Source organism: Vidua chalybeata, chromosome 2, assembly GCF_026979565.1.
Source record: "Vidua chalybeata isolate OUT-0048 chromosome 2, bVidCha1 merged haplotype, whole genome shotgun sequence".
Lineage (NCBI taxonomy): Eukaryota > Metazoa > Chordata > Aves > Passeriformes > Viduidae > Vidua > Vidua chalybeata.
Genome location: NC_071531.1, coordinates 68,158,836 through 68,227,010, shown reverse-complemented (window position 1 = coordinate 68,227,010; position 68,175 = coordinate 68,158,836). Strand labels below are relative to the sequence as shown.

At 42.8% G+C, this 68,175-nt stretch overlaps 4 long non-coding RNA genes across 4 annotated transcripts; 1 reads left to right on the top strand and 3 right to left on the bottom strand.

The window, feature by feature from the left end:
- Window positions 1–11,651: 11,651 nt before the first annotated feature.
- LOC128784058 (uncharacterized) lies at window positions 11,652–12,204 on the bottom strand. The gene is made up of 2 exons (XR_008429348.1): window positions 12,035–12,204; window positions 11,652–11,920 (listed from the first exon to the last, which is right to left on the bottom strand). It is a non-coding gene; the product is annotated as an uncharacterized LOC128784058 (long non-coding RNA).
- A 130-nt stretch (window positions 12,205–12,334) lies between these two features.
- On the bottom strand, window positions 12,335–13,579 carry LOC128784059 (uncharacterized). Its single transcript, XR_008429349.1, has 3 exons — window positions 13,465–13,579; window positions 13,047–13,142; window positions 12,335–12,443 (listed from the first exon to the last, which is right to left on the bottom strand). It is a non-coding gene; the product is annotated as an uncharacterized LOC128784059 (long non-coding RNA).
- A 9,188-nt stretch (window positions 13,580–22,767) lies between these two features.
- LOC128783964 (uncharacterized) lies at window positions 22,768–30,473 on the bottom strand. Its single transcript, XR_008429302.1, has 3 exons — window positions 28,534–30,473; window positions 26,664–26,797; window positions 22,768–22,849 (listed from the first exon to the last, which is right to left on the bottom strand). It is a non-coding gene; the product is annotated as an uncharacterized LOC128783964 (long non-coding RNA).
- Window positions 30,076–33,820, top strand: LOC128783965 (uncharacterized). Its single transcript, XR_008429303.1, has 3 exons — window positions 30,076–30,130; window positions 32,141–32,268; window positions 33,607–33,820. It is a non-coding gene; the product is annotated as an uncharacterized LOC128783965 (long non-coding RNA).
- Window positions 33,821–68,175: the final 34,355 nt, after the last annotated feature.

Sequence of the window (68,175 nt, the reverse complement as noted above, 5' to 3'; positions counted from 1 at the left end):
ACATTATTAACACAAATATTCATGCATGCGTGCACGCTTATACAAATAAATGCATACGTATATAAATACGGTTTCTGGAATACCCCTCAGTACAGACTCCTACATAATCATATCCTGTTGCTATGATATCATTGCAGTTCCAGTACACCATTTATTTTAAGAAAAGCAAACAGCATTTCAAAGAAAATATAGCTAGCTATCTACATCTGTGTGCAATTTAAGGAAGTGTATTTTGGGGTCAAGAAGGTGTCAGCATTAGTCCTGGGTTACAGACTAGAAAAAGAAAATAATGATATGGTAATGACATTCAGAGAAGATACTAAACTGGGAAGAGTTGCAAGTACCAGCTGACACAGAAGTAGACCAAAGGATTAAGTAACAAAATTCAGATTCAGCTTCAGAAAAAGCATGCAGAGAAAAAGAAGGCAAACTGTGCAATCATAAAAGACAGGTAAGAAGTGGAGTAGTAAAAAGCAGTGGACATCACGTTTGAGGAAGAGATCTCTGTGACGTATGTCGCTGCTGACAACACCATGCCAAGGCACTGAGGAGCAGTGCAATGGCATTTTCAATTATACCTGAGGGACTTAGTAGCCTCTGCCTTGGCCTCTGGAGTTGCTGGGGACTCATCTCCATGATGGAGAGAGGGTGTCATGAGCTTGTGGGCACTTGCCAACCCACATGGCTGTTCCCCATGCCCTTGGAGATGGGAATTCCCTGGCCAAACGTGTCTGAGAGCTTCAACCAGGTCTCCCTTTGGTGACAATGAAGAGAAATGGGAACTTTGAGGGTGTGACTTAAATCATCCTAAAGCAGAAACCTAAACTAGGTCAGACAAATCATGCTTCAGAAGTGTTTTGGAAGCTTAATTTTCTTCCTACTGACAAGGCCTTTTTAGGGAACCTCCCTATGCTAGGGAGCCCTGATGAGGAAAGCCTTCCCAGCCCCCACCTTTCTCAGACACCCACCTCGAGAGGGAGCAGGCTGGCAGCAGAACTGTGCTGGTGCAGTCAGGGAGGGTCAGGCCATTTTCCTGTGCTCACCCAGGGCAGTTGCTCACCCCCATCAGTCACAGCCAAAGGCAGAGCCAGCTCTCTTCACGCCCAGCCCCACAAGCACTGTACGCTCCACTTTATTGCAAGTAACTTTTGGCACATAGACAAAACCTCCTTAATGTGTTCCCCAAACATACAGACTCAGTGGTGAGTAGCTTAGAGGTCTGCAGGCTCACATCCGTGTTTCCTCTGAATTAATCTCGTTACAGAGAAGAGCCATACATTGAAACCTGAAATTTCAGGGCACGTCAGTTCCTAACACCGCTGTCTTTCAAATCAGGACCCTTTAAGTATATTTAAAAGTTGGATCTGAAATTATTCAGCAAATTATATGGTTCTGAAAATCATATCTCAGCATCCCTTGCCTTGCCATTTTGGCTGTTTTCACTTAATACTGTAAAGTAAATTATCTCATAACACTTCAGGAAGAAAGGACAAGTCCACAGCAAAGAAAAGGCCAAAGAGAATGAGAGGGAAATAAAGGCTTGAACAAACTTCATCCTGGAAGTAATGAAAATCAGAAGCAAAAATTAAAGGAAGAAGAATAGGTGAATCTCCATCTCTTTAAGTGCCCAATTGAAAATGGGATGCTTTCATCCAAATGATACCTTTGTCTCTTCAGGGCACTGCCAGCTCTGGCTCATTTAGCACTCCTTCGGAGTCACAGGATAACACTGCATCACGCAGTGTACATATGCCCTGAAAGGCCCCTTTGACCTTGGCTTTTGAATCTACACAACTAAAAGGAAGAGCAATTCCAAAGAACAACATGAATGGGGGACCAGGGAAGTGAGCTAGAAGAAGGTGGTGAACAATGACCATAGATTTTAAAAGCTTCATCTGTGAGACTTGACTGAATGACAGCTGAGGAGGTGGAGAAGTGTGATATCTTCAAAAGCTGCAAGCCTCTAGAAGGGAATCATTTGGAATGATACACACTCCAAAACACTGTTTTGCTGAATGTTGCATGTTGCTTCACCATGAAGGCGGGTATGGTTCATATAAAGTAATTAATATGGTGACTCCTTTAATTCAAAGTCATATCTTTAATTTAAAAGGGTAAAGATCATTTCAAAGTAACAAGATTTATTAGTGGTTATTACAAAATAAGGTGGGTGGAGTAAGAGACACAAAACTGTGCTTTTAAAGCCTGTTCAGTTCTGCTGCAAGGTTACCCCCGCAGCTTGAGGTCTCTATAGATGGAAAGAAAAAGTATCTTCAGTCCAGCCACTAATTTCGGTTCAATAGCAAGACATCAGATTCAGTTTCATTTTGAAGAAGCATATAGTTCCAACCTGCTCCTGGACTGTAATCAGGTTGATTTCCTGGCCAAACAAAACTAAATGAAACCAAGAGGAAAACAGTTTGCCTATAGGAGCTGTCCCAATGGTAACCATACTAAACTGAAGAGGCGTCTCTTTGAGAGAAGTACTGTGAAAGTCCTGTTACTAGGGATATTTAAAGCTTCGTTAAAAACAGCTCTGAAGTGAGCGACTTGCTTTCATTGGGAGATAGACTGGGTTTTCTCTCTATTCATATGTTCCACATATAGCGGTAACCTTGCCTTTTGTTAGCCAACTTTCAAGCTGGTGGGGAAAAAGCCAATTTTTAAAAGATTTTTTTGTATTCTCATTTGAATAGACATTCCTGAAAATCCCACTGTGGGACCACTTGTAATTTCAGTCTCCTCAGTGCTTTGCAGCTCTGGTCTCATTTGGCCTCACTTTCAGTCATCAATGTCTTAGTGACAAAAAGCAGTGCAGTGCAACACTACAACCAAACCAATCTTTTCTAAATGATTTAGACATAGTCATGAATCTCCTTGGAGGAGTACCCATTTTTCAGTATAAGGATCACTGATGTCAATTTACCTTGGATTTCACTTAATCCTGAATTATTAATATTATAAAACGAGAGCCTAGTTTATTTTTACCTAAGACTGAAATAAGAGGCTTTAAAGCCATGATTTTCAAAGCCACAATGCCACTTACTCTTGCAGAGAAGGCTTCAGAAAATGCCAGTCCAGGAATGCTCAAAATAATTGTGTCTTTAATGACTGCTGGGTTACTTATCCTGGACAATACTGAGCTCACGTGACATTAGCACCTGTTGCCATCAAGCTAGTCACAGGGATGTGCACTGGTGCTCTGCGTTTATTCCCTGTGATTTCCATTTTTCTTCCCATGCCTGCACAGCTGGGTTCACAGCACTGAAGACACCTGACTTTACAAAATCACACATAATAAGAAATGGTTTCAATAATTTCCCTGTTTTCATCATTTTAGAAAAACATGTTTTCTGTAAATCGTGTGGTGTATACGCACTAGAATACCTGGGTAAAAGCAAGGGGAGAATAATTTTAACATGCACAAAGAATGATCTGAACAACCCCTGGGTCAATGTTAATTATTATTCAGCTTCAGAATAATCAAAAATTCAAACATAACAGTTAAATCCTAGCACAGCTTAGTGTTGAAACTGTAACTCTTCAATAAAATGAAATCTCATCTGCTTGTCTGTCAAAAAGAAAAATGTTACCACAGAAAGCAGTCAACCTATCAGCTATTCTTGTCAGTGTAGTTGTAGTTTGCCATGGGGGAATGTGATACTTTACAAGCCAAACCAAATGTGAGACAGGATGACCCAGGAAGCCCCTTTCTTCTTCTCCAGGGACCCTTCAGTATGTGCTGTTGTACACAGGCTCAGAAAAGCAAGCTTTGAACGAGAATCAGTGTCAACCAGGAGCTCAGCATGGGCCAATTTACCCTGCTTCTCAGGCTGGCCACAGCCTTCACTCTAAGTCCTGCAGTGCCATGGCAAGTTGCTGTCAGTATCCAGGCTCACACCTCACAGTGCCAGTGGGGATGGCTGTGCTGTTCCATGCTGTGCGTTGTGATGGGGCTGAGATGGACACAAACGCTGAGGTGTGAGTCCCACACACTGACTGCACACATGACTGGAGAAGGAAAGTCCATCCAGTTCTGATTTACTCCCCTCCTGGCTTCCTCTGGTGATATATTGGCATTCCCCTGGCACTGCAGTGCTGAACAGGGGAGCTGCCCAGTGATACCAGTATGATGACATGAGAGCACTGTGGTGTGAGGCACAATTTCCTGAGCCTGCTTTGGACCACCTGGTCCTGCTTTGCATGTGCTCTCAATGCCTCTCATTGAGGATGGGGACGATGACCTGGATGCTTCAGCACTGGGAGGAAGAGGGGGCAGAGACAGGCTCATCCTCCTTCTTTGCTGTCCCCTGAGCTGGCCAGATTCCTTCTTCTCTCCAGCATAAGAGCTGACTTGAGCTGAAGCAGCCTGCATGAGGTAAGGTACACGGGGCACCTTGGACACAGATAGGAAATGAATGAGAGGGAACAACTGAACACCTTCCTATGGCCTTAACTGGCATTTCAGTGTCACCTGTGGAGTGAAGTTTCCAGAGATAAAGGACACCCAACAGGTCAAATCTACCTTTCAGGAAAGGGATTTAAAATTTCTAACCATGGTCATGCTTCACTCACAGGCACATGGTGACCAGGCCACACATTGATCAGGATCAGTGATAGAAGATAGAAGCAAACTCCAAAACATAGACTGTTAATGGATGTAGGAAATATTTGTATTGGAACAGAACCCTTTCACTTATCTGCAGCTGAACAGTTAGAGCAGCAAAGATCTACCAAGAATTAAAAGAGCAGGAAAACTGTAAATATCCACTTGCCTTTAAGGCCCTAAAAATACTCTCTCCTTGCCATGACTTCATTTAGTTTAGTCACAAGATACCCACTGAGAGGAAAGAGCAAAGTCCAGATCCCTCAGTCTGCCAGAGACACATGATATATGCAGAGGATTGTTCCCTTGCACTAGGATCCTCAACACAAAACTCACTGCATCTGATTGAAGTGGAAGAGCTCCCCAGTCCAAAATGCAGAGCACAGGGCTTGGACAGAGAATGGGTCATAGTTCACTCTCATCACACCTAAAATTTTGTTACAATTAAAAGAGTTCTACATTATCAGATCCACACCATACCCAACCTTCTTAAGAGTGCCCTGGTACAGCAATTATTTCCTTTCTAAGACCTCACTGTTAGCCAAAGGAATTCATCCCAGAGGGCAGGAAACACAGATGGAATTTTATTAAGAGTCCAGGTCTGTGCAGGCGGGAATCCAAATCTGCTGCCCCGTGCATGGAAACTGCATTACAGCAAAGGGCCCTGTTTTAGCTCTGCTCTACAGGATACGATACCAAGCTATGTTCTGGACTGTGATTTTCTGGAGGTTTAGGAGTTGCTCCAAGCATAATGGTGAATTTTCAATGTAAATCTGAGGGATTAGCTCCTTCCCCAAGCAATTCTGGTGGCAAGGAGAAAACAAAACTTTCTGGAGAGGGGTAGCCTAATTTCTCAAAGTAGTCCTACTCACTACCTGACATAACTGTTCTGTACAACAAAGTGCTATATCCCATGCATGCCTGGCACTGTGACATGCTAGAGAAGCATGTGACATGCTGCCAGTCTTAGTTCCCCCCTGCTGAACCCCTTTCTTTGCCCTACAACCTGCATGCACAATTCACTCTGCTTGTCCCTGGTGTAGTTGCCACCCAGAGCTGTCAGTCCCCTCTGTCCAGTAGCTGAGGCACAACCTGACACAAATAGAGGCCAGAGAGGGTTTCTGAGCCTGCAGAAGGCAGCAGGAAGCAGCAAGGGAGGTGATGAGGACCCACAGTCAAGCACACAGAGACCTTTATGCCTGGTAATGACACAGCAGATGCAGGGCTCAGTGGAGGGGGAAAGGTCTCCTTCAGCTTGAGGGAGAAAGGAGGAAAAAGGCATTCATTCATTTACCACCTACATCAGAGAGGACAAGCATGCTGACCGAGATGGTCTTCTCATGTGTGTTCATTTCAGTGGAGTCAAGTTTAAATTTATTTTAATAACGTATGGTATAAAATTTGAAGGGTACTACTTCTGTGTTGCCCTGATTTATTCAGCTAGAGAGGAGGAAAAAGAAGTTCATTCTCTGTTTGTTATGAAAGCTAAGCTCAAATATGAACAATGTTCCATAGTAAATGATGGAGAGTTTGACAATCTTATCTGTATCATATCATCATATATTGAAAGGTTCTATTGTTAAGAATACCTACAAGAGAATACAATTTTATCTGCTTCGGGAAGTGTAATTCTGAGCTTTCTCATTTTAGAGTTCTTTTCAAGTCAGGGATCTGTGTTAGGTCTTTGTAAAGTTAGAAAAGCAAGTTATGTATGTCCAGCTTTCTCAAAATTAGTCACTGTTCAAAAATAACACTGCCATTTCCTGGGGTACATCAAAAGCAGCGTGGCTAGGAGGGCAAGGGAGGGGATTCTGCCCCTCTACTCTGCTCTGTGAGATCCCACCTGCAGTACTGCACCCAGCTCTGAGGTCCTCGGCACAGGAGAGACATTGACCTATTGGAACGAGCCCAGAGATGGTTGGAGGGATGGAACACCTCTCCTATAAGGCAGGCTGAGAGAGCTGGGATTGTTCAGCCAGGAGAAGAGAAGGTTTCATGGTGACATAATTGTGGCCTTCCAGTACCAGAAAGGAGCCTGCAAGAAAGATGCAGAAGGACTTGGAGAAGGGCGTGTAATGACAGGATAAGTGGGAATGGTTTCAAACTGAGAGTAGGTTTACATTGGGTACTACGAAGAAATTCTTTAATGTGTAGGTGATGAAGCACTGGAAGACATTTGCCAAAGAATGTGTGGATGCCCCATCACTGGAAGTGTTCAGTGCCAGGTTGGATGGGGCTTGGAGCAACCTGATCTAGTAGAAGGTGTCTCTGCCTGTGTCAGGGATTTGGAACTAGATGACTTTTAAGGTCCCTTCCAATCCAAACCACTCTATGATTCCATTCAAGAACAGCATTGAGTTCTGCCTAAAATTTTATATGTCATTAATTTCCTTTTTAAGGTTAAAAGCTTAAAAGCAAAATAAATCAGAGAAAACAACACAACACTCAGTCCTCAGGCAACATGAAACACAAAAATGTAGCAACCTAACAGTGTCAGGTAATCTCCATGTTGCACATGATACAGGCCAGGCCCTTCCCTGCTTAGCTGTCAGCCATTAACAAGGAATGTTAAAATGTTTAAATGGCAGCATGGCCATTTTCATTTTTGCATTAAGCTCAGTGGTTACCAAGCCATGGTTTGAGGTTTGGTGATGCCCTCAAGGTCTTCCAGCATTTCTTGTAACCCTTGGGAACTAATAGGCTAAAACAGCCCAACAGGGAGAGGAAAGCTGCTGAAGCACAGAACTCATTTAGTATTGTTGCTTAGAAGCCAGTGAAGGTTATTAATTCTTAGATCTTTGGCAAAAAATGCCTCCTTTGTATGTTTAGTCATCCAAGAAGTCAAAATGACCTCCCAAAGGATGCTGAGCTACTCTGTCTGACTTAATTTTGATCATACTGTGCCCACTGAAAATGGGACTTTGCTGGATCTCCCTTTTTACCATTTCGTCAAACTCCTGCAGGCTCTTATTTGATCTTTTTCACACACAGTGCAACCTCACTGGCCCAAAATTTGTCTCATTATTTCCCAGGACATCAACAGATCCTGTCTGTGTAAGTACACAGGTGTCATAACCCAGGAAAATGAAAGGATGATTTTGTACTTCGAAAAGTTATGTCATGTTATTTCAGCATTAAAGCCCTGTTCCTCTACGCACAACACATTTAGGAAGCATTTGTTTTATCTTCATTGACTTAAAACTGATCTTAAATTCTATTTTACTGTCACTTCCTACAACATTCTATTGTACAATACTTTCTGTCTTTCTTGTAGCAGTGAGATAATCTACATATCAAAGTTGTTTGTGCTGGACATGTAATTTCATCTAATACTGAGAATTTCACCACAGTTTCTACAAAGACATTATTAAAAGGCATAAGAGATGATAAATCTTCCTACCCTCTCCTGAAATACTATTAAGTAGACAGAAATTGTACTTGGAAGTCACACTCTGCTTTTCAACCCCCAAAAGTAAAATTCATTAATGATAGTGAAGATTTAAAATTCTTTCATTATATCCAATGCAATAACGCATTTCTGTAAAATATATCCAAACATTCCAATCATAAATCCATGGGGGATTTGTTTGCTTTGTTTTGTTGTGGGTTTTTTTGCTTGTTTTGGTTTGGGATTTTCTGTTTGTTTGTTTTGATTCTTTGAAAATTTTTGAATCTGCTGTGGATTCTAAGATCCTTCTTCCTTCTTCCTAGGAAGTAAATCCATAGAAGTATCAAAGTTAGAAATCCTCAAACTGTCCAAAATAAGCCTTGATAAATATTACTTTATAATTAAAAGTAATTTAAAATTACAATTTATTTATAATTTAAAATTTGGATGCAGAACCACTAGCTTTCAGTTTTTCAAATTTCTTTGCAACATCCGAATGAACCCAATTCAGTTAACACCATTGCTGACTTCAGTCACACTTTGTTCTCTCCTCAATCACCCCAGTCAAGGACCTAATAGACTCTGCTGCTTTCTCCTGGTCCTGGTGTTCAGTTGCTCTTAAGTAAAGCTTAAAGTAAATCAACATTATCTCCTGAAATAAATAGATATTTTCATAGACTTCAGGAAACAATTCTTTAACAAGAACATGCATAAAGCTGAGCAACAACAACATTTTCTCAATGTATGCACTTTTATGCCCTGGCGATAGCACTATCCATTTTTCTAAGGCTTAGTCCAGAGTTCATATCATTTAAAAGCTATATACTTTCACTGCAGTGTTTAGAAAGCACTCACTCCTTTCTTTTACAATTTCAAATAGTTCCATATCTGTTTTTCACGGCAGCAATGTATTTACTGCTCCTAACATGCTTTGGGACCTTGATAAATTTACTTCAGTTTTTCAATTACCACATTCCTAAAGAAGAAAACAAAATCCTCACTGATCTTTAAGTCTCTTTGAAATACATCATAGTTCATCTTTGTTATTAGTCTGCCAAACATATCCACAGTTAAGGTAATTAACATTACTGGATGTGATGAAGACACTTTTTGAAATATCTCAAATCTGATTCTTTTGAAGTCATATGTGGAAAATCTCTCATTCTCGGACCCATGATACAAGTCCCAACCAGTATCCCCCAACCTACCCCATGTACTTAATATTTCCCCTCTACTGTACTTTTAATAAACTCTCCTTGACACAGCCATCTCCTTGAACCTGTATGGCTCCTTCATTTGTCTCCTATGACCCTGAATAACTTCTTTTGGCCTATCCATAAGGCAAGAAACAGAACTTGCTATGGCTCTTTCAGAATTAAGTGTCTGCTGATTAATCAGACATTCTCTACCTCAGAAAATATCAGAGCTGAAAACTGTTACAGGCTGGAAGAGTGTCTGGGAGAAGCATCTTTGCTGTTTTTTTTATTGCTTCTCTCCATCCCTAGTTTTGGCTCCTGAATAAAGACAGTGAACTAGATGGACCTTTGGTCTACACAGAGATGGTCATTCTCAAGCTGCTAAAGAGAGTGAGTAATATTTGATTTTCCCTGCCTCTCCTTCACTATTTTGAATCTTTCTCTGCCATCTACCCAGAGATGATATTTATTAAACTCTTGGAGAGTGAGCTATCTTTGTGACTGCTGTCTTCTTGTCAGACATGGGTGGGATGAGATAGTGAGTTGAAGTTTCCTCATGACAGGGACAGACTGCCATTCTGAGTCAGCAGAATCACCAGTATGTTGGGTAGGTTTCTTTGCTAATGATAACTTTTAGTATAAGTTGCTCCACAGATGAGTTTCCAAATCAAATAGTATTTCAGACCTATCAGAAACTAGCCCCAAAGCAGCTGTCTGCAAACATATTCCTTCTGCAATTTCTGGACTTCCGAGCTGTTACTGGGCAGCAATATTTAATGCAAACCTGTGGTGTAGGGCTCATTCAGACAAGGATGTGTGTGATGCCTGTGGTAGCAAAGAACTGCTCTGAGCTGCAGCACTGTTAGAGCTCAAAACACCCATCTAGGCTTTCCTACACAGCAGGAAGCAGTCACACAGCCATGCAAGTAAATTACAGGCTTATCATTCCTCATTCAAGCATCAGCACAGTCATTCAGCAGAATCCCCATGGCCCTACAGCAAGACTACAGCAATATAGTGGTTAAAACTGCACTATGCATTTGTGCTTCACCTTTTTTATTGCCCCTGCTCTGTCACTTTGCTTCATGGTTATTCAACAGGTGCCCTTTGAATAAGGAGCATGCGGCACAGAGATGACTGGCAGACAAGGCAGTAGAAAAGAGCAGTCTAGGAAGCAGTTGTGCTTATTATAAAGGGCAGCTAACTGATTCATCAATGCCCTCCCCAGAAAACCATGCCATATAAATGTTATTTTGAAATTAGCCTTGTGCTATAAGGAGAATTAGTTGGCATGCTTGAAGTGTGAATGCCTAATGTCCTCTCTCCCTAAAGGAAGATAGATTGCAGGTATTTTTGCCCTCCAGCTTCATGGTGCATGGCTTCAACTCAGTTTATGATGTGTGCTCCAAGGCCATTTTTTTTCAGTCAATTCTAGTTTAAAAGAATTAGCAGGATTTTTATTCTCCAGTGTTAGACTGGTACTCTGACTCTGACTCTCACCCAGTGCTGGAGGAGGAAGGTAAAAAAATAGGATTGCAATCCAGCATAAGATACTGCAAAAGGAAGAGTTAGGAACGAGGGTTGCTTCCTTTTGTAGGTCTTGCAAGGAAAAACAGCAGATCTGCCAGGCTACAGATTGCTGTGTGAGCATGCAGTGAGGTTGGAAGAGCATATGGCAGGAGTGGCTGCCTGGCTGAAGTGTACCTATTGCCAGCCCTGTCATTCAGGGCTGTGGAGACAAGATAAAGCTTTATTTTAGTGCCCTGACAGCTGACAGGAACTTGTCACATTGCAGAAGCTGCTGAATCTCAAGTCAGGAGAAGAAGGGGAAGAGGAGAGAAATCAAAAGCCATCTCATACTTGGTGCACACTTGTCTAATTTCTGGGAGACAAGAGATAGGGTGAAGTCTCTCATGTATTCTGTGCACACAGTCCCTAGCACTAAAGAGTGGTAACAAATGCAAGAAGGACACAGCAGAAAAAGGTGCTAGAAGAATCTGGGCTGTACTTTATTTCATGTTATACCCTCTTTTCAAAAGACACGGGGAATCTCTTGCTGTTTGGCATGGGTAAAACTGCTCTGAGATTTCCCTGTAACTACTGAAAATGGAGAAGAATCTGACCTGGCAGAATCCTCCTTGCAGTGTTCCTGATAAGTGTAGAGTTCATTTCCACAAATCCAGAGATGGGAGATGAGGAGGAAGAGCAGGGTTTTGGGGAAAAAACCTGCAAAATCAGTAACAGTTATTGGGCTGGAAACATAAACACTGCAGTGTTTTATTTAAAAATTTCTGCAGACTGCAGATAGTTTCTGCAAGTGCATTTAGGAAAAAAGGGACTAAATAAAAAAGAAAGTCCCATAGGACAGTTCTGCCTAGCTTTTTGAGCTCATCTTTCTCTCTATTTTGTTTTAGTCACATGATTTAGACACAGACCCTCTACAGAGTATTCCAACAACAGCTTCCACTACCTTTACTGTTTATTCCAGATAATTCATCACATAATAGGTTTTAGGCTGTGGGCACTGCTGTATCGCTTCCATTCTCAGCAAACATGCAGCCAAACATGCAGCCTTTTTCCCCACCAAACCTAGTAGAAATGTCTCCGTTATGGTGTTCTGCATCTTATCAGATCACACCTGAAGGCTGCTGGTTCCTTGAGGCAGGAATCCTCCTTTAGACAACACTAGATACAATGCTGGTGTGAGACAGATGTGTCAGCTCCTCTCATCTGTTAACACAATTGCGAATAAAAAGACAAATCTGACCTGGATTTCAGTGGCAATCAGGACTAAATGCTAGATTCAGATCCAGTGAGCAAGGCATTTTAGTCAGATTTATGTACCTTTCTTGGAATATAATGCCCTTAAAAACAGAATCTGGATTCACTTCTCATTGACATGCTGTTAATGTGCATGCATTGACATGCTGTTAATGTGCATGCATTGACATCTTCTTAATGTGCTGTTGGTGCCTGGTTGTTCCTCATGTTTCCTCTGGCTCCACACAATAAAACACCTTTTGAACAAGAACACATCTTGGAAGATGAATAAACTCAGTTTGTGCTTGAAACATTTAAGAAGTGTAGGAAAGAAGGCAAAAGAAATCTGCCAGTATGGCTGGAAGAGAAGCTTATCTTGCCTTGTCTGGATTCACTTTGGTTTTCCTCTCCAGCTTCTTCCCATCATTTGCTGCACCAATGTATCCCTGAGGATGCTGACCGCAGAACAATATGCTGCAAAGATGATTACAGTCTAAAAAGGAAAAGAAAACCCTGTCACTATGATTGTTATGGGTTTTAGCTTTTCACACTTAATCCTTTAATTGGTCTTTCTGGCAAGAAGAATTCGATACTTGGCTTTATTGCTGCATGGATGAGCCCTATTGCAAATCCCATTGGGATAAAGTTACAGTCATTTGGCAGTAAGAAGATCCATAGCAACCTCTCAAAAGCCTACCCAGAGGATTCCTTGTTGACATCACAGTCTCTGTGTGATGTCATAAAGCCTCCTAGAAGATGAAACGACAAAAAAAGAAGCAGGACCTCTGGATATTTGATGAGATTGAGTCTAGCCCTTACTCCACTATTGTACATATCAAGAGTTATGTCAAAGGAGAGTTTGGGTCTTGGCTTTCAGCCAGAACATTGATGAAGACAGAATGCAGAATAAGAAGGTTGAACCGGCTATATGCACAGTAAAAAATATATTGTAAAAGGTGTTGAGTGTGCTGGACCAGAGGGGCAAAGAACATTATAGTGAGCCATTTGGGCAGACCCAGATGAGGGCTAAGCCACCTGCGCAACAGACTCTTTGGATGAGAGAGCTTTGTCTTATGGAAATACCCAAGTAAGTTACCTTGGAACCTTCCTGCTAAACATCTCAGTGAAATTTAATCTCCCGTGTCCCAGGCCAAGAGTGACAGCAGCTTGATTGCATTCCAAATGAGCAGCCCTTGAGGTATGAAATAGTGAAACAACATCATTTAGACTAAAATAAAACATGGGAGCTCTGATTCACAGTCCTATTCATTAATGACTAGTAACTTTCTTCCCCAAGAGAATGAGAAGGATTAAAATCATTGCAGTGGGTACAATCCATGAAAGAAGTGTAATTTCTTCTGAGTTAAGTTTCTGAATAGAAACCTAAAGGCTTGGCCCTAACAGCCCTTTTCAAGTCAGTCAATTTGTGCTGATGTAACTAATGAGACATCTGGACCCATCATCATGAAAAGAGAGCAGATTAACACCTATGAAGCTAAAAATAAAAGCGTCACCTCTGAGGTTGGGCCCATGGTGCTTATTACAAGGGGTGGGGTAGGATTGTCAGAGCTGTGCGTCCATCGTGGATGTCACCATGGCACACCCACGCCAACATCTCCACGGAGACATAGCACATTTCTAGCTCCTGCATCACCAACTTGTTGCCAAGGAAACAAGAGGATGCAAAATTTAAAAAAAAATAAAGAGAAGAAAAAAAATTCTCAATGACATTCAATTTTGAGACAGTCAAGAAACCCCTGAAAGGGATTCTGAACTGCCTGAGAAGGAAATGGAAATTGGGCTTCTAATTACAAATTCTCAACCAACTCCTTTTTATTCCCTGGTTATTCTGTCTGCTCACGTCACTGTCTTCTTGCCATTCTCTGTCTACAGAGGTACGAATGCCAGACACCAGTGAAAAGAGAATCAGAAAGAGCTTTCCTGGAGTGAAGGAGGGAGGGAGGGAGGGAGGGAGGGAGGGAGGGAGGGAGGGAGGGAGGGAGGGAGGGAGGGAGGGAGGGAGGGAGGGAGGGAGGGAGGGAGGGAGGGAGGGAGGGAGGGAGGGAGGGAGGGAGGGAGGGAGGGAGGGAGGGAGGGAGGGAGGGAGGGAGGGAGGGAGGGAGAACAGGGGAGGAGGTTACTCAATACAAGCAATAGTGGAGATTCCATAACTCAAAGGAAGGTGGTGGACAGAAGCTGCAGAAAGGGAAATGTGTGGAAAAAAAGCAGAGTAGGAGAGAAGGGTTCTGTGAGAAGGGAATATATGCAGTTGGCAGGTGTGGGTATACACATGTATATCTACACCAAACACATGTGTATTTTTATATATACAGCTGAGAAGGTACATGTGCATACAAAGGTGTACCAAAATCTACACTGAGCTGTGTACCCCCCATTAAGTTGACATAGAAATCAAGCAACTAAACAAGAGTGTGTCTTTTAATTTTGTTTCTTTTAACCATTGTAGCACTAGATTTACAAGTTTTTTCCACAACCAAAAAGCTCTAGGAGCTGTGGCTTTGCAAAAAAGGAGAAAATGTAAGAAGAATCACAAGAAGGTGCTGACAGGTGGCAAACCTGGCAGTGCACATAAACACAAGAGCACATAAGAGAACCAGCAAAGTGCATGACAGTATGAAGGGGAGGATGCATTGGGTGTTACTGTGCAGAGACACACAGCCACCTAGACAAGATGTGCCAGTGTTTTGTAAGCATAGCAGAGCCACAATCCTCGACCACTGAAACCTGCACAGTCTTGAGTTAAACAGCCTTCTTCTCTTGGGGAATGAGCACAGAGAGGGTTAACTATTTGAATAGGTGTCTGCATCTCATCTTACTTGAGAATGAGAGATAGGGAAAATTTCATTATGTGATAGCACAAAGTGGTCCAGATGTTTAATGGCTACACTGCATGGCTGCAAGATGGTTTCCATTTGGGTTAGACGAAAGAGCTCTGTCTTCATGTACGTCTCTTCAGTATTCATCTGACCCTTCCTCATGCCTTGAGCCTGTCATCAAACTTGCAGCCAGAAGTGAGATTGCTATAGACCAAGAAGGAAAACTTATAGACAGAAGTTAACCATTGCTAAATTCCAACAAGGGTCCTACAGAATAACACAGAGGGATCTCATTTAATAACAAGGAGTTCATGGATTTATGGCTGTTGATAGTAAAAGGCTGCCAGCAGTAAGGTTTGGACTCCGTCCCAGGGAGACAAGAACCATTGCTGACCAAACACAAATATCCCTTTGTGCCCCCTACCTTCTTCCTGCCTCTTGTACAGGTCCTTGCAGGACTGAAAGGTCTCTACACACTTCAAGGCAGATTTTCTTCCTCTTGTTAGAAGAAGATGTGAAGGATGCCAAGTGCTTCTCTAAAAACCTGTGTGGTGACAGTCCTGGCAGTCCAACAGATTTTTCTAAGGTTGCCATGACATGGAAGTGATGGGCACATGAATCACAACTGTGGACAACACCAGCCTACATGCAGATGCTGCATTCAGATCAGCAGAAGCAAGTCCTGACCACTCAGCTCTCCCCAGCCTACTATGTGAAGTAGTTTGGAGATTCCAGTCCCCTTGGGGATTGTAATCAGGAGAAGATACAGAGACCTACTCTCTTACATGTATGCACGCAGTACAAAACTACAGCAACACAAGCAGTCTAAATCACCTAAATGACAAAACCAAGGTCAGATTAAAGCATTTTAAGCATTTATCAGTGGTCCACTTCAATTTTATTCCCGAGTAAAGTGAAAATAGGTAAAGTGCCTAAACTGCAGGCCACGGAAAGTGGGCTCAGCTTTGTGTGTTCCAATGCCAGAGTGCCTCACAGACTCAGCCCATGTCCATAGAAGCAGAACACAATGTGGTCACATCTAAAGGGGCCATGTGCCCCCAGCAGAGCTGTAAAGACAGAGGGTGTCTGGTGCTGAGAGCTGGCCATAAGTCAGATAGAGGGAAGCAGAGGCATTGCTGTCAAGATGCAGGGAAAGTCCAAGTGAAGGAGAAGACAATGGAAGTCCACTTCCTCTTTTCGGCGCATCTTGATTCCCCATCATATGTCTCAGCCATACTTTTTTTCTAGCATATCCAAAATGTTACCTCTTGTCAACTAAGATAAATACACCATTCACATGACTACTTTCTGTATAAAAAAAAATAATAATTAAAAAAAAAAAAAAAGAAAGAATGCTTATATCAGGGAGTTTAGAGTCACAAATTACTTGTGAAAAAGGATATAATGCATTCTGTTTAAAAATGCAGGTATATATCACACCTCCCAGCTTCTGAACCACCACTGTATGTTCATGTTTCCTGGAAGGAAAGATGTTTTTTGGTAACTTACTGTTTTGAATGAATTTATCGTGAAATACCCAACAAGTGGTACATTAAAATTTGCTTTGGGCAAAATGCAAGTTCTGATAAATTTGGCTTTTTCTGTTTACTCCAAATGCTGTTCATCAATGAAATGAACATTTATTCCAACTGACATTTTTCAGGCATAATTTTATAATTTGTATTTCCCTAGATACAGCTTTGCCTCTTCAATAAATACTTTAATAGGAACTACTAAATTTGCTTTGAATGAAAAAGTATAAGATGTATACTTTTATATATATCTTATATATTTATCTTATATTTCCTAAGATATAGGAAATTCAGAAATTGGGAAAAATGTTTCTAAAACTCTGACAGTGGTTTTCTTTGTAAATAAAATTGCAACTGAGTTACGCAGTATGACTTTCCTAAATGTTTAATGCACAGTACCAACTCTCTTACTCACATGCATACACACACATGCATACATTCTCTAACACACTCCATGCCTACAATGCAAATACACCATCACCTCTCCTTCTAAACACACACAGGCCTTCTCTTTAGCATAAGGACAGCTACACATACACCTGCACAATGACATCTTTCTGACACAGAGGCCCTGAAACACAATTTTATCTCTCTCTTATACACACTGTCATTCCTTTTTTCTAACACAATGCAATCCGCCTCTTGCTCCTTTTTTCATACACACAGACACAAAAACAGACACATACAGTGTAATCTTATCTCTCTGAGATTCAACTACAGTATCTACACTATTTTCAAAATTGCATAAACACTTTCTGCCTGACATTTCCATTTGTAGACTCCATCATTCACAACTACACAATTGATTGCAGAGATGGGAGGATGTGGAGGGAAGTCCTTGATCACATAAATGCCCGTCTCTTAGGTAAAGAGGCCTTTTCTGGCAAGATTTTATTTTACAAGCCAGGAGACATTATAAGCAATGTTTTCAGTTTGGATACAGCATTAATTACACAGTGCTCCTTGTTATATTACACCACCAACAAATAGTAAGATACTTAAACAGCTTGATAAAAAAAAAATGCTAGATCATAAAAAAGATTTTTCCTGTATTGCTATCATTGTCAAACACTTCATTGATACGTTCCACAATACGTGCTGCAAGCAAATTACAATATGCAGTTACACCAATATTTCCTGTGACATAAAATATGCTGTAGGCCCTGAGATTTCAAAAGAAAAAAAAGAAAGATGTATAGAGAAGGTTCCACCTCCACTTAAGCTATTATTTCTACAACAAAAGTCTGTTCTTAAATCACTTGTATTAGCAGGATTGTTCTAATGGGAATATTAATATGAATGTCTGCCTCTGCGAGCTTCTCTACACAATGGAGATTGCCTACAGTGAGCATTAGAGGATGCAGCACAGAGCACTTCTTTTGCATGCCATTGATTCAGACCCACAGTAATTGGCTGGCAATTTTGGGGGCACCTCTGCAAAATTAAATTTCATACCCTCATTTGATTTCTCCAGATTACCTCGTAACAGAACTAAATATTAAAATGAAAATGTAATGAAGGATCTGGGGTTGATCAGTGATATTACAGAGCAGGTAAACAGGAATTTTTTCACAGGGTCTTGTAGGACTGCAAGGGCTATTACGTCCATAGAGCAGGCTTTAAAGAAAAACTGCAGAGGAAAGAGTTATTAAAAAAAAAAAGCCAGAAAACAAGCTTCAGAGTATTTGCTTAGTTCTAAATAAGTACATTAACTAAACACAGCTAGGGTCCCTAACAGAGAGTAACTTGCTATAATTCCTGGGAAAATATTGTTTCTTCATCATGAGGGGAATTTTGCCTAAGAATTTGGACCAAAGCATCAATATGGCTTTAAGAAAATTTCCTCAGAGACAGGAGAAAGGAAATACTTTTGTGGAGCCCAGACTCACAACAAAACCTGATCCACTGAAGGACTGGAAAAGCAAAAGCAGCTGTCCTACTACCAGAGGGAATGAAAAGAAAGGTTTTCCTTTAATGGCCTACAATACTGCTTTGATTAAACATATCTTGCTTTGAGAATGTTGTCTGACTGCCTGTATCAGCACAAGGTCACACAGCTCCAAACAAAAGGACTGCTGAGCCAAGACCAACTGGGATCACAGGCAACTGGAGTGGAGGGATGCAGGCCAAGAAAAAGATAGACACAGGATCCCATTTTAGGAGTGTCTCAGAGGGTTTCAGGGTGGAAGTGTGGTACCCCTGGCTATGACAGCTATAATAGAACAGGTGTATTGTAAGCAGCACTGGAGAAGTCATGTGAAACTCCCATGCCCTGCAGTGTTTTGTTGCTTTTTAAGTTATACTCCCATTGGAAGTCTGAAGCAGTGGTTTTCTGACACTGCCAACCAGCCTTCAGCTACTACAAAAATACCTAAACCAAAGCACATGACCACTTCTGACAATACAGAAATTGACCCCAATCTACTGCAGGAAGCTCATATCACCACAGACCTTGCAAAATCCATGCAGTGAGAGTCAATGTCCCATTCTTTCTCTCCACAGAATTGATACAGGAGGATCCGATCCACTACAAACTTCTCCCACACATACCCCCATGTGCCTTTTCCCCTCTTGCCCCCTGGAACAGACATCAAGTGTCCACAACTCCATCTGTAACCCCATTCACAGCACTGGCACACTGTGTTGCACTAGAGGATGGAAGAGCATTTCACAAGCAGGACCCCTCTTGTCACTCTACCCCTGAGGTAGGAAAGCATCACTCAGCCCCTTTCCACAGTGAGAAATCCAGGGCAATTGCATGTAGCAACTGCAGACTGAATACAGCACATGAATTTCTTGACTCCTTTTCTGATATCTGTGATAGCCACCTGGTAATCTTCTGCATGGAAAATATTCTCTAGAAAACAGATTGGGTTCAGCTACCCTCAGGAACTCCAGACTTTTTCCTCCTTCCTTATAATTTCTTTTTGACATCAAATACCACAACATTAAGGATCCTGATGATTTTGAATGCTATTTAGATGTCTTTCCTTGAGAAAATTTTGTAGGCCTCATGCTGCCCCATGAGGGCTGCTGACCTTAAGACCTTACTTGTTGGTTGTGAAACAGATTAATTTCTTAGAATCACCTTTGATGCACTCTCCAAGAACCTGTAGGAAAATGTCACCGGTGGGTTAGTCAGCTCATTTGGAAAATTGTCTTCTCAGCATCTACTTGTCATGGTGTCTTGCCATTGATTTGTTGTTAGAAACAGACCTGGGTTTTGGTGCTTTCCTGAACAAATAGGTTTCCATAGGTCACTTGGTCAGTGGTGGTTGCTGTCACAGACATCTCCACCTCAGTCACCTCCTCACCTTGTTGTTCCTCTGAGCCTGAGCAGCGGCCCTGCTGTCAAACTTTCTAAGTAAAGCTCAGTGTGGACTCCTGCAGCTCTTCCATTTTTATCTCTAATGAGATTGACCCATGGAGACCGCTCCATTGAGGATTCAGGAGAAAGCCACTAATCAAGCTGACTGAGACACAATACAAAGCTTCCTTCTCTCTATCTCTGTCTTCTACAGTTTCCTCTTCCTTTCTTACTGTGTAATCAACCTAGTTATCTACCTTTCTGTCACAATAGTAGCTAAGTAGCTGTTCAATATTTCAGAAATAGAAAAAAACAGCATAGTCTTTTCTTCTTTTCCTTCCCAGGCTGTAGGAGGAATTGTTCAATTTGTTTTTTAGGTGGCACGATTTGTTTTCTTGTTTATAGGCATGTATGCAAGTGGGTGTTTTGTAGATGTATGTGCAGAGCTTACTGGGGAGGGCAAGGCTGAAGAGCCAAGCTGTGTATTTATTACTGAGAGTGGTGAGATGCACAACCTTCCACAGCTGATGTGTTATGGACCTCCACAGCACAGCATAGCCCCTGTCAGCACTCTGTCTCCTGCTTTTAGCTCAGCCACACCAGCAAATCTGGAAAATGGCAGGGAAGGGAGATATTTAGTGGGGGGAAGAAAGAGGAAAGAGCAGCATTATTATTATTTCAGTCTCAGCTACTTCAAGATTGCCTCTGTCCTAGATAAACAAGATATCTCCTGCTGTTTACTGAACATCTACACATGAGGCAAATGCTGTGGAGAGGGTCTTTTCTTAGACCAGCTATTATGGACAGGTAGGAAATGATACACAAGTTTCTCTTTGGGATTGAAGTGTCAGTGGAGTGAAACACTGTGCAGAACTTTGCAGAAACTTTGACATTTCTAGTGCTACAAGACATGACAGCAGAAATTTCCTGGACAGTGCACTTCTCAAAAAAATTATTTTTACCAAACTTCTCTAAAAAATATTTGTGCCATAAAGTACAAATACCCTAAAATATTTTGCTTTCATGACAGATATTGCACTGGCTCCTAACAACCACATTTACTGGAACAGCTTTCATCCTTTTAACAGCTCTTCCTTTCTCCATGTACCATATGTTTTGTGCAGATCCTCCAAACAGAGAAAGTCAGAGGCAATACCAAGGGCCTCCTACCATTTTTAAAGCTAAGTATTACTCAAAGGATAAAATAGCATCGAACATCATGTCAAGAGTTTCACAGTGAAAGGACATAACAGAAGAATGTATTTAAGTGGGACAATATATTTCCAGCATTGGATTCATCGGAACAGTGTTACCTCTATCCAGATTGCATGGCCATTTGGAGACTTCACATAATGTTGGGATGACTGTTTGCAGATTTTAAAGTAAAGAGTATGAAAGAAAAAAAGTATCTTTGTTGACTCCAAGGCAGTCTCTGTCTAAGTTTGTCCAACTGAATATCAGTCTTTCAGAGATTTGCAACAAATTTTGCGTTGGTAGCAGTAGAGTACTGGAGTCCTTTTGTGTGAGTAAAGCCCTTCCTCACACATATGTGTACGTGGAGCTGGGACAGAGGGGAAATGTGTGAGTGAGATGCTGGGTACTGGAAGAATGTTTAATTCCTGCAGTACTTATTTTGCAGAAGTCTAGAAAAAAGAAGGAAGGCATTAGAATTGCTGAGCTGGCTGGATTTGCATTGTAGGTGACTCTGAGACAAAAATACTTTCTTTGAAAAACAACAGCTGATGAGGAACTGGTTGGATAATCCCATCCAGACGATAGTAGTCAACTACTAAAACAAGCACAATGTCCAGATGGAGACCAGTGACAAGTGGTGTCTCTCAGGGGTCTGTACTGGGACCACTACTGTATAATGTCTTCATCCATACAATCAGGGGATCAAGCACACCCTCGGCAAGTTTGCAGATGTCAGGAAGCTCAGTGGTGTGGTTGACATGCCTGAAAAATGGGATGCCATCCAGAGGACCTGACTAGCTTGAGAAGTGGGCCCATTAGAACCTAAGGAGATTCAACAAAGACACATACATCATCCAGCACCTGGGTTGGGGCAACCCAGTTTCAATCCAGATTGGGAAATTAAGGGATCAAGAGCAACTCTAATGAATCAGAGGCTGGACCTGAGCCAGCACTATGTACTTTCAGCCCAGAGAGCCAAGAACATCCTGGGGTGCTTCAAAAACAGCATGACCAGCAAATCAAGAGAGGGGATTCTATTCCTCCGGTCTGCTTTGAGACCCTACCTGGAGCACCGTATCCAGCTGTGGGGTCCACAGCATAGGAAAAACATGAACCTGATGGAGCAGATCCAGGCGATGGTAAGAAAAACAATCCAAGGACTGAAACACTTCTCCTATGAGGAAAGACTGAGACAGTTGGGGCTGCTCAGTCTGGAGAAGAGATGGCTGAAGGAAGACCCTAATGAGGCTTTTCAGTACCTGAAGAGGATTTATAAGAAAATGGGGACAGACTTTTTAGCAGGTCCTGTTGTGACAGGACAAGGGGTAGTGGGTTTACAATACAAGATGGTGGACTAGATACAAGGAAGAAATTTTTAATCATGAGGGTGGTGAAATAGTGGAACAGGTTGCCCAGAAAGGTGGTAGATGCCTTATCCCTGGAAATATCCAAGGTTCAGGGTGACTTCAGGGTGAGCTCATATTCAAGTTCAGGGTGAACTGGGTTCTGAATAGATTGATCTAGTTGAAGATGTCCCTACTCATTGCACTAGATGACCTTTAAAGGTTCCTTTCAACATAAACTATTCTATGATTCCATGATTTTATAATTGAGAGAGTCCTGAATTCAAAAAGCAGAAGGGAAGAAAACAGGCACTTCATCTGCAGTACAGTTACAATGAACCATCCTGAACAGTCATTATAGCAGCTCAGCATTGGGATGTCAATAGAATGTCATTGTACCTCTGGGTCAGATTGGTTTAAAACACATGCCATTCAAAAAAAACCACAAACACAAAAACAACAACAACAAAAAAAAAAACAAAAACAAAAAAACATAACCCTAATTAAACAAAAAAAAAAAAAACAACAAACCAAAACAAAACAAAAACCAAAAAAAAAAAAAAAAAAAAAAAAAAAAAAAAAAAAAAAACCACATATAGAAGAATCCATATAGATTATTTTTATTTTCTCTCTGTGTTTTGAATCCTCAGATTTCTTCTGGTCCAATTTTTCAGTATTGTCTGCAACTGTGAAGATGAAAAACACACATTTACAAAAATGAGATCTTTTACTATCATGTATTTACATGAATCCAGTGTCTGGGGATTTTAAGAAACACCTGAATACAGAGTGGTGACCCTGCTGTTCCCAGCACAGGTCTGTTATGGGCTTTGTGTTAACATGTCAGTACACTTCCCTTTCCATAAGCCATGACCTTTCCTTAAAGTTATGGATTTTTGAAACTGCTGAGCTACTGCTTTGCAATGTGTATGCAACACTTGATCTGAAACCATGAAAAGTTTTCTTCTACAAAGTAGACCAGAAGTGACAGACAGTACTTATTTCAAATACAGACATTTATGCCAGCACTGAAGGGAATATATCCCAAATTTCACATGCCAGAGGGTCTCTACTAGCCTTTTCCAAGGAAAGTAACACTCCCCTGGGGAGAAGCCTCTCTCCCTCACTTTCTCCCTTTGTTCTGCTTCACTAAGAGAAAAGGCTGCATCTTTCACCAGACAGATTCAAGCCTGCAAATCCCTTGGCAGACAGCAGACAAATTTCTGTTAGCTGATTCTTATGTGACCAATTCACATAGTACAAACAAATGATGATGCAAATGCTAAAGATGGCAAGACATTACAGTGTAAACAAAGGCTCTTACAGGATCCTGTCAGCTTCACTACTTAGATCACTGCACACTGAAAGGATGAGTGAGATCAGAGTGACTCTGCCCCATCACACTTGGACTCACAGTTAAGGTGGTTCATGCACACATGAGAGCATCTCCTCCGAGTACTCAGCGCTTGCACAGAGACCAAAATGTTGGGAAAACTTAAGGCTCTGCAGTCCTGACAGCATTACCAATAGTCACATGGAAATTCGAGCATGCTGCAGCAGAAGCAAACATTACACCATGAGGCAGTGGGTGTCTTGAAGAGCATGTCTGTCCAGCCCCCTGCACATTCTCCAGGGCAGGCAGAAAATCAGAAGCCAGACTACCACCAGCTCGGTGGAGTAGTGCACACACCCCCCACTCCCCTTTTCCTCCCCAGGCAGCAAGCAAAAGAGGGTGAGTGCTAGGAAGAAGGCAGGCTGGCTCCCCAATGTGAGAATCCTGCTCATAAAACTCAATTAAGTGGATTACAGATGAGCTCATTCCCAGTGGTGGGTCACATTCCATTAGAGGCAGGCTCGATGCCAGGTGGACTCAGCGCTGCTTGGATGGCAGCAAGATCCACCCCACCACTTACCGTCTCTGCCTCTGACCTCACTATACCTTGCCAGATTTCTTGCCCTGTGCCCCATGCTGCATGGCAGGCTCATTGCTCATCCCTGCTCATCCTCTCAGTGAGGTAATCAGAGCCAGTGTTAGGTCATGGAGAGATAAGGGGATGGCCAAGCTCTCTGAAACACCTTGGTCTAGGGCAGCAACGTGGAAAAGGAAAAGCATAGGGAGAAAGAGGCAAAGTGGAGTAGGAGGAAGACCAGCAGAAAGAGACATTCCCTGGAAAACAATGGCAGAGTTCAGGAAAGGATGGAACAGTCAGCCCCATAAACTGGATTAGTGGTATTTGACGTGAAAGTGAGAACAATCAGAGCTCTCAGCTCACTAATCCCAAAGGCTTTTTTCACAGCATAGGTATAAGATTACAGCATCGTCTGCTACACACCACCTACAGTCACTGCACTCAGCACTCAAAAATGTGTGTGCTTGTATGTGGGGAACAAAGAGTGTGTCTAGGGTATATTTGTGTGGGGGAATGACTGTGTTTGGAGGAGAAAATGGTGGGAGGAAGAGAAGGTGAATGAATCTGTGAAGGGTGAGTGTGTGGGCGTGAGGGCAGGAAAAAGCTGGATGAATGACTGTGTGGGTGGGTAATACATGGGCTAGAGTAAGTCAAATGTTATAAGCACCTGCAGGCATTTTGCCAGATTTGAGACCTATTTTGACTTGCTTTGTACATCCCACTTTGCTTTTCACTGTTTGCAAACGTTCTTGGCAGCTCAGCTTAATTTGTACAAATAGCAACCGACCAAGAGTGAGCCAAATCTGTTGTGAAATAGGTTGAAGAAGACACAGGTTTTTGTGCAGATCCAAGCAGCAGGGGCTTTGTACCATCTGGAACCTGTGTACCAAGTCCCAGGGAAAGGCCTACAAGGGAGATCAATCTAGTTACATCCCCACCATTTGCCATTCCACGTGAGGAAGGAATACCTCAGACCAGTTGCAAAGTGAGACATGCTGTCTGGACAATGATCCCCACAGGGCATGGGAGCCACACAGCGCAGGCATCTGCCATCCTGGCATAGGACACCTCAGTATCTACAGCCTCAGAGAGAGCTTTCTCCTTTAGCTCAGAAGGACTGAGAGGAAGACAGCAGCCTTATGTTTTGTTCCCTTGTGTGTGACAAGTGAACTCAGTTTGGCAGTGTGAGGCAGCAGGTTTCCTATTAGTTTTACCACCAGTTTATCAGGCAATTTTGGACAGCTTCACTTGCCTTCTCCATGTATCTGTTTCTTAAGGCAAAAATCTATCAGTAATGATACAGATATGAGATCTCGTGTTGGAAAGCATTATGTAAGACTCACGTGATATTATTCTCTTGCACTAGCTGAGGGTAGTTGTCAAATTTCCTTTGCATTCATTGCCTGCAGTACTCAAACCATAAGCCCTGAAGAAGTCCAAGCCTGCACTGCAGGAGCTCCAACTCTAGTCTCTCCAGTTCTGCTGCTCCTTTCAGCAAATCATGACCCAGGTCCTGGCTGTCTGTCTCAAGACCTCCAGCATAAAATACATAGAGCCCATCCTGAGCGGCAAGGGATCTCACAGTCCCTTTGGCACAATCCAGATTGTTCTTGCTGCTCTGTCCTTGGTAATTTGTACTACCTGGCTTGTATATTAAATGTGTTAAGAGTCCAGAATAGCTAGGATGCAAAAGTACTGTGGCCACAACATTTCTTTTCCCATAATGGTGCTAAAAGAATTTAGGGTCATGTATCACAACCAAGCAATCTGATCCCCTGTCTTTTATTATGCTTTTCCCTTCTCTTCTGACTGGCTTTTCTTTATCAGCATTTCTCTTTCTGCTATCCTGCCCCAGAGTTTTGCTCTGGCAAGTGCTGCAAGTACTGTGCCAAGCTGCTTCACCCTGCCTTACTGATGGTCCCTGGAATGGCTGACGGTACACTGCTATATCCTCCTGTCTGTGTGCATGAATTAGCAAGCCCTTTGCTTTTCAACTTCAGCAGAAACAGAGTGACCTGTCTATGCAATTAACCCCTACTCTCTTTAACTAGAGGGAAGACTATATTGTTTCTCCTGGGACCCAAGAGAGAATGAGAGAAAAAACCAGAGATGCTATCAGGGTGCCAAAGCACTAGGTATAAAAAACCTTTTTCACCCTAACAGTATATCAGGTGCTGCCTCAAGAACTATTATTGAACTACAGCCAGAAATAGTGTGGTCCTACCCTGTGCATTTTTCCCCTTTCTGATACTCTTTGCTACTTGAAAGTATTTCATTCAATGAAATGGTTTAAGGCTCTGTCTACAAGGAGGATCTTTTGTGAAATACCACATCTCTGCCTTCTAAACCTTCCAGCTGAATGGGAATAACTGCTGTAGTTGCCACAGCACAGGCTACACAAAAATGATGCTTGAGTTTAATTATACTGAGTGGTTGAGGCCACTGCCTCACTGCTCTGGGATACATTGCTCTGAAAAGCAGCCAGGTAATTCTGCTGCAGCTGCCTTTCTCTCAGTGTCCTGGGAAGGGGAAGGGAGGAAGGGTGACAGGGAGCAGGGCTTTCTGCCAGGTTTAGCTACAGCAAACATACCTGAGCTGGGTGGTCTCAAAGGATGTGGCTACACCAAGCAGAGATCCCCCAAGGCAGTGCCAGAGGCAGCTGGTGGGTTCTGAGGAGTATAGGCAAAATTCGGTTTTGATGTAGAGATTTCCGCTGCACTTTTCCTGTGTAAGAAGAGGAGAAAGAAAGAAAAGGAACTGGGAAAGGAGAGAAGGCAGAAAGGAACTGGAATTGTATCTCTCAACACTCCAAAGGTAAGAAAATAGATGCAACAAGGATGTTTTTGAGAGACCATTATCCTCAGCCATAAATGTTATTGTACCCAACTCAGCCCTTCTCTAAGGGGTGTTGCCAACCCAGCTTTGGTAGAGCTGACAGCAAGGTTGGTGGTGCTTCAGTACCTCATGCAACTACTGCCTACTTTTCCTGGAGTTGGTCATGGGCAGTTGTGTCCCAAATAACTACAGAGCTGGAAACAATATAACCACATGTGCTTGGAGACCCAGCGAATTCTGCTCAGAAATGGGGGAGATTAACCTCAGTGTCACACTATGCTAATATGGCTAATTTCCTTCTGGGGATCCTGCCTCTGCCTGGATACGCTCACATACCCCAGCTCATTTGGGGCACGCTCAAGTGCTCACAGCACAGCACTGCCTTATCAGCTGGACACACCGTGAGGAGATCACACAGGAGTGGTGTTTTTCACCTCCCTAATGGGCATTTTCTTCTGAAGTGCAAGCAGTTCATGGACTCAAAAGTCCATCTGCAACAAAATTCTCCCCAAATGCTTCAGGAATCTGCCACTACTTCCATCACCCAAACTTCATTCTCCATGATCCTAAGGCGATTCAGATAAGGATGAATACCCTCCCTCCCTTCCTTCCTTCCTTCCTTCCTTCCTTCCTTCCTTCCTTCCTTCCTTCCTTCCGCAACTTCCGCAACTTCCGCAACTTCCGCAACTTCCTTCCGCAACTTCCTCTTTTTTTTTCTTTTCTTTTCTGGGGTTTTTGGGCTTTTTTGTTTCCCTCCTTCTGGCTGAAAGCCTTTGAGTTGCCACACATCAGAACCAGTAAATAACCAGACAAGTCTCTTAGATCATGTTTAGGAGCTACCCTCTTCTTTGAGAGACATGCAGTAACGGAGAATTTTACCAGAGGGTCAGGGGAGTTTGCTGTTAACCTTCTTGAGAGCCACCAATGATGAGGGCTTTTAGAGAATTTTCTTTTTGGAATGAATATTTATGACTTCCTGAAAAGGACCGAGGTTTGCATGGAGCAGTAACAACTTTTTATCAAATTATGGTATGCTGGGGGCAAAACGTAAAAAAAAAAAAAAAAAAAACCCAAACAAAAAAAAAACCCAAAAAAACCCACAAACAAATAACCCCCCCCCAAATCCCCAACCAACCAACCAGTAAAAACCCCACCAAAATAAAAAAAAAACCAAACAAAAAAACCCAATACCAAAGCAAACAAACAAAAACCCCAACAACCAAAACAAACAAACAAAAACAACCAAAAACCCAAACAACAACAACAACAAAAAAAAAATCCCCAAGTTCCATTACACCAGGAAAGCTCTTGGTATGCCTGAACATGGACAGCTAGAACTGTTATTTGAATGCATCACAAACAAATGAAAAAAACACTAACCTCTAACCAATAAAGTTTCATCAGATATTTTGGCTTAAAATTCAACAGATTTATGTTAAACTAATATGTAAATATACACTGATGCACTTTTAACTACCTAAAACATAAATTTGGATATTTTGTTGTCCTGAAGGCCCTTAGCTAAAATTTGGTGAGTCCCAGCCCCAATGGCAACAACACATCTTAATCTTCAGATAAAACTGAGTTTACTATTCAAAGTACTAGACAGACAATAGCTTTGCCACCTCCATCCTTGTGCCCTGGTGCACTCCAGGCTGCTGCTAACACTTTTGAACAGTTCTTTTAGGAAGACACAGCTTGCACTGGACACCAGCACACATTTCTGATGTCCTCCTTGTATGTATATAGCTACTGTGTTGGTGTCAGGCTGATTCCAACCAATTTGCATCATAGGCATATATACAAATTGAACACAGATTGTGATCCCTGGCTTCAAAAGGTGAAGCCAGCTGCATTTAACCCACTGGTCTCAAACAGCAAAGCCCTGGGACTGTTGCTTTCCACTCCCAGGCAGATGCGGTATTGCTTGGTCACCATGGTGACAAGCACTTCTCAGTAGGTAACCACCACCCTGAACTGTGCAACTCTCTCCTGTTCGAAGCCCAGGCCCGTGTACTCACACACAGGCAGTTTCTTTTGCCTGTGCAGTCCTGCTGGGGCTTTGCCCGCCACTCCAAGCTCTGCCACCACCTTCCCGCACCCTGTATTCCTACACTGGAGCGTGACCACAGGCACCATCGGCGCTCCCACCAGAGGATGCGGCTGGGTTAAACTGCTAAATATTTAATGGGAAGGATGGCTGGTGCCTTCCCTAAGCCTGCTGCGGGAGATCTCCGCGGAGGATGGTTGTGTTGAGCAGTCACCCGGCCAGGCGTCCATGGAAGGGACAGCCGGGCTCAGCAGTTTCACGCGCTCTTCATCCTCCCCTTCCTCCGCTGCCCACCCTGTCACTGCCTTGCATTAGGGCTGCGTCCCGCCGAGCTGTGCCAACCGGAGCCGGAGCCGGAGCCGCCCCAGCGCCCCGGGCTCCCTGCCCTGCCCGCGGGGAAGCCTCTGGCCCCCAAGCGAAGGGTTAAGGCCGCCGCCCCTCGCCGCCATGGCTCCCCCCGCACGTCTCCGCAGACATGTCCCCTCCGCCAGGGCTCCCCCCGCCGTCTCCATGGAAACCGGCCCCGAGCAGCTGCCGGCTGCGCCCCGGCCGCCGCGGCCTCGCCGGGGAAGGCGATGGCAGCCCTTTTACTTCCTCGGTCCCGCCGCTGCAGCGGGGACCAGTGCCTGGGACATGCCCTGAAAATGCCCCGGTGGCCACGAAGGCCAGCGGCATCCTGGCCTGGCTCAGCAATAGCACGGCCAGCGGGACCCGGACAGTGATTGTCTCCCCGTACTGGTGATGCTGCACCTCGAGTCCTGTGCCCAGTTCTGGGCCCCTCACCACAGGAAGGACATTGAGGTGCTGGAGCCTGTCCAGAGAAGAGCAACGGAGCTGGTGAAGGGTCAGGAGCACAAGTCCTGTGAGGAGTGCCTGAGGGAGCTGGGGGTGTTTAGCCTGGAGAAAAGGAGGCTCAGGGTGACCTTATCACTCTCCACAGCTCCCTAAAAGAAGGCTGTATCCATGTGGGGGTTGACTTTTTCTCCCAGGCAACCAGTGATAGAAGAGGAAATGGCCTCAAGTCACACTAGAGGAGGTCTAAATTGGATATTAGAAAATAAATTGACTGAAAGGATGGACAAACATTGGAAGAGTGAACTGTGAACAGTGGAACTGCTGAGGGAAGTGGTTGAGCAACCATCCCTGGAAGTGTTCAAAAATGTTTGGATGTGGTACGTGGGAACATGGAGTAGTGTGAAGCATGGTGGTGCTGAGTTAATGGTTGAACTTGATGATCTTGAAGGTCTTTTCCAACACTAAGAATTCTATGATTTTAAAATAGAGGTGTAGGTGAGTTGTCTGCTTGCCCTGAAGTGGGATATGGAGCTGAGCTCAGGGCTTTGTTCTCCTCTCTGTTCACCTCCAAGAAGATTTTCAGATGAAAAACTTACCAGAAATGTTACATATTGCTACCATAGCCTCTGAAACAACCACTTAGCAAAAATTGCCAACCCTTGTGGCTCTGTGGCTCCCCTACCCAGGTGTATGTTCTGGTGAGGGCTTCCCTTCTCTGGAGAGATGAACCAGGCTTTTCCTCAGGTGATAAAATTGTCCTTCATCCACTGAAAAAAAAAAAGGAAAATGTCTTACACATATTTGTTGTTTAGGTTTTTTTTTTTTTTTAATATGAGATGGCATTGACCTACCCTGAGATACAGACCTAAATATGGAAGTTGCTTTCACTTGAGGTTGTAACACATCCTCTCTGTGGCAAAAGTTGTCACTAGCCCACCCAAGCCTCTTTGCACTGAAGATCCTTTTGCATTGTTCCCATGTGTGCCCACACAGGCAAATTTGTTCACAGCTCCCTGGGGAAGAGATGCACTGTGCAGCATGAGTAGGGAAAGGCTCCAGAAGCCCTCGTAAAATGCACAGGTGACAGCATATCCTGTGGGAACAGGTCAGGCTTTGCTTTCATCTGTGTGCCAGCCTGGAGAGTTGGCCTGGTGCTGGAAACATATGCCAAAGGATGTCCTAAAAGTAGGTTGAAAACAGGAAATTCAGCTGTGTTCACTAATTGTCCATAGTGGAACATGTTGTCTTTTTCACCACCCTTATCTCAACTGCACTGTCTTGGCTAGCAGAAAATTATCTCCACTTTCAGCTCTGAGAGACTACACCTATTCTGCCTATAAGGTCAAAGTTGGGCCCCAATTTCAAATTTGACTCTTTTTTCTAACTCTCTTTTCTTCTAGCTCCAAAACTATCTTCTGCCTTCATCTTCAACTTTTCCAAATCTCATCCTGATCTGATGTCCCTCCTTATATGACTGCTGAAATCCTTCTGCCCACTTTCTCTGTAATAGTTCAGTGTGTCCTTAACCAGCAATTATACATCAGAGATCAAAAGGAGCCTTTCTCCGTACCAATAAGATGCTTCTGAGACTAAAATTTTGCCTGTGTACATAAGGCTACTTTATTGTCTGTGCTCTTCTAAATCAAACTGATGCCCATTACCCCCCAGCTTTCCTTCCTCATGTTTTTCCTCTAATGATCTCTGCCTGTTACCCCATCTCCTTCATAATCTGAACAATTTGCAGTGTAGGATCTCCTTCTTTGATATTGTCCTCCCAAACCCTCACACTGATGGGTCACTCCCTGATATGAAACAGCACAGACACTGTAGCTGCTGTTTCGCTTCACCCAGGGAACATCTCTCCCCGACTGCTGTTGGCTAATTAGAAGATCTGATGTGGTCTAATAGCTTGGCTGTTAAATGCAAACCCCCCTCAGCTGCAAAATCCTGGGTTGATTTGCTGGCAGCTCTCAATTTTCTGCTCTTCTTCTATTTTCTTATTACACTAAGTAAATATGACCCTTTCTTCTTCTTTCCTAGAACAACCTACTTAGCAGACATTCAAATATGTAAGTAGTGAAGGTGATAGAAACACACACTAATGGAGAACTGAGGCTATAATTTGAGTACACACAGAGCCTAGGCTATTCAATCCTTGTTATGGAAGAGTAGGTGAGCTCTTCAACTTCATAGTCCAGAGAAAAGGTATGGATCAAGGGGAGATGAGTGCTAAGAGTTACATCAGATTCTTAAGTCTGCCAGGCATAAAGATTGCAACTGAGGTATAGGTAGCTATTATTTGATTTTGTATTATCACATGACTGCAACTTTTTCTTTAGAATGAGCTCTTAGACAAGACATCCATGGGGTTTTTTTGACTCTTGCAGCTGACCACAGTCATGGAATCGCTGTGGCCGGAAGAAGCTCCAGCTGACTGATAGTGGAGCATGCACCGAGAAGCCACCAAGCTGTGTAGCAGCAAGGTAGAAGAGAGAAAAATAGCATGAAAAGGAAGGTGAGGAATTAGATTTCTAGAAGGTATATGTGTGATAAAGACAGATCCTGTCTTGTTGCATCCTGGGATTGGGTTTTAGGGGTTCTTATTTGTGTTAGCTAGCCGAGTCCTGTGTACCCCCGCGCTCCCCCTGTGTTGTTTCCCCCCCGTGGTTTCTGGCCCCACGCTGCCTGCTGCCGGATCTTCCCCCTCTGCCGCTCCTGTAACCACCCCCTCCGTCCGGCCCCGGGAGACCCTGTGCCTGCCACCCCAATCCACACAACCCCACTCAGCCCGAGGCTCGGTGCCCGCCCCTGCAGGGTTCTCTGGTTGGTCGCTGTTGCTGGCGTCACCGCCACAGCAGCCACCCCTATTTGATGGCAGGCCGTGGATCCTCTCGCCCCACCCCTCCATAAAATCCTACCCTGCACCCAGGCGCCATTTCTCCCATGCAAGTGCCGGGAGCGGTTGCGTCTTTCCATCGAACCGCGCCACGTGACCAATAAACCGTTCCTTTATGGACAATTAAAGTAAATGGACAATTCCTTACCTCTTTACCGGATCCCTAGCGCACGGTAACAGAGGCTGGCCAGCCCACGTGTCCGAGACACGGAGCCGTGTCTGGGAACCTGCGGCAGCAAACCCCAGCGGCACGTGGAAGCTACGCCACAGCTGGGCTCCCAAGAGCTGCATGCAGCCGGGGAGGGCGAAAACCCATGCCGCACTGTCTGAATTTCAAAAATCAATAGGATGAAGATCATACTGGCAGAGAAAAAAACAGCCAATTTGAGATCTGGAATAAGAAAATGTGAATGAAAGTAGGTCTTTTCTCCAGTTCAGCATGTGCAACATCATCTAGACCTTCTTAGTTCCTGACACACCTGAATTCCTAAATTTATACTTCTCAGGGCCTTTAACAGGCTCTTTTAATTCCAAATTCAGAGAAAACAGGGCTCAAATGGATACTAGTACACAGACATAGCTGTCATCTACCTTCCCTGCCACAAGACTGGATCAGATACCAAGAAATGACCACTATTATTTCCTTCATTGCAAATTTAGTGAAGTAGTGGGGTACTAATCAAGCCATTTTACAGTCAGGATGATAGGACCAACACCTAAGAGAAGTTTTGAACATGCAATGATAAACCATCTTCAGTGGCTTGTAGCACTGCCTATTTTCAGTCTTAGTTTACCTCCAATGTAATGTGGGGCAAAGAAGCAAAAGGGAAGGTTTTAGCTCTCGGTTTCCTTTTCTAAGAGCTTAGCTGTGTTAGCCTGTCATTTGTGACTCTTTCTTCTTTGTACACAAAGATTGGATTTGCCATAAAACAAAACCCATTTTTTTGTTTTGTAAAGGCTTCACCTGAAGAAATAAGGTCAAGAAAAGCAACACCTAAATGAAGCCACTTGCAATAATGTTTGCCTGCATATATCTATCCTAAATGGCAGGAAAGTATGAAAGCCTCCTTCTATTGCTACTCTTAGTGGGTTAAGCAGAGAGGACAGGCATGGGACCTTCCAGAGGCATGAAGATGACTTCTTGGCATGGTTCAGAAGCAGCAGGAACAAAAGTCAGCTTAAACCATCTTTAATAAAAGCTGTGCATAGCAAGCACAGTCTCAACCATAAGCAGCTTTACACTGCAATCATAACACAGAGAGACCAGAAACAGCACATGCTACAGAGACCAAGTCTTACTTTCAGTAGTAATTCAAAGGGGCAAATGAGGACAAAATTAATGTAAGTAGGGGAGAAAAACTGACATTGCTGTGGAAACCATTTCACTTCATGGCATTTTAAATTCCCAACAATGAATCAATGCAGTTCTGTGTTATTCTACTATTGCAGCCAGCCCAGAGTGGGCCGTGGTGACAAATACATTCCAGGCTATCTCCATGAAGCAGAAGCCCCTACTGTTTCAGCCAAAATGCCTGTAGTGACAGTATATGCTTTATGTGGTTCAGCTAGGACTGGGAAACCTGATCTCATAAACTTTGTCAGCATGAATTATGTCTTTATTATATTAAATGGCATCTTGGCGTTTGCCCATATACCACATCACAGATCAGCAAACACATATACAGGCCACTCTGCCAGAGTGTGCAGGCATGGGGGAAAGCTGTGGCTGTTGTGAGGCCTCCCATCTCTGTGCCTGTCCAATTTGGTCATGATTGACATCTCAGCTGAGATGTTTCATCAGTGTAAGTTCCCCCTCCCTGCCTCATTCTTAAGCTTTCAGAAGGTAGGTGCTTGGTCCTGTGTCTGTTCAGAGGAAGCACCGTGACCTACATGTCTGCCCCTGACCTTTAGCCTGATCAATAAAACTACAAATTGGTCTTTTCTTATCCTCGACACTTTAGTCATAAAATCCCTACTGAGATGGAATGAAACACTGAACTTTATGTCTAGGCATCATGAACATGTTTCGTAGCAGGGGAGAGACTGGCAGTATTTCAGCCATCAAATATACAACCCTCTTTCACTCACTTTCTGTGCAGCAATCATTTGTGTGATATTTGAAACCTGTAGAATGTCATTTTTGGTTCTATATTCACACAAATTTCCAAATATTCCGGAACAGCTAGAACCTCTAGTGTGCTTTAACAACACTTTTTTACTACCATACGGGCTTTCCCCCTTTGGTGATGTTCAGGAAGAAGAAGAGAAGAGGCCTCATTTCTCTTAGACAGGAACAGAGATGGTTTTGGGAGAGAGTCAACAAAGCCAAGTAAGAGTGTAATGCTAGATGGGTGCACAGTTTTTGCTGGTATTTCTGTTGCCTGATGTTTTGTCCCTGCAGGGGACTGCCTGTAGTGGGCAAGGAGCATGAGAGGACATGGCAGGCCACAAACCAAGACTCTCATCTTCTTAAGACTGGCATGGTGTTGGCAGACCTAAGCTTGCATTTGCCTTTGTGCAATAAGCAATACTTGGGTCTGAAAAGGCATGTAATAGGTGGGGGGTTTTATACCAACAGCCTTTATCATAAAATCAGAAGGGCTTTAACATGGCTCTAAATGTGGTTGTTGTGTTACTTTACATCCCTTGCAGAGCAATTCAGAGGGAGGAAGGAGGTTGTACTGCACAGTTTTGTGTACAGCTTGGAAAATCTATTCCATCGTTTACCATGAAATAGCTGTTGGAGCCACATGCTTTCTTCATGCTGGCAAGAGTGTTGTGTATTTAGCATGCTCAGCTGCTAGTGGGGCTATAAACCATACTTTTTACTCAGCTGCACTGCCATGGGATGGCCTTGAATAACCTCCTGTGTCACATCAAGGCTTTTCGCTGGTGAAATGAAACATGTCTGTGAATCAGAGGAATGAAGAAAAACCTAACAGACTCTTCTAATTCCTTTTGGATAGCCAGGCCATTTCTTTTGCCAGAGAGGCTTGCCATCATGTACATCCATCCACAAAACCCAGAAAGCCAGATCCAATCAATAAGGTGGACCAGAAGACCAGGAGCCTTTGGGTTCTTGAAAGCCCAAGAGGAGTGGTATGAAAATAGCACCATTTCCTATGTGGCTCTTTGATGCTGCTGTGTGCTACCTAACACTGCTGAGTCTGCAAACACAATTTCCTCTGCCTCAGCTTGCAGGAGAGCCCAGAAACACTGTGTTGGAATCACACAGCGCATGTTCAAGGCAGGCAGGTGGCAGGTTCAAAGTGGAGTGAAGAAACAGCTCCTTTATGTAATGCACAGTTAAGCTCTGGAGAACCTTTTCTCAGGATTTAATGGGTGCTGGAACTTCATGTGAGTTTCAGAACTAGTCCAGTACAATCCTGGAAGAAGCAAACATCAGAAGCTACATGATGCAGCTCTGCTGCTGTATTGTTCAGGGAGTTCTTAAGCCAAAACTCTCTGGAGACTGGAAGAATACACAGGGCAGAAGTTGCTATATGCTGGCCCTGTTCTCTGCTCTTAGCAAGGTACCACTGTTGGCCACTGTCACAGAGAGGACTCTGGCTACACAGAATGGATGCCTCTGCTGTTGATGGTTTTACATAATCTTTCATAATGCAGGATGTGACTAGAGTCTTCTAGGTTTACATGCTTCCACACAAACATACCCCACCTTGAGGAAATAGAGGCTTTTCCTAAAGAGACTTTTAGTGACATCAGCTTTTAATGACACTGGATCCCTATATCTCATTCCAGAGATGGTACTTCCATCTTCACCCATTTATCCTTTTTATAATTTGCTGGATGATCTTTGTGTCATAACAGAGATCAGGTCTTTATTATAATGTATACTGCAATATCTTATTAAAAAAAAAAAAAAAAAAAAAAGAGGAGTTGTTCTTCAGAAGAACTAGTTGCCGAAAAAAGAAGATAAACAACAGCAGAACAGAGAGGGAGCACAAGTTGAGGAAAAGTTGGTCCCATTGCAATTGCTAAAAAACCAGTTCACATTTCTTAACTCCCAAATGATGCCACACAAACCTCACATATGCCAACTGGTCCAGTCCCAGGCTCATTTTAAGCCCTACCTCAGAACACTGTTTTTTTTCTATTTTATTTAAAAGTGCTTCCTGATTTTATAGCTAAGTGCCCTTTCCTCTGGTGAAAAGCAGTGCTGTCTGACACAGGACAACAGCTCAGGTTTTGGTGGTGGTTATTGCTCTGCATCACTGTGACCATTTTCTTCCCTTTTGCAATGCCATTAAGGACTGAAGGAGGTGAATAGTTAGAGGATAATACACCATTAGGGACCAGCCCTAGCCGCACAATACATTTCAAGTACGCCGATATTCACCTTCCAGTTTCATCTGTAGTCCATGCTCTGTAAAAGAATACCAGCACTGATACAACTGAGGCTTGCCCAGACACAAATTCTGTTGGAAGCAGTGACATGAGTAGACCACCATGATTTTAGCAGGATGGAGGATTTCATATTCCAACTTCCCAATATGTTGTCTCATGTCATATTTGAGCATGGAAATTGAATAACGCCGTATGACATAAAATACTCTGCATACTAACAGATTTGTGTTGGACTTGATCTAGTCATTCTGACTTCTTTATTCATATGGTTGAGCTGTGCAAGGAATAAATATCTCTGGTACCAGATTTAGAAAGAGTGTATTTTATTGCAGACAAGAAGACATTATCTGCTCTGGTGGCAGTATGGGGGATTTATGGCAGTTTACAAAATGCAGAAACTCTGTGTGTATGTGTTAATCTCTGATAGGCTTATCGCTGTACTAAACTGCTTCCATAAATCGTAGGCTTAATGCTGCTTTCAGGTACACCAACACACACCCAGTAACTCCTAGAGAACTTGTAGTGTCAGTGTTTTTTAACACTCATCTTTTCAATAGGTGGAATACATAAACACTCAAGATTGTCACCTCACCAAATTCAGCCTTGCTGGAAGGCAGCTGAAGATATCCACTGAATATAGCTAGGAAGGGCAGATTCAATAAACTCATTATATGGGGTGATTTATGTGGCATTCATTTTGACTGGGCTTGAGGTGTGTATTTGCCTTGTTTTTACAGTATATGGCTGGTCAACTCATAATGCATGTTGTACTCAAATCTATGGATAAAATATGAAGTTCACAGAGGAAAAATAAGAACAGAATTTACATTTCATTCATTTTTTTCGTGTCTGCTGTTTCTGCACTCTCAAAAATCAAAATGCATTTGTTTTATCCTAATCTACATCAAGCTGTCCTGAAGGAACATTCATTATTCTTTTATTGTCAGCAAAACACATTGAAACAAGGATATTAAACATCTGGCCAACGTACATTTATGTGGCCCAAATGGCATATTCAAGTTCTAAGAACATAAGAATTTCTTTGGAAACAAAAGTGGTTTTCCCTCTGACTTGGGAGAGAAGCTATAAAATATGAGCTTGTATAAATAAAGCAGTCTTCTCTACCTGAGACAATGCGTAGCATAAAATGTTACTTGAGAAGTGCAAACTCCTGTCCTCTACCACTAATCTCATTTCAAGTCTAATGAGGGCACTTAGACTTAACTAGTTTGCTGCTAAGCCAGGGTGATTGACAGAGAGACAAGCTTAGGACTACAGAGAAGACAAAAAATTATTATTGCCGGAAAAAAAAAAAAAAAAACCAACTTAAAGAACAAAAAGAATAGAGATTTACAGAAGAACAGGGACCAGAAGAAAAAAAAAAAAAAAAAAGGCAAAAATGTGTGGTCATAAAACATGGGCTTACTTTCACCCCAACAGAGAGGTCTCAGCTATGGCTGGTGGTAGAACCAGAGAGGGAGATGCTGTTTGCAGAGGTGTCAGAGCAGTCACAGCCCTGCTCCTGTGAGGCTGGTGTAAAAAAATAATGAGAAGCTGGGAGGTAAGCTCCCAAACATCAGGTCACAACCACAGTATCTCAAGGTTTTTCAGCCTCAGAGAATTTTCCTGCTGCCAGCACATTTTGGGCAAGAAAAGTGATTTTCTGTAGCAGGGGAGAAAGGCAAGAAAGGCTGAGAAGTGGGGGAGGGTGAGAAGGATCAGTGGCACTTTGTTTGTCATCAGTCTGATGGAAACAATATAGATTTCAGGAGATGTGTGAACAAGAGAGGTTGGCAGTGAAATTTTCAAATTTATAGGAGATGACAGATAGGTAATAGGGTCTGTCACCTTTCCTCCACATCTCTTACCATTTCTCCCCCAATGCCCTTTACTCCTTTCTTACTCCCTGGAGTACATGGACTCCATTTCTAATTTGCTACCTTCCCTAAACCCCACAATCCATTCTCTCTACCTAAGCAGACTTCTGCCGACACATATGTCCTCCATCCCATCTATTACCCATCTGTATCCTATTCTACTCTTCAAAACAGCTCCTCCAGGCAGCAGAGATTACTGTCATAGAAATGGAGGCACAGGGGCAGAGCTAGGAAGGTGGAAATGGTAGAGGAAGGAGAAGGGGCTACAAGTTCAAATTATGATTGCTGTTGATGTAGAGGGCAACCAAGGCAGTGTGCAGATTGGGCCTCTCCAGCTAGGAGAAAAAAGGCACCTGGTTATCCTTCACGAGGGTTTGTCTTAATACTGCTGCATACCTTAGGGCAGTCTAAATCACTGTAGTATGCTAAGTCAATTGGGGATGGGCAGGGGCAGGTCTGCTCCTATCCAAAACACACGTGGGCATTGGAAGTCACATACCCTGTAGCAGCTGTGGGGGCTGCAGCCTCCCTCCTGCCATGGGACCTCGAACCCTGGACAGAGCTGGCTGGCAGACATGCAGGGTGCCAGAGAGGGACACTGAGAGGAGTGCTGAACAGGGAAAGTAAGAGATGTGGATGCTGTGCCAGGTGGGGGCAGGTGGGGTAACTGGTGTGTCTCATGCATAAGGTGCACCAGCTGGCAGGGCTGCCAAGCCCCTGCCCATCCAGGGATGAACAAGGCACAGACAAAACACCACTCTGGAAGAAGACAAGGCTGAGAATGAGGTTAGATTCACAACAGCCAGACATATAATTTCCATCATGCAAGACAGTTCTGCACCTTTATTCAACATGATAGTTAAGAAGCTTGGAAATAATCAGGACGAAAAAAGCCTGTGATCAAGGCACTATCAGAGAATTCAAACATCCCTGGCTGCCTGCTAAAAAACATTGCCACTTGTTTTGTTGGGTAATGGAGGAAACCTTGTCTCTTTTCTTCTTCTGTTTTAAACTGAAATAACTACTTCATGTAATCTTTCAGATACCTTGATCATTTGGCATTATAAGTTGATGTAAGTATGTGCCCACCTTACAAATTCAGCTGGTGTTCTTTTCCATTCCAGAGTAACTAAATTATTGCAGTGTAATGACTTGGAGTCCAGTTTTCAAAAGCCCTTATCAAATGGTTTAAAAACTTACATCATACTTTCCAGAATACCTCCAGCACTTCTGACAGGAGATGTTCGTGAGTAGTGAGGGAATGGCTGCTATATAAAGTAACACAAGTTTGATTTCTGTGGGGCAACTTAAAAGAGGATTACAACAACAATAGCTATAATAATAGTAACAATATCATCAATAATAATGATAGGGTAGCACTCTTTTAGCTGAGCTCCAGTAACTACTGCAGTGATGCTGCTGCCCTCAGCTGCCCATCCTCCCCTGTGACAGAGCCTTGCTGTCACAGAAGCTGAGCCAGTGGAAGGGGATTGTGTGTCCGGGTGCTTGGCTGTCTCCACATGCAGCCTGTGGTGGCTCTGGCTAACACATGCAGGGCTGAGCTTTAGCACACATTTTCCAGTGCTGCTCCAGAAGCAACAGCCTCCAGCAGCAAGGTGGGCTGGACATCAGGGCTGTCAGGGCAGCGCCCAGCACATGAAAATCAGAGCTGTTGCTTTTAATGAGAGGAATGGGGATGCCTGTGCCATGTTTGAATACATACATCCCTACCATGGGATTGCCACCCTGATGATGACTGACAGGCTTTTCCACTGGGCAAGGCCCAGCGTTTGGCAAGGGGAAATAAGGGTTTCCAGTGAAGCAGAATGAGTAACCTTTTGTTAACCAGTAAGAAGAACAGTAGAAGCTTAAGAATTAAGTGATGCCCCCGTTTCAGATCGTAACCAGATATCGGTAAAGAAATTGTTGTCCTGGGGCTGCTGCATGTCCCCTGCTCCTGGGGTCAGCCATCACCCATGAGCTGAGACCAAGCCCTGCCCATCCCTCTGCCTGCAAAATGTCCACAGCTCTTCCTGTCAGCTGCAAACAGCTGTTGCTAGGGAACTGCGAAAAGTCAAAAAGACAGCAAAGGATGAGGGGAGAGCAGCAGCAGAGGGATGGCAGGCCGCAGCTGGTGAAGGGGGAGGTGAAGGGGGAAGGGAGGTGAGAGGGTCAAGAAAGAGGAAGAACTGATGAGCCTGGGCTGGGAACTGATCCTTATCTTGCCACAGAGAAACAATTCCCTGTCCCTCAAGGACTGTTTTCTTATAATCACTAAATGGCTTCCCTTGATTTTGTTTGTGTGTTTGTTTGTGTGTATGTGTGTGTGTGTGTTTGTTTGTTTGTTTTTAACCTCTCTAGGACAGAGGTAAAATATCTTTTTATTTAGTGTGCTTTTGCATTATACTGTTTTGTCCTTAATTATCACCTCACCCTTCATCCCTTTCCTCTTTTAATAAAAAAAATTGCCACTCTTATTTTTGCTTTCCTTCACTTTTAAGGACTGTTGTTCTTTTCCACTGAAGCATTGAAATTGTATATATACAATTTCATACAAATATACTCATCTGGTAAATGCAGCTGGAACTAAAACAACAGTTTTCATCTTTTGTCTTGAAATTTTCCTTCTTCCTGGAATTAATGGGGTGCTGACAGATGTTTTCTCTCTGGGAAACATCAGGGTTATAAAGTTATTCACCACACAGAGTTACCTATGCTCCAGTCAAGATCTGCTTTATTTATCTAAGGGCCTGTTTCAAAGCCAGCTGAACCCAGCAGCAGGTTGTCCCCGTGTAAAACTAACTTTGGATTAGGCCATATCACTACAAATCCCTGCTGACTCATAGGTCATATGTAAGAAATCTGCATCTGGTGGCATTTGACTGCCCACTGAAGTGACTGGACAGCCTTAAAGCTGGTGCAGGTCTCTTCATGGGACCAAACCACAGCTCAGACTCTGGCATTAGGTCCTCTCAACAGATGCCTCGACGTCTCTGCCACTGCATTGTATTGAGTGGGTTAGAATGTAATAAGTGATGGTGTTTGAATTAGGGTGGATTCTAATTGTGGGCAGTATGAAAGCTGTCTGAGCAAATGCATCTAAATAAGGAACAAGATTATATAGTTTGTTGCCAAACTGAAACAAGGAAACAATATATTCTTTGCAATTAAAAAAAAACCTTTTAGCAACATCATGTGGATAAAAAGGTCAGTAACAAGATATATATGGATAGAGTCATTAAAGAAAATAAAATAAGTTATGTGTGGAATTTCCAAACTCTACTGTGGTTGCAATACCTTCCAAAGAAAGCCATGACATATAATAAAAAGCTCTGTTTTATTGGTTTCAAATACTGCAATGTATAATTGACTTATGGCAGGGGTGGGTGATGGGATAGGCCATCACCAAGCATTTTCACTTCCAAGCATTTGGTCCGAAATCAGCCTTGGTTAGCAGTGATTGAATGTTATTACTGTTTGATGGGTCTCTGGTGGAACCTGTGAAATGCGTCAGAGGTTTCAGCACACTTCCTAGTGGGCAGGTGCCCATACCACTAAAACCACAGCTCTTTGGAGCTTGTTATACTCACTCTCATTGGCAATCTCAGTGGAGAGGCTCATGGCTGAATGGAGCGTGAAACAGTCTCCATGCTGATATTTTTTCTCTACCAGTCCTGTGCTGAGGCATAGTAAGGAAGGTACAGGTCTCAGTGGCTTGCTGTTCCTATCTATTTGTCAGAGCAAGGGAATATCCTTCAGCTTTTGGAGCAAGCATGATAAAGGAAGATTACTGAGCTTGCAAAAAGCCATTCTTCCAGGAGAGGAACCAGGAAGGATTTAAACCCTACATTAGTGCTTGGTATCCTGTTCCAAATTTTTCAGGCTTCAGGAAGAAAAATTCTGTTTGTTGTGATCCTTATCAATCTTCTCTGCAGGACCAAAGGACCTTGACTGGGCTCTTCTGTAGTGCTTGCAGTTCTTTGTGAACAGTGGTACGCTCATCAAGAGGCATGATTTACCTTAAGGATGCACAGAATTAAATGGCTTGATAGGACCATGTCATTTTCTGCTCTTGGAAAGCTCAGTCCATCCTCCTTACTCTGACTGGTGAGAGAACTGATTTCTGCAAATAAAGGCTTTGGCACATCAGACTTGGTCTTTAGAGGCTATTTACAGAGCTCCATATCTCACGTTGCTTACTGTCATTTACATTTTACATATTGCTTTCACCCAGCTGCTTCTTGGCAGGCTAATAAATCCACCCAGTTTTTGATGGCTGTTGGTCAGACTGCTTCCCCCAGCCATTTCCAGGCCTTGTTCATTTCCCTCAGTGATCAGGCACCTTTTCTGCTTTGCTCCTGTATTCTCTGGGACTTGGCATTGCAGTACCTGCCAGGCAGTTCAGCACCTGAATCTGTTTTTGTCCTAAGCAGACTGTGGTGGGTGGCTTGTTCATTAACCTCTTTGCTGCCATAGGAGATACGAACTGCAGAAAGGCCTTGACAAAGACAGGGAATGAGACATGTTGAGAAGGTTGAGAAGGAAGAATTGCTGGGCAGCTACTGTATAAGAAGCTTAGGAATTCCCTTATTGCTCTGAAAATCCTCAATAATTTATTCACCAGGGGATGGATGCAACCAAAAGACACCACCCTTCTGACTCTCAGTGATACCTTTTAGAAAGAGAAGCATTTGCATGGAGAGGTACTACCTGCCAGACATGTGACTACAGACTGGCCTTCTCTGTGCATTCTCCAGCTTCTTCCTGCATCACAAAGCAGCAAAATCTGTCTTTGAATCACCCCTCTGAAGGAGTCTTCTCATTTTATTAACAATACAGGCCACATGGACAAATGAGTTTCCTGACCTAGGAAGCATTCATCTCATCCTAAGAGGTGTCTCTAGTAGATGGAAGCAACATCACGTGTAGCCTCTTGTGTCTCCCCACTGATTATAGAGAGTCTTTGGACTTCACACTTACATGTCTGGGTTGTAGGTTCAACAAACCTTGTGCTTGATGGTCTCAAGATGGCAACAGGGGGATTAAATGGTGGAATTTTAAGTCATTTGAAGTTACAGTTCTCTTCTTACAGTTTCAATATTTCCTGAATATAATTAATAGATGCCAGTATTATCCAGCAGGTCAATTTTGTCAGATATGATAAATGATGAACTAAACCAGAATACTACTTTTTGTGTCCAGAAGTGGTTCTCTGCGACCACAGAGACTGAGTAAGCTTTGAACTAGAAAGGAGTTAATGCTAATTGACTAGTTGTCTTTGTCCTGAGCAGGTGGAAAAGTACATCTGTGGTTGCTGTCAATATGAGAAAACAGCATGGTCAGTGGGGTATAAAGCAGTAAATGGCGAACGGTTTATTTGTGCTACCTAACAGACTGAATAACAAAAGGACAGTGGTTTGATCAGATGTTATAGAGGTGAGAGCTCCTTCATCGAGAACAGCAAAGCCTTAGCCAGAGAAATGGCAACTAGAGAGGAATTGGACAGGCCCTCCAGAATGCCAATGCTGACAAGGCAATATTTTGTAACAGGGAGGATCAGCGAGGCAGAGCCTCAGCCAAACAATAGAGCATAATTCACTGAAAGTAACATTTTCTCAGTGGCCTTTCATGTGCAGAGACCAATATCAGAGAATATATGAAGAAATTTTAAGAAGGGCTTTGCAAATTTCAAACAGAAATGCCACTTCTTGACACCCTGGAGGAAGAATTCTGTATGTCTACACAGTACTCTTCACCCCACATCAGTTTGCTTGGATTGTTTTTTTTTTTTTTAGTAAAAGAAGCATTTGCTTTTAAAGAATTCCCCCTTCACTGCATACAGATATTTTCAGCTGTCATTTCTTTTTTCTTCTGTGTTGAACTTTTCTTCCATTATATGTACCCCCCTCACCTATCCATTCAATATGGGTTCTTCTAGCAAGCAGGTTCATACCATCTAAACTTCAGATTCCCTCCTGTGATAAGGAAATGGAAAGCTCAACATAAGCAGTATCAGAAGCAGCAGTTTTAATTCCTTTATTTCCCTGGAGCAAATTAGACTCCAGTTTTGAGGACTTCTGGCTTTTGTGGTCTCTTTTACTGTTCTTCGTATTGCAGTATCAATTGAATGTTTTGGGAAGGAAAACCCTGGAAGTGAAGTCTGTGGGAATTTCAAACATAAATGTATTTGTTTCAGTCACAGTCATGAAAGGCATTCTTGTTTGGTTGGTTTTTAATGTAGAATTAGAACAGAAAATGCAGTTAGGATGCAGTGATGTCAAACGCTGTGGTAGTGATGTGGCTTGACACATTAGCTAGTGCTGCAGTGTAATAGGAATGGAACTCTAAAGCAAAGCACTGGCACTGACAATCTGATGTCCACATTTACATGTTTTGGGGAGTTTAAGTTGGTTTAGCTGTAGTCTGACCCCATGGGTTGAATGCCTGTTAGCAGATATATTTCTGGAACAAGAGTTTCCATTTAAATGGGAAAATAAACTAAATGGGGACAACTGGGATATTTACTTCAGAAGTGCACCTTTGCACCAAAATAAAATGCTAATTCAGACTCACAATATGTGGCCAGAAGTGTGCCTCTACTTTTATAAAACAGAAGGAATGATGTTCATTTCCTCCAAGAAAAAAGGTGTTATTAGCCACAGTCCATTTATCTGCTCAAGTGCAATGTGCTGGCAATTGAGGATGAATGCTGCATGCTTAGAACCATTAACACTTGGAAAGCATATAGAAATGCCCTAAAAAGAAACATACCCTATGTTAACTATACTCTCTGTGCTTTAATGATCCACCCACGTCCAAATGTTGCCTCCCTCTTTTCTAATCCTTCTTTGGCCATGTGCCATGTTCACTTGAAAAAAGTAGCTTTTTCCTTTGAATTACGTGTGGTTAAGAGCCCCTCACTAAATGCTGAGAACCCTCTATGCCTGCTGACTCTGGTGAAAACTGATGGCACTCAATACTCTGTAAAAGAGCACAGTCTCCTGCCTGTTAGCAAAGGATGTGGAGGGCAAATGGCTGTGTGGGTGTGAGCACGTCTACAGGGAAAAGAGGAAGCAGCTGTGTGTAAGAAAAAAAAGAATGACCAAGGAAAAGAGTTTTGTGTATGTGACAGGGGGAGACTAATACAGTTAAAATTGAAGTGATAAATCATACCTGAGGTCTCTCTTGAGACCTGTAAATAGGAAACTGAAAAGCATTTCCTTCTATTTATTTTATAAGTGCTATAAACTTTATCAGCTTTTAGTATTGGAGACTCGTGCAATATTTATGGGTGGTTTACTTTAGAAGTTATTCAGTGGTTAGCATCAGGAGGCTAATGAAAAAGAAAATTGTGATGGGTAAAGGAAAGGGCTTTTCCTACTGCCCCATAATAACAAATGCATCACATCTGAGTTGCTTTAGCCCTCTTCCCAATATCCTTTGCTCCTGTATTTCTCTAGCAAGTAGTTACCCTGAGCTTCACAGCTCCTCAGGGGATCACAAAGAGCATCACTTATTGGTAAAACTGAAGACAAAACTTATTCAGGAATTCCTATGAAGTGAATCACAGAAGAAGGAGATTACACAGTAGGACTTGCAAAGAGGAGAGGGTTTCAGAGATCTCAATAGATTAAAACATGTGAAAGTCCTCCAAATGGAATGGAATCCATGATCAGCCTCAAGAAGTCTTCAGTTGCAATATGGAGGAAGGCTACAGTGGGAACATCCTCTTACACTGGTTAAGCTGATGGCAGTATTTTTGAACTGATTTTGGTCTTAACAAAATAAACAAGCTTCTCATCCCTCAAAGAACTTCACACCAATCCCGGTCCAAATGTCTGGAAACATTATTCAATTTCCCACACTTACGCAGTTTCATAAATGGCTTATTTATGCTGTGTTCTTTCAAATGGAGACAACAGCTGTTTTCAAAGTTTGGAGTTTCAAAAAAAGAAAAGAAATCTCTTCAAATTTATAGCTGAATGAAAGAGCTCTCCAGAACTTGCTGCTGTGTAGCATCCTCCTCTAAGAAAAAGTTGCAGATTGTTCACATAAGGAAATAGGAACATACAGAGATTGCTGGGCTCAGTTATATGACGGAATTCCCCCAAAAATGCTGTGAACACAAGCCAAAATTAAACAGCTCCAGAGAGCATATCTTATGGGTAAGAGAGGAGGCTCTGTCCCAGCTGGGGAAAGCACAGGCACCAAAAATGGCATCAGCAAAGCACAGGGGCTCTGTGTTGCTCAGTTGTTTCTGTACACAGCCATGGGGTGAAAACTGGACTCAGAAGAGAACATGACAGAGGGCAGCTTACACATCTCAAAGATGAGACTAATGTATCGATAGCTCAGTCTCCTCACCTTATCAAGGAGGGGACCAAGAGATGACTAACTTATTTGTAAACACCTCAAGAGAATTGTCCATTGCTTATGAGGTCTTTAGTAGGGCAGAGAAAAACAAACCAACAAATCCTAACATTAAGCTAGACACAGACAAATTCAAAAAAGAAATGGGACCTGGGTTTTTTTTTTGTTGTTGTTGTTGTTTTGGTTTTGTTTTTTTTTTTAACAAATCTAAGATTGGAGTACAAAAGTAGGCTGACTTTGGCACATTTTTTAAATCCTCAAATCAAGATTAGATGCCTTACTGGATGATGCATTATTTTAAGCACACACAAGTTGGACTCATTACTGAAACAGCTGGATAAATGTCTCTGGTATGTGTCATATTAGATGATAGTATGTTGTTCCCTTCTGTCCTTTAAACTGTAAATTTGTGAGTGAAGAAATTACTTAATCCTGTAAATGTAAAACATGGCCTTTATTGTTTGACTGCAAAGACGTGTTAAAAAATGAAACAAACAAAAACAAGCAAACAAAACAAAAACCCCCAACCAAACACAAAACCAAGTGATCCTTGTATAAAGTGATGTTGTAGGGAATATGGTATTTTACCTATAGCCTGACTGTATAGTACAGGTAACATTTTGGCCAATGGAAACTATGCCTTGAACTTCAAAAGGATGAAGTTTAAAATGCCTCTGCCAGCAAATGTCCATTGTTGTCCCAGATCTGAGAAATTTCCAACTATTCTTCAAGTAAATTCAGCCGTGCACTGCCTGCTTGTCTCCTAGTGTCAGATGGACTAACAGCAAGTTTTGTGGAAGTCCTTCAGAGAGCCCAGGAACAAACATTCAAGGATGGTCTTTCAATAACCTTTTTTGATTGTACTATCTCACAAGTTTCTGCTGCTATTGACCCTACAGAAGACTTTGACTGCATTATTTTTAAACAACCATTTTACAGATTAATTTTTATTTATTTGGATAGGATTTATCAAAAGAGCTGAGAGAAAAAAATCTCTAGAATAAATAAACAATACATGTCTCCTAGGATTTTATGTCTAGACCAGACAGTAGGTTATGGAATAGTAAAAGAGAGAAAGAGGAGGAAAAGAAGGAATTGTCAAAGGGGATAGAGGCAGTGTTATACCTAGAAAAGGCTGAAAGAAAAATAACGATGACCTATGGTTCAGCTGTTATAAGACAAAGGTTCAGAGATGGGAAAATGCCTGAGTTACTGGAAAAAAAATATTAAATTGTTATCCTTTTTACTGGCCTAAAGAAGATGTGAGTGAATATGCTACTCTTCAAGCCAGATTCAGGATAGTGATGAGGAACAGTCCTTTCCAGCAAACAGTTTTAGCCACAACATAAAAAATTATCTGCTGGAAGATTAAATCAATAAAGGGCAGTTTTCATAAGTGTAGTATATTCATGTTATTTTCTGAAACAAGATGAAGCAAATCTCTTGCATATTATGCCTTTTAATTGACAGGAAAGTTCTCACCTTTGATGCAGGGAGTGATATTGTTTGACTTAAGAGTTGTGTTTTACTTTTCATCAATGACTTGGGTGAAGGAGCAGATGCCTCCTCAGCAAGTGCAGTGACGAAACAAAGCTGGGAGCAATGGCTGATACCCCAAAGGGCTCTGCAGCCCTTCAGAAGGTGGAGAGAAGAGCAGAGAGGAACCTCCCGAAATTCAGCAAATGCATGATCCTGCGCATGTGGAAGAAAAAGCCCCTGCACCAGCACAGACTGAGGGCTAAGCTGCTGGAAAGAGCTCTGTGGAGGACCTGGAAGTCCTAGTGGACAACAAGCTGTCTGTGAGCCAGCAGTGCCCTGAGGGACAAGAATGCCAGTGGTGTCCTAGGGTGCATTAGGATGAGCATTGCCAGCAGGTCGAGGGAGGTGATCCTGCCCCTCTGCTCAGCCCTGGTGAGGCACATCTGCAGTGCTGTGTCCGGTTCTGGGCTCCTCAGGACAGGAGGGATATGGAGCTCCTGGAACCAGTGCAGCAGAGAATGACAAAGATGATTAAGGGACTGGAGCATCCCTCTTAAGAAAGGCTGAGGGAGCTGGGCCTGTTCAGCCTCCAGAAGAGATGACAGAGGGGACCTCACCAATGTCTGTCAGTATCTGAAGGGAGGGTGTCAGGGGGAGGGAGCCAGGCTCTGCTCAGTGGTGCTGAGCAATGGGACAAGAGGCAACAGGCAGACACTGATGCACAGAAGTTCCACCTGAACATGAGGAACAACTTCTTTACTGTGCAGATGACCAAGCACTGGAGCAGGTTGCCCAGAGATGCTGTGGAGTCTCCCGCAGTGGACACACTCTTGTGCCATGTGCTCTGGGATTACCCTGCTTAAGCTGTGAGGTTGGAGCAGATGACCCACTGTGATTCCTTGCAACCCACCCAGTCTGTGATTCTGTGATGTGAAGGAGTAAATATTTTTTTATTTCAGTTCCCATATGATGTAGTAAGACCTGTTCACCTCCAGACTCAGGAGTTGTTCTTCCTGATTGTTTTCATGCTCAGAAATTAATCATCAGAAGAAAACATACAGGAGTTGTACTTTGTTCAGATGCCAACACCATACCAGAGAAGTTCAGCTGGCAGTCTGAAGACCAGAACCAGCCTTCCTTCAAGCCCACTGTGTATCCTCTGAGGAGGTAGGAAACAGCTGCCTGGGAAGCACACTTGGACCTAAAAATCAAACATCTCCCCCCATGACTGTGAAAAATTTGATGGTTAGAGCTGCACATGCAGGAGGGGATGGTACTGGCATCAAGCCTTCTTCTTTGCTCATAGACTCCTACCAGCAACCAGGAGTTCCTCTGAGAGACCATGGAAGATTTCTGTGATCTCACCCTACCAGCTGTGGAAGTAGGTGGCTAGTTCTGCTAAGGGGTTTTATAATGTTGAGGAAAACCTTGAAGAAAAAGCCAAGATCCTCCCTCCCCAACCAAAAAAAAAAAAAAAAAATCTAAGTACAAGAAAACAAACAAATAAAAACAAGTGAACAAACAAAAAAGAGCATGAACTACACCAAAGACAAATGAGCAAAGACTAATTATTTGCCTTTTCACCGACAGGTATTGTGGTAGATTTTATCTTAAAAAGCCCTTGTGAGTGCATGCCTGACCATGACATGTTACAAAGGAATGTGTAGCTCTTTGTCAATGCAGCCGCGTACTTTCAGAGTAAAATAACTACTGCTTTGCAGTAAAGCAAATAGCACCATAAACTCTACTACTACTGAGGCACAGGTTCCTAGCCATCCTGATCCTGTATCTTATGGAAACTAAGAAGTATTTTTCACATCTTGGATACCTTTAGGGGCTCTCTCTAGTGTAAAGTTTCTGACGGCTAATAAGGGTTGAACTCCCATTGCTGTCCTTTCCTTGTTGAGACACTGAGATGGTCTTTGAGTGAAAAAAGTGAACAAAGCTTGTCTTTGAGACCTGCCATCCACATAAAAGAGCCAGTGGGACCAAGAGCTTTCTGAAAGATAAAACAAGGCAAAGACAGGAGAGAGAAAAACTAAGAGTAAGTCACTGGAAAGCAGGGTGTGTTTGGATGCTTTACAACAGGCTGCAGGGTGTAAACTGCAGAATGACCATGACACAAGCTCCTCAAGTGTCCTTAGAAGAGTGCAGGTGCACTTCACAGACAGCAAAGCTGTAGAGGTCCACTCTGCTGTTGTCTTGAAGTAATCTTTGCCAGTTCAATGGGCAGGTAAATCCATCCAGGAAATGCTTGTCCATGAAAAAGAAGATGAAAATTACTTTGAAGAGCTAGAATGGGACCTGCTGTGATGGGAGAAGTGTCAGAAGAGGTAACAATGGCTTTCTCACCAGGTGACAAGACCATAAATGTCAATGGGCATTTCAATAGAGGGAAGGAAGAAAAGTACAGACACATAATAAAAGGCACAATGCTGACAGCAGCTTCTCCTCAGCAAACATTTCCGGCCCACTACTCTGTCATACACATAAAATTTATTGCCACTATGCAATGCATTAACCCTTACTATATTAGCTTGGGCCCAGGGAATAGCCATTTCCATGCAAGCTATGTCCAGCCATAGGAAGATGAGACTTGGGCTGCAAAGAGAAGGCTAGTCATATCCTGCCCATTCTGCCTGAAATTCCTCTTTGCTTACCCAGAATGATCCAATTCCTTCTCCCCACATCTGCTGTTATATTCTGCAAGCCTAGAACACACTCTGTACACAGAAAGTGTGTTCCTGGTCCTCACAGCCAGTCTCTCATTGCATGTGTTGATAACATGCTGGCTTCCCCAACCCCCAGCTCTACTTTTCACCTCAGCCTGATACTAGATAAGGGTGGGTCTTGAGCAATTTCTCAGGCACTGTACTGCAAATAAGGATACCAAGTGAGGGAATTTGCTTGTAGTCCACAGCAGACCTCAGAGCCTAAAGGCAACCATGCTGTAAGCACGCAAAGATCCACAGACTTGGGAACTCTTGATATTTGGAACAAGAAAATCTTTCCCCACCAGCTTTTCTTTGGATTAATTGCAACCACTCCTATTTTTTTCTTGATGCCCTGCTGGAAGATCTTCAGGTGTGCAGTACCTTCTTTAGAAAATCTATTCCAGTTTGTGTTCATTGCTCGTTTTTTCCAGTTTCCCCCTCCTCTCCAGGGACTTCTCATCTCCCCCTCTCCTGCTGCTCTGGGGAAATGCTAAAGCTAGCTTCTAATTAAAGTGGTTGCAACTCTCCATTGGAACAGTGGCACCAGGGGCTGAATCCATCCTGTGTCTGTGTCCCCTAGAGACAGCCTGGCCATGCTCACACACCTTGCTGCCCACTCCTCCTGTCACAGACTTTCCCATACTGGCTCCAGCAGGTTTCTTCTGTGTTTCCTCATTTGTGCTAATCTCTTTCCAGTGCTGCAGGCAGGGGATTGGAAGGTCACTCCACAGACAAAGTGAAGATCTCCCTGCCCTGAAAACAATGAAAGGAAAAAAGCCATGGGAGACAAGATGAAGGACTCAAGCGAAGATACAGCTCTGCCTTGTGCTGTGTCCACAACAACAGCATTTCCATTTGATTTTTCTGTTGTCCTTTGTGGAGGTCCAATGCACAGAACAGTGCCTGCCACCCAAACAACACCAAACATGTAACCCTCTTACTGCCCAGATTAATGACTTGCAGGAGCCATATCAGCATGCACACTACGTATGGCCTGCCCCACAAAACAACAAAAAATAAAAGCTGGCCCATGTTTCTCCCCATGCATGTTCTGCCCACCACATCCACAGTCGTGGTCCTCACTAGTACAGCACAGAAGCATGAGAACATCTTTTGTGCAGCACTGAAATGCTGTCACTGAGCTGCAGCATCACTTGTCATTCACAGCCACCAAACAGAGTTAACGTTGTGTGACTGCACACACCACTTCTGCAACCACTGCTCACCATGATAGTGATGTCTTAAGTTTTAGCTTTCATGTTTTTCAGATTCTGTGCTGCCTAGGTGTGTAGTTCTGAGCTTCATATTAAGTATTGGTAAACTCTCTTCACAGAGAAGGTAGACAAAACAATTCCTTTTCTAGCCTGGGACCAAGGACAATTGTTACACGTTTCAGGCCCAAGAGCATAAACAACGGTGTACTGAAGAGAGAAAACAAGAAGGATGGGATATCACGATCTGAAGCTGTAATTGGACAATTAACCCAAATATACAAATAGAGCAAAACTTACAAAAGTGTGAGACCTCATGACCAGTTGTCCATTTTGTGACCATTTTAGGTTCATCTTGGGTGTAGCCATGGCCAGGCTCTTGTACTGCCCAAGCTGTATCCATTGAGGCCTTTTAATAAATACATACTTTAACTTTGTCTAGCCTCTGTTCTAGGTCAGCCTTCTCAAGGCATCAACAGTATTATTACTCTGGCTACAAATGTCCACCTCAAGCGTCTTTTGGAACAGGGAGACTCTTCATCTGGAGAACACTTTGTAGCTGCATCATATACCAGTATCATCTTTATTCAAACCAGCCCAGGCAATGCAGCAGAGGCACTGCAGTGTTTAACCACAGTGGACATCTCTTCACCTGGCATGTGATACCTTACAGCCCCTGTCAGGAACTGGAGGTGCTCCACTGTTAGGTGGGAGCAGGCAACACAGGCTTCAGGACCCAGAGTTGCACCTCAGTTCTCTGAACTAAACAAAACTCAACTACAGAATCACACAATCAATTTGGTAAGAAAAAACCTATGAGATCCTCAAGTCCAGTCTGTCTCTGAACACCACCATGTTAATGGGACCACAGCACTGAGTCCCATGTTCAGTCTTTCCTTAAACACCTCCAGGGATGGTGACTCCACTGGAGTCACTTCCCTGGGCAGTCCATTCTAATGTCTAATCACCCCTTTATGTGAAGAAATTCCTCCTAATGTCCAGCCTGAACCTCTCCCTGACTATGTCCTCCCATCCTGTCGCTAGTAGCTTGGTAGAAGAGGGAAACCCCTACCTGGTCTCAACCTCTTTTCAGGTAGTTGCAGAGTGATAATGTCACTCCTGAGCCTTCTCCTCTCCTTTGTCTACATAGAGATGTCTATGCATAAACTTCAGAATATATACCCAGCATCTATGTTTCAAACCTTCTATGTAAACCATCATCAGACTTAATTAAATAAGCACAGACTTGTTCAAAATCATGCTCACACACAAATATATGTGTACAAGATATATTCCTCTCATCAGCCACACACACAACACACAAATGTACACATGGATCCAAGTGGAAAAAAGTGCAGAGGCAAATAACTGTTTTCTGAAGGTACCAAGGCTATGCTTGACAACCATTCAAATGACTTATGTGGAGATACAAAAAATCCAGTGGTAGGAATATTTTCTGTAGTAATATTTTCCAAAGAACATGAGAGACTGAAGAACATGATCCTCATTTATAAATATAAGGCAGAACATTTTGCACAGCCAATTCAAAGCCCTTTGTTGGTGTAAATGAAGTTCAACTTTGCCACCTTATGGAGAAGTAGCATGGACGAGCTCTCAGCCTGGGGATGGTAAGCAGACAGCAGAAGGGGAGCTGGGAGAGCTCCACTTTCAGGGTGATGCCAGGGGAGCAAGAGGAAGATGGGCAGCAGTCACTGCTACCAGGGAGATAGTGCACACCTAGGCACAGCCACTGGCTTAACACATCAACCTGTGTGTGTGGCAGCAGCCCCATCTCAGTGGCTCTGACACAGAAAAGAAGGGAGAGGAGCAGTGACTGTTCTGCTGCCACCAGCAGCCTGCTGCACTGGGCAACTGCCTGTGTTAGCTGTGTTTAAAGCTGGCACTAATCATGCTGGCCTTGATAAAGTTTAGGCTGAGTGGACTTGGCTGCTTTGGACATTGTTAACCTGTATTTTTCTTTCAGCTATGATAGATAGTGGGGCAAGGAAACAAATAAAAACATTATCACTGAAATTGCTCAGAAGTTTCTATTCAATACACAAGAAATTGATATGGGAAGGTAGAAACACCTGCTTGGAGATTCAATTTTGCAACATCAGAAATTTACTGTCAGGTGTTTGAATAGCAAATCTCAATGAAAAGAAAAATAATGGAAGAATAACATATCAAAAGTTTCAATGAAAAAGTTTGAGTTTTCCTTACTGATTATTGCAAACCAAACAATTTTATGCCAAAATGGTCTAATTGACAATAAAATAATAATTTTGAGTTTGAAGAGACATCATTTTTGAGCTTTAAGTAGTTTATGGGAAATGCCTTATGCTCCTATTTCTTGTTACCTCATGGGATCTTCAGGAGGATTTCCTATCCCATGAGACAAAGCAGTGTCAATCCGAGAGATTCCATCGCCATCGCAGCTGTGTGCCACAGTCACCACGAGTAATGGTGGTTGACAGGGGTGCTTTGCTCTTCAGAGAAATGAGACAGCATCCTCACAAAAAAGAAAAGCAAGTGGAAAAGAGGTGCAGAGACACACTGACAGCAAGACACGTGGAAAGATCCTCATGAGGATCTCAGGCTCGAGATTAACACACAGTTCCACTGAGGAATGAGTTTGCAGATAAATACTGGCTCTGCTAAACTGGGACCATCAACAAGTCTATGTAAAGAGCACAGTGTTAACCAAAAGCCTGAATAATAGCTTATGAACTAAGTAATTAAAGATTAAACAACATGACTATCAACAGACTTTACTAGCCAGGGGTACTTAAGGAACAATTAGTTGTTATTTCACCAATAAAGAATCATCAGAACTGACAGGGTTAGGTAGAAGTAGCTGTTTTGTGTAGTGTTTAAATACATTTATATCTTCTTAGAATCAGTTGTTCAGGTAAAAAGTAGAAATGCATTCAGAAAGGATTCAGATAGTTTCACTGCTGGTAACAATTCAACTTTATTGTTTATCTGTGACTTTTAAATTTCCTTATCTGCTAATGGTTGGGACTTTGGAAGGTGGCTAGAAAAGATTGCTCACTGCTTGCTTACTGCTTTTAACTGGCCATGATAAAACCATAAAAATGGACAAAGCTTACCAGTGCCAAGGTGTCAGCTTTTAGGTTATGTCCTACCACACAGCAGGACACCAGTACTGAACCACATGGGCTGTCTTACACCGGAGTGAAAATGTCATCCAGCATCAGCTCAGCCAAATACATCCAACTCCTGGTAAGACATGCAGGGATGTTCCCAATAATGTCTGTCTCAACTGTCATCAAGCAGTAACTATCATTTCTCCCCAGATCAAAACATAGTCTGCTCAACAGGGAGCTAATAAAAAAAACCAAAACTAATTCTGAGGGGAAGAATGACAGGGAAATTTTTAGGCACATAAATTATTAATATAAAAAAGATGTTGTTGTTGTTCAAAAATAGCCCAAGCTGCTAATAGATAATTTGGAGTTACTCTTTGGGCAACAATTGAAGCAGCCTGTCTAGGAAGGGATTCTAAACTCATACTTTCATTAAAGTAATGAGTAAGAAAGACTTACGCCAGAGATTGCAGCAGATTTGTTACCTTTTTCTGGCTGAAGCTGTGCAAATAAGAAAAGAAATATCCACTTAGATACTGAGTAAGTAGTCAAGTTAGAACCAGATTTCTTCTGAAAAAAATAGTTCTCTTCCTATGCAGAGAATCCCTCCTGTCAACAACTTACAGTCAGAAAAGAAGGTAGATTACATCGAGCATGCTAAAATATCTCCAAATAAGCAATTTCTACTGTTAGGCTTCTCAAAAAATCACACAGATATTTTGCTGGAGGCTGCCCATTATTGGAGCCACTTCAATTTGCAGATGGCCAAAGCAGAAAAGTCTAAAGCAAACAGACTGACATTCCCTCTGTCTCAAGTTTCTGTTAAGTCTCATGCAGGAAACTACATGCAGTAAGAGGATTAAATTTTCAATCCCTGTATCAAAGCATATGGGTCTAAATAATCTCAAAACTCCTTTTCCTACATTCCCATGCTGAGGGTCATGAGCAGACTATTACGAGAGGACAGAAAGGAGCTGTCATGATTCAAGGACTAATTCTACACTACTTTCCTTGTGAAAGCACAACCCTGAGCAGTAAATTCACCACTGGTTTGCTTTCTTTCCAGCAATATTGACCACATCAGGCAGTGCTGCAGCACCTTTTGAATGTAAATCCCTAGGAAGCTGCAGAGTCTGTTTCTATTTCACAGCTTATCAAAGGAACTCAGACACCATGGTACTGTGCTTGCAGACTGAAATGGGCACCAACATCCCAGATTTTCTCAGAGTTTGCTGAGATCTGGTTTGACCTTAGACAGCCCATCTTAATCTATTGCCATGGAAACCATCTCATTCCTGGGCACAAGGTCACCTATTCGTGGGACACTCTGGGTTTTTCTCCAGCTCAAGAAGAAGTGGTTATTCTGACCAAAAAAAAAAAAAAAAAAAGCAGGTATTAGTGGTGAAACACTGGAACAGGTTGCCCAGAGGTGTGGCAGATGCCCTGTTTCTGGAAACATTTAAGGTCTGGTTTGACAAGACTGAGCAACCTGATCTGGTTTAAGAGGTCCCTGCTCATTGCAAGAGGGTTGGACTGGATGACCTTTAAAGGTCCCTTTCAACCTAAACTGTTCTTTGACTCTGTGAATATTCTAAGTAACAACATAGGGACTACAAACAGATTCCTCTCTCCTGTGTTTCAAGGAAGCCTTCTGAGATTTATTGGCTGTTGCCAAGACAGGAAAAAAAAAAAAAAAAAAAAAAAAAAAAAAAAAAAAAAAAAAAAAAAAAAAAGTGGGCTTTTGGGCTTGCTGAGACATTGATGGCTTGTGGGATATTGACCTTACTATTTCTCAGCAGATGTAAGACAACAGGGATATTGAAGATGATAACTCCTAATAGTAGCTATGGGGAAACATAAAAGAAGATAAAGAATTCATTGTACAGTAAAATGCTCCATAGCCATTCTGTCAGTAAGGCTGATTTTGTCAACATAACAACTGCCTTGCTCACACAGAGATGTGCCATATGTTTTTTTACAACTAATTATCTTCTCCACAGCTAGAACACGTTCCCCTACTAAGTCAAACCCTGCAACTTCTGGTCCCTACCAAAGTCCCTGAATGTGCAGCCCTGTTACAATTTTCTTCCCAGGGCTAGAGATCTTTGCCCAAGTGACTTGAAGACCCCAAATCAAACACATCTGAAAGAAGGGAAGGGGAGAAAGAAATACCATCTCCTAAGAAAGAACCACTAACTAGAAAAGGAAAGCAAGGGAGCACTTTGCCTTCCTGCAACTTCCAAAGACAGCATGTCATGAGTGCCATGACAAGGAGCAGCCACCCACAGGGAGGAGTGGGCTCAGGGCCAAACTCTGCATTCCCTGATACTCCCATGCCATCAGGACATGCTAGTCTGACTGAGCTACTGGTCAGCTATCTTCTTCACTCTGTGAAGAAATAGCCAGAAGGCTCCTTTTGCTTCTCAGTTTTGGAATCAAATCTAATTTTAAAGACTGCAAATCTGCTGAAAAATTGAATTATTGCTTTCAAGACAGCCACTGTGAGGGCTGCAGGCATGGCACAGAAGTAACCATGTAACTCTTAATTTTCAGATGGGATTGTGAATTCATTTGTTGTCTTTACTGAAAGAAGGAGAAGCATAAACACACATATGCACACCAAAGCTGAAACACAGAGTGAGAAGTCCTTTTCCCTGTATTCTCTACACCTAGTCCTTGAGAGTTAGTAACAAGCACCCTTGGGACGGAGCAATGGTGAGAGGGAATGTTTTCAACTGACACTGTAACCCAAGTGTGCTGAAGGGGGCATTGGTGGCTCACACAAGGTGAATGCAGGGTGCCCAGCAGACCACACCAGGGCTGATGTGCCACCCAGCACGCCACAGAGCAGAGCCCTGCCCAAAATACCCAACATAATAATGTGTTCCAATTTATTGCATGTCTTGCATGGCTTAAAAAGGCTAAAACTTTTGTCACTGAAGTCACCAGGAACGAGAGCAGCTCTAGGGAGACAGCAGTGAAATCCTGTTGTCACAGGGTCACCACAGAGGGATGTCAGGCATAAACCTTGTGTGTGTGTCTGCCATCTTCTGACCTGCTCTTCTGTAGGTGCTCAAGGGAAAGCAGGGCTGGAGCTAAAAAAAGATAGATACAACTGCTAATACAAACTAACCCGAAAGGCCAAGGGTTTCTGTTTGATTTGTATTGTCTCTACTGATCTGTGACCCACTCTGACCTCTCCCTCTGACCCCTCACCTCTGGCAGTCTGTGGAAAATTAGTAAAGTAAGGACACAGACCCTGGGTCTATGGTCCATGCTGGTTTCCTTAGGATTGGGGCACTGTAGGATCGGGGCACTGTAGGATCAGGGCGCTGTAATCCCCTGCAGCACGTGCTGCAGCTCATGGTGCTCCTCCCATTGGCCATCCATCTTCCATGGTTCCTCAGCAGAAAGGCAATTTGCTGAAGGGTGCTCCTGTCAGAAGAGTTCTTGTCATACAGTAGGTGGGTGGATGGGTAGGTAGGTAAGTTGTCCAAAACTGGCTGCCTGCTTTTGCATCATTTTTCCTAATGGGCAACTCAGCTTTGCAAGTTTGCTTCTCCAGTGCTGCTGGAAAGGTGAGTCACTGTCCATACGAGTCGTATGCAGAGCTCCAGAAATTTTGTTCTGTCTTGTGACTGAGCCTTGGCTGGCCCAAACACAGCTGGGACCGTATGACTGGTTTCTTGCTAAACCTGCCCATCAGAAGGCTCAATCAACAATGCTGACTGCATTTCCTCAGGATCTGCCCTGGTCTCATGGGAGGGACAACAGGGACACAGAATTGAAATGGATAGCTTGCTCCCACTGCAGCATCTCCAGATTTGCAATTCAATCCAATAGAAGATGGAGCAGGCTGCTGAGCTGCCTTTGAAAGGGTCAGGGGGTTCAGAAGCAGCAGGAAAGGAATGGAGGCAGGGTACAAGCAGCAGAAGAGTCAAGAATTATTCTTCTTCATTCCACAGTAAATGCTCTGCTCCTGGGGCAGAAGACAGAGAACACCTCTGATTGCATCACTAGCAGAAATATCTAGCTAGTGATAAGGAAATGCTGGATGGCTGACACCATACCATTTAGCAGACATACATGTGGCTAAAACTGGTGGTAACACCAACTTACAGTCAGAAAGCCTTTGCCCCAGGGGTACTGAAAACAACTTTTCCTTCACTTGTGTTCATACCTCTGTTCTACAATCCTCAAAGCACCCAAAGCTTTCCATGTTACAGCTAAAGACAAAGCAAGTGTGTTATATCAAAGCATTAGGGACTGTGGATTTCTGTATGAATTGCAAGGGGCTGGAGAGACCTACAGAGAGACAGAAATATACACTGAAGTGTAGGAGACCATGGTGACATCCTCTTTGCCTCTAATCCCTTGAGAGGATGAGGTATTGCTGTAGGCAGCACTGCCTAATTGCTTGCATGAATTACATTATGATGAGAGCAATCCAGTCAGACAGAAGAGGGCCTGAAAAATTTGTGGATTAAACACCCTGATTTAACCACCAAAATGTACAAAATTTTTAGTCAGCAAGATCTCCTTCTACAGTTTTGATTTATCCTTGTCACTGAAGTTCAGATGGCACCAATCCCAAGAAGTCACAACAATCTAATGCAGTCTGTCACATGAACTTGTACAGTCCTGTTCCATATCCATGGTGACAAAGCCATGGCTGCAGGTACTCAGCTCCAAGCCTGTGCTAAACTACATGACGAGGACTTTCAAAATCCTGCCCTTTTGTTCAGATATGTCTCTGGATGATTCAGGGCAGTTGGTGGATGTGGCTCCATGCCTGATGTTGGGATGGACTTCAGGCAAGATGATAAAGATGGATCTTTCTGTCCTTCAGAGCTGTATCTTCCCCTGGTCCATTTTTCCATTTCTTTCTCACTCCTAGATCATGTATAAACACAAAAGGATTTCAGGAAAGGAGGAAAAGGAATCATAGGACTTGTCTTTCTCCAGCTGTTTGTTCTTATAATTTCCCCAAACAACAGCAGTCTTGCACCCAAACACATGCCTGTTTTACTCAATTCCTCTAGCAAAACTGGTGCACTTTTTCTGCTTTTATCTTCAGAGCTTAGCAATGCTAAGGCTTGATTTCTTCACCACTCCTTAGTGTGAGCCTCCTTCATACAGCACATTGTAAACTGTTGCTTAGACTTCTACTGAAATAACAATTCCTGAGTAACCTAATTCCATGGAGCTAGACCTCTCCTAGTCCTAACACACTTCTACTTAAAGGCCAAAAAGGCAAAATGTTATTTCTCTTCTAGTATGCACTGATTTACCTATTTCTAGTGTATTGCATGGCAGGCTCTACCCAAATATTTAGTGAGTAAGTTTCATCTGTATTGAAAAACCATTTAGGAAAGACCGATAGCTTCACCAAAAATCAAGGGTAAAACCAGGGCCTCCTTCATTTTTTTCTATTCATCAGGATTTAACTCTCATCTTTTCAGAGAATTCTGATTCAGGCAGCTTCAGCAAAGTGCAAATTCCAGCTGCTCTGATCTCATGGATTTAAAACTCAACTATTTCCATTTTCATGGCTATATGTTTCCTGTACTTTGAACTTGCTTTGAACTTTGGATTTGAACAAATTTAGGAGCTTCCAATCACAATCAGTGAGATTTCATGTTGGCGAAAAAAAAAGGAAAAAAAAAAAGAAATAAAAAAGATGTTCTTTATGGATCAGACAGAAAATCAGCCTTGGGTTCAGTCAGAAAGGTCAGATGAACTTCCTAATGAGCCCTACCTGAGTTTTAGGCTTCTACCAACAGCTGAAACTAGTCAAATTTCACTCCATTTCAGGTTTAATTTCAGATGTTTTATGCACTTCTAGACCTCACCATTTTCAACATATATAATTTGGTTATTACTCCTGATTTGGAGAGTAGATATATATTATATCTGAAGAGAAGAAGGTGGCCAGACCAATAAAGCTCTCCTCTGTTACTAAACTTTGACAAGGCCACTTTTTCCTGCAGTGTGCTGAGGTTGTTTCAGCTGGATGTAAAGTCACAGATGTCCACATGGTAAATGTGTTTCAGCCACCCTGAATGGAAGGCCCATGGCTTCATGGAGGTTGCTGTAGGTGTCCACAAGAGCTGGGGCCACCCGTAGGGCAAGACCTTGTCCTCTCTGTTTTCTGACCCATGCAGAAAATGTGCTGCTTTTTGGGCAGCAGCACATCCACCCTCTGAGAGTCTGTGGTGCTACAGAGTTCTGCCTTAATGGGTGATATGAAAGTCTGACCTCATTTTCCTGTGACAACCTGAACGGGAGATAGCACTGGACTTGTACTTACACTGTGAGAGGCCCATGGTTGTCTGGCTGTCAGCATGGCCTGGCCCATGGCTGGCTGTCAGCAGCACTTCAAGCATCCACCTTTCCTGGGTGCTGTCCTGCTTGGCCTACAGAAAGTAACAAAAGCCCCAAAGCTGCTTTCCCTCACTGTTTCTACCTTACCTTACATCACCCTGACAGAATCAGTGAGGGTATTTCTTTATCTCCTTTCTTTCTGAAGAGCATTGCATGGGATCTTGTGAGCTGCATCTGTTTAGTTTAAACCTGAATAACACTTACAAAATACAGAGAGGTTGAAATCAGTAATGCTCCTCTGGTATGCTTCAAGTGGAGGGATGGAGAAAGCATGAGCATGTCACAACAAAAGGAAGACCAAGGCTTAGCCCAATGCAGCTTCATGACCAGTGTCCCATCCATGGAAGTGTTCATGGCAAGGTTGGATACGGTTTTGAGCACCGTGGTCTAGTGGAAGGTGTCCCTGCCCATGGCAGTAGGATCAGAACTAGAAGGTCTTTAAGGATCCTTCCCACCCAAGCCATTCTATGATTCAGTCCTCCTGTCCAGACCCCACGTGCAAACCAAGCTGGGTTCCACTGTGTCCCTACAGGCTGCTGCAGGTGCCCAAAGAGATGTGGTGTGATCTCTGACCATGGACATACTGACAGCTTGCCTGGGTGAGGTGATGAGCTTCCTGCTCTGCCTTGCCCTGCCCTGCTGAGGAGGTGGGTCTACAGACCTCCAGAGATCAATTACCACATCCTTTATTCTCCCATTCAATGATCTTTCAAGTTGTTTTCACCAATACATTTTTCAGCAGAAAAAATAGAAGTGGAATGCAAATTATTCATTATAAACATATAAATATATATAAATGTATTAAAAATAGATTATTTCTCCCATATAAAAACCTCTACTCGTTATTAGAGAAGAGGATGTGAACTCCATTTTAGCTGGTGGTGTTGCATCCCCTTTCCACTTATACAAATCAGTTAAAAATATTCAGCAATGTCTCATGTCTACCTTTTTTCTTTCTAATACTTTTTAGCTACTTCAAAACAACTCAGATATACCGTGGGTCTAAAGTTCAGCTCCCTAAAGTTCAGTTCTACTCAGATATTATTAGGATCATCTACTACCTAAGAGGTCTGCTACAGAAAAGGTGAAGGAATTGGAAAGAAGAAAATTCCAATTAAAAATAGGAAGTGTGGAGCACAAAGAGAGATTGTGAAATAGTGGCAAGCAAGTATAAGAAAGACAAGCAGAGACTGTCAAAAAAGCAGCAGGAATGCAAAGAGATGGAGATTTTAATAAAAAAAAACATGATAACTAAAGCTAGTCAGAAGGAATTGTATTTTTCTCTGGAAACATTTTTACAACAATATGAATTGCTAGGGTGTGGGTTTGTTTTTTTTTTTTTTTTTTCCCTAGAGGCTCACTATAAAAAAAAAAGAGCTTTCATCAAACACAAAAGTGTTTTCAGTACAAATACGAAAAATACCTTTTGAGATTTTTTTTTTCTTTTAAGAAAGTACAAGGTAAAATATTCATTATATAATTGTAACTACATCTTCCATTGAATTTTCCATGGAAAAAAAGTTTCAGACACCTCAAGGAGTAGTATGTAAGGTGATGGCACCTGATGGCAGCAGGTAATACTGGCTGCTGTCAAATCAGTATCTTTCACTGGTATTTCACATTTGATTGTAAGAATTTTACACATGCCTCATAATATTTGGGAGAAAAACTACATCACAAGCAAATTATTAGAGAGAAATAACTTCATATCTCAAAAGATAATTGCAGAGATCTCCAAAACTGCAAATGAGAGATTACCATTCTTCCTTCTGTTCTTTTCCTCCAGTCCAGATAATTCCCAGCTTTCACTTTTTTCTTCTGCAGTCATCCATGAAATCTTTCTCTCTACTAAACCCCCATATGATCTCTTCTATACACAGCAGATAGGGCAAATGATCCATCAGCCTGCCCATCTGCAACTCTTGATATCATGAGCACCAGGCAGTTTTACAATACAAAATGCTCTCTTTTAAATTTTTCCTAATGTAAGTCTATAGATAGAGGTAATGATCTAAATATTGAATCAGTTCCTCTGCACTGTTTGCAAAAGAGCTATTCTGTGAAATGGAAAATCTTGGGAAACCCCAGGTCCCAGAACATCAGCTTATCAAAAGCCCCAACTAGCAATGGTTATTGGTCAAGCAAAAGTGTTATCTGGAGTAGGAGGGAATACATGAAATTAGGATCTAGCTTGAGCCAGTGTGTCCTGCCTTCACTCCCTATTCCCTGCTCTACTTCTAACATTAGCTTGATTTAAGATTCTGCTATTAAAACACAGGAGCCTAAGGGAATGCCCAGAGCAAATATACAGATTCTTCTCACAGTTTTGCGGTATCATACACCAAAGACGTGCTTCCCATCTTTGCCTATTCGATCCTTTATGGAAACAGTTGCTGGGATTATTCCTGTTTTGGTTTTTTTTTTCCTGGGGGTTTGTCCTTTCCATGTGGAGTAAATCAGCTGGAGAAGCTGGCATCAGGCAGCCAGAAGGGTGTGTTGGGGACCTACAAGCAATGTCTCTGGGGAGAAGGAGGGAGAGCAGTGGCTTTGCTCCCGCACTTTGTTTCCACACACCTCAGCCTTACTCTCTCCAGCTGAAGCGCCATCACTGTGCCACACCCCCCGGTCTTCATGGTCACAACTGTCCTATCATGCAATCACACCCTCCCTTACCCAATTATTTGGTACTCTTGTGCCTCTGCATCTCATTTCCAGCAGGCTTGTGCAGGGAGCTATTGTTTCTCTTTGGCAGATAAGCATGAAAAAGAAAAAAGACAAAATGTTGTAGTAGTCCTGATCTCAGCCAAAATTCAAATGCTTGGGGGGACTTTCCTTGCCAAATCAGTGAACAAACAAATAAACAAACACTTTTTTTTCCCCTTATTTTGGCTCTGAGAAAACATGTCATTCAATTCAAAAGGAATGCTCCCTTTCCATTTTCAGTAAGTTTAACAGAAACAAACAATGGGAATAAAAGACTGAAGGCAGACATTGTTTTATTCATCAGCAGAGTGTTAAAAAACACAAAGCACAGAGGGGCAGCTTTCTCATCTGATGGTACTGTGAAATATTCATGTTTCCCCATTTTAGGTCTACCTCCTCTGCTATAGGAGGTTCACGTGTAATTTAAGATACATCTTCACATTTCTCTGCCCAAACCTAATCACTTAGTTCATCACTAATGATGACTCTATACCTACATTCTTCCCAGTCTGTTTATCCCAAGTTTTTTCATTATGCATAGAAGAGTTATTAGTCAAAATGATACTGACATTTGATAAATGTGGGTTAACTGATATTCCAAAACTCAAATGAAAATCTCAGCCTTAGGGAAAGAGAACAGCAAAAAATAATCACCTTGGGAGCCTTCAGCAATATTAAGACTGGCATCCTGAGGCACTGAAGATAGCTCGGGAGCCAAGCCAAGATCAGCATCTCAACCACAGCTCACCAGCACCAAGAGGCTAAATTCAGAAGGAAACCAAACACTGCTGAATGTAACAAGACTGCAAGGCTATTATGTGAGAACCACTTTGTGAGACCTCCAAGTCAGTCACCACAGACCCTGGTGACTCTAAATGTTCTCCAGTTTTCCTGTTCCAGGAAAAAAAAAGCTGGGTGGAAACTGTCCAGGCAGTGCCAGCTATCTCAGAAGGCAATTTAGCAGCACCAACAGTGTGCTCCTCCACCCCGGCACAGATCATTGTCTGACCTGCACATCTAGAGAGATAAATGCTGTGTGACCATTCTTTGCATTGGACTTCAAAAAGCAATGAAATCCATTGCAGTTTTGCTTGTAACTGTTTCATTTCCACATTGTCCCTGTTTCCTGGGGTTCTGGCCTTTCTCGCTGCACTTTGTTCTTTAATGACTTCTTTCTGGATCTTAAAAATAGCAGTAATTACAGGAAAGATTCTGTTAGAGTATTCTAAATAAATGAAGGCCCTTTAAAAAGAGCTGTTGTGAAAATGAAATAAAAGTATCATCTGCCTTGCTGTCCACACCCCATGCTTTCTAAAGGTGTTTTAGCCTATCTGCAGCATTAACTTTCTGCATAAAAGAGACTTTAACATGACCAAATCTGGCCGTGTCAAATTATGTAATCTACAAGATTTGGTTTCTTGATTCTGCATCCTTAGATCCCCAGGAGTGTGGCAGGAAGGATGTATGTAATGAACTTTAGTGTAAAGTCAAATGTTCTTTTTTGCTTTCCTCGTGTGAGTTAAACTAAAAGTCGTTAAGCAGTGTTTCAGCATGCACACAAATACAGCAGGATGCTGAGCTACATTGCCAGTGCTGTATGCAATGGCTGTGTGGGGAGTAATTGAATCAATGAAACCTGTTTGCAGTGCCTGGCCAGAACGTGTAAGGACACTGCCTGAGTTTTGAGAATGAAAGGTGAATGACCAGGAATGCCTGTCCTGCAACCCGCGTGGGTAGAGCAGTGCAAGCCTTGAGCTGTGCGAGGATCAGTGCTTCCCAAATCTAATTTCAAGCAGAGAATTTCTTCAAAAGGAAAAGAGAATTTCATTTTGCAGGACTCAAATAGTCCCTGAGCTCTTCCCTGATACTGGCAAGCAGGCTGAAATACTGCCAGTAGAATTTTAGCTTGGTTTCTAAGGAAACAAGGCCTTTGTAAGGACACAGGAGTGTGTGCCTGTGTGTGTATGTATGTGAGCTTCTCAGATGCCCTTCACCTCCAGAAGCTTTTGAGCTCATTGGCTGATTTCAAACCAACTTTGCTAAAGCTATTGAAGGTACAGTATTCTTACAAGAGTCCTGAAAATAGATGATCACATAAAGGCTGTGCTGTTCATTCTGCCACTGACAGAATGGCTAACAGAACCACTCTCTCCAGACTTCAAGAAATCTGGGATACTGGATACTGGACTTCATTATTTCCACAGATCATGAATCTGGTCCCTTGAAGCATTACCCAACAAACACTGGATTAAGCCCCATCAAAAGCCCCTTCTAAGAGCCACTGAACATTGGCCCACAGTGGATGCAAACTGATGCTAGCAAAGGGACTATAGGCATAAACTTGACAAAGCCCTGCATTGTTAGTGCATTGTGTTTTGCAAGGAGCACAGAGGCCAAGCACACTTTCGAGTCTCAGCTGAGTGGGCTTCACGCTGTTGTACGTGTGGAGTATTTGACCAAAGCATCTAAAGTCCCCCAACTTGGTTGCTTTTACTGTTGCTTTTCCTCTTTGTGCTGACTCTGCTCTTTAAATGTAGCCAGAGAGTGTCTCTAGGAGAGAGGGAATGGAGGGCGCCAATGAAGCGGAGATGTACTTAATGCAGACACCATTAATAAATCACTGATAGTTAAGATATAGATTGGGTGATGGGTGGCAGATGGGAAGGAGGAATGTCAAATTGCTTTTCTCATATAGATTATTGGATTAACAAGGAAGCAGCGGGCATGTGGCAAACCAGTGTAACAAATTACTATCATAAAAAAAAAAAAAGATAGAGCTCATGGCAGGCTGGTAATAATGCCATGTCGGCCATTAGCTCTCTGGAGAGGTACTTAGAGCACAACATCCGTCTTCTGGAAAAGAGACGGCCACTGCAACACCAGAGTGAAGGAAGCCCCCATTTGCTTCTCCTTCCCCCTCCCCCTGCCTCTGACACTAGAGCCCGTGCTGTTGAAGCAGGGTGGCCTACAGCAGCTGTAATGAATAATCACCATAGCTTTTAATAAGTGCTGCTAATTATTCCGCCCCCCCCCCCCCCCCCGCCCATGACCAGGCATTTGCATTCCCCTGCACCAACACAGACAATATTGGCATGACATCAGTAGGCAAGCAACAAACTGGCAAGTTGATTCTGTTCTTGGGTCCCAATCCTGCTTGTCTGAAGTCAATGACTAAAATCCCATTTGCTTGCAGCAAAAACAGATCAAGTCTTAGTTTTCCTGCTGCTCCAGCCACCAAGCATGTGTGCCTACCTACACTGAAAGAATTATATCCTATTGAGCTGCAAATAATAGTCCCTGATACTCATTG